The following is a 55,633-nucleotide window of genomic DNA, read 5'->3' as shown; positions in this document are numbered from 1 at the left end:
GGCTATATCTGTATTTAAAATCGAATTGTAAACTTTATTCAACATATAAAATAATGATTAGTCATGCGGAGATAGCTGAGTCAGGCAGTATTTGTATTGTACTTCTGCATATACATGTATAAAATTTACACATAAGACACGTGCTCGCGCCCACGCCTTGTGTCGCACATGAAGACTTGAAATAAGCAATCTTTCAATTTTTTTATGACCCAATGGCAAAATGTCAGTGGTAGTAAACATAAAAAACAACAACATTTGATATGTATATTATATATACCATATCGAACCAAGTTAGCAAATTTTGCGTAAGTTATAGCTACACTGTGAAATGCATATTAAAAATCACTGCCATACTAAATTCAAAATGCACATTTTATAAAAGCAAAATTAATCAAAATAACATGAAATACTTATCTGAAAGACGAATTGGTGAACAGTTGAAACCAGCTGTGTTGAACTGTTGAAGCATTTCAAATACCGAGAGCAGTTTTAATAAGCGATGTTTCCACGTCAAATTTTAAACTTTAAATGCGCAGCCTTTACAATGTACGCACGAAAAACTCGTGCTTGGTAAACTTACGAAAACCAGTTTTATCAGAATGTTTTACCGTTTCACACGGATGAGTTTTGAGGCAATTACACATATGCACCCGTCAAAAATTAAACGGGATTTATTTCTCAAAAGAAGATAAATCTACTTGTGTTGATAGAGTCTCGTGACGACAGATTTAATAACCGATACTCACAAAATAACCATTTTGATTTGGTTTTACGTCGCACCAACACAGTAGTCATATCGCAATTTTCCAGTTTTATTGGTGAAGGAAGACCTCAGTTACCCTTCCATTATTTCAGACACGAGCGGCCACTTGATAAGAACCACCACGTTCACTAAGCTTGCTGGATAGCTTTCTTACATATAATAATCCAAATTCCCTTGCGTGATTCAAACCTACGACAGCGAGATACAAGTGGTTTGAAGTCAACGACCTTAACCACTAGGCCTCGGTCGCTATTCAAAATAAACCTTATCCAAGTACCTTTTTATCCTGGAGTTTTAAAGAAGATCCTTATATAAAATAATCATTATGCAAAAAAACAAGATAACGCCCTGTGTTAGAAAATCTACGGCCTCTTTTTTTACATTATCTGTTATGAACAGACTCAATAACACCTAGTTTGCAATTTTCATATGATATTCTTTTTGCACTACTTTCGACGAAGAACTCTTGCCGGATTATATTCTTCATAACTTCAGGTGTAAAGTGTTGCAGTAAAAAGTTACCAGTGTTATTTTAAGGTCACCTGATATTGCTATCCGTTTGAATCGTGCGTTTACATTTGAACATTTTGAGCTTCATTTCTGGAACCACTGAACAAATTTCAACCTATTTTGGCATAAAGCAACTAGGGGTTTAGAGAAAAAATATGAAAATAATTAAATTGCTCACCTGCGGGGCTGGGTTAAAACCATTAAAAATTAATGCAATCTTTAAAAATCTTCTTTTTTACTCATGGGCATCAAGCAGCCAAATTGTTGGCATGATTGTAATAAGCATTGAGCCCTCTACAAAAATGGTCAGAGATTCTGGGCCTAGGGCGGAGCTCTGTTGTATATATAGTGAAAGTATTTTATTACTTAAAAATCTTTAAAATCTTATCCTGGGTATTTAGGAAATAAAGTAAATACATAGTTATGATGAGAGAGGATGTGTTTACCAAAATTGTGATTTTCATGGTCCTAGGGTCGTAAATTCTGTTGTCTTTTAGGGGGAAGGGGGGCTCTAATGATTATGTAGTGAAAATGCATTTATTCTTCAAAAATCCTCTCCTCTGCTCCTGGCCCCATGTTCACTAACATTTCAGATCCTTATTTTTGGATCAAGATCAAGTTTTTGGATCAGAGTTGGTGTTCACAAAGAATTACGATCAAATCTGATCCGAAAATCTGGATCAAATTGATCCAAATGTTGATGTTCGTATTTAGTTGGATCAAATTAAGGATCAATCCCACAAAACACTGAAAAACGGCTGAGTATGTGTCACAGCAGCGTCGTTTGCGATATTTTGAGTAGCCTACCATTTCATCGGCGGGTGTTTCGGGATCATTCGAACCCACTAGATAACTACAACATTGAAAAAATCCGGGAACGTTATCTTTTCTTTCCTCAAACCAGCTTGAGGATAGTTGGTTTGGTTGATATGTGGAGGGAGACGAAATTTTCCCATGCACTGCCACCGCTTCTGGCAGTTCTTGTTTCTTTGCAATTTTCGGCATCCAATGCGTATCATATTGTAATTGCACAAGTGTACGGGGTATCAAGAGCGACAGTGTCTCGGGCCGTAAAAACATTTTGCCAGGCACTGTGTCATTTAATTAACCAGTTCGTGGTGTTCTCACGGGAAGACATAATACGCCAGACACAAAAACGATTTTACGCTGTGCCAGAGTAAAAGTTAGTAACCAATATAAACAAATTTATCGCATCCGGAAAGGGAGGTAATGTGTAAATCTATTTATAGTTTAAGGCTGAACACTGCTAAATAATTTCCGTCCAGAACATAATACAGGCTTGCTCGTATCGATTCATTCAGGGAATCATGGAGCTAAATAAAGATGCATATGTTGGAAAATAAACATAAACATATACATGCCAAAGGATGTCCTTCTCTTTATTTGTCATTGCTGCCCCTCTAAATTTCCCAAAGAGGCGACTGTAACAATCGTTTATTAGCTTTATTACGTTTAACCTATCTTTCTTGGTTCAATAATGGGAACCGCTTCATTTTGCAGAGGTGCAGACGGTTAACAAAAACAAGCGCCTCCAATTGAAGAGTCTTCCGGACGTCGCTTATGTACTTAATTATCGCGATCAATTGATCCTGACTTTCGGTTCACATGATCGCTATCATTTTTTGTTTAGTGAACACCAAATTTCGGCTCAGTTGCATGTGAGTCAAAATATCAAATCAGCTGATAAATGATTCAGTTAAGCCGTTTACATAGTTATACCCCCACAAACAAAGTTAAGGGGAGAAGGGTATATAGGAGACGGTTTTTCGGTTGGTCGGTTCGAACGTCCGTCAGTCGGTTAGTCGGTCTCCTTCATGTTTTCAGGACAATAACTAGGGTTTGGAATGAGATATTGTGATAAAACTTATATATATCAATCTTATATAAAAAGACCTAGGTTAGTTTTCCATTTGGATCCCTTTGGATCAAGGTCAAGGTCACCTTAACAAAAAAAAAAGAATTCGATTTCCGTACAATATCTAAAATTAGAAATGAGTTAGTGTAATCAAACTTGGTTTTTAGCAAGCTTATATAAAGGTCTTGGTTGGTATTGCATTTGTACCCCCAAAGGGTCAAGGTCAATGTCAGCGTAACTATAAATAGAAAACTGGTGTCTGATCAAAAATCAGAGTTAGGAATGAGATATTGTGATCAAACTTGCTATAAAGCAAGCTTATATGAAGACCCAAGTTAAACTTGAATTTTGACCCAAAGGTTACTTAAATAGAAAAATGTAATCAAACTTGGTATTTAGCAAGCACTTTTGAAGACCCCTAGCTCGATTTGTTTTTGAACCTCATTGGATCAAGAATCACTGTTTCTCAAAATAAAAAATGGTTTCTGAAGGATAACATTAGTTATTAGAAATATTTGTACACAGTTGTGATACTTCATGAATTATAGGTTGAGTTCAAATTTTGCTTCAGACCTCTTAAATTTCCAAAAAGTCGCATGACGATATTAATCACCTTAAGTGATAGCTCTAGTTATAATAAGAAGTCCTTAATACTGCGGAATGCATGGCCCCTTCTTATTTTAGGGTTATGGCCCCAAGTAGATGATTTAATTTGCACAATATAATATCATACATAATTTCATATAAGGACAATATATTGAAATTAAAATATTTATGTGATGTTTTAAGTTTTTAATCAATGTATTTCAGCTATCTACGCAAAAAGAAACATATATTATCTGCTGTAGAATACTCAGGTAACATTAATGTTGAAGATTGAATACCGTTCATGCCGTTGCTAGGAGGCATGAAAAATGTGCACTTTTACATTATCACTAATAAACAGACTGTGATACGCAGGCTTCATAACCTCTGATCCCCTTTCAATATTCCATTTTATTTAGTTTCGCTCATTGTTTTCTCGTTTAGGGCACACGCTTTTTATTACTTGGGGACCATACGCTGCTTTTCATGGAATGGCACGGAAGTGTCACATTGAAGGTTCCATGATAACCGCCGTATAAACACATCTGCGGATGTTTCTAAATTCAAAATTTTACTATTTCATGTTTCAATGTTGAATTCTGCTTAAGCCGGTGCTAGGGGGCGTGGACGGTAACTTGCACTTTCCAGTACCGTCCATGAACAGGCTCAATCAAACCGAGCCTGCAACATTTTCAATTTTGCCGTGTTGGGCTTTCTTTAGGGATTCTGTATTTATCTATTTCAATCAAATCGAGCCTGCAATACTTATGTACAGAGCACGTTAAATAGAATAGAGAAAGTCAGAATCCCTAAAGAACGTCCAAAACGACAAAAATGTACATAATGCAGCTCGGTTTGATTGAGCCTGTACAATGACGCTAGAGGAAAGTGCAAGTTAATTTGTACAACCTCGGACAGCGGCTCAACAAGAATTCAACAGTTAAACTCGAACATATTGCAATTTTGAATCCATATACATCCGCAGATATGTTTATACGACGGTTATCTCTAAGTGTCCTTCGATGAAAGCAGCGTATGGGCCCAAATTTTAAAAATGAGTGTGTTTTTAAGAGAAACGAATGGGCGGAACTGAATAATATGGATTATTTTAATGGAATCTGAGGTTATAAAGCATCCATATCATAGACAACACGTCAAAAGGCAGGTAACATATTAAGGTCAAATCGAAGGAACTAAAGCGACTTTTTACAGCCTCCACACGGCCACTGATGTGGCAATGAAATAGATATAAATATGAAATCTGACTTTTAAAACTTTTTGTAGCAGATAATTATTCAGTTTTATTTTGTTAATCAAACTGCAGCTACTTGTATATATACATGTTAACTATACATTATCCATTGACGTCCACTATCAATGCTCGTTAAGAAAATATAATAGAGCTTGTTCTTTTCTTTTTAAATTGATTATCTTACTTTTAGAAATTGTAAAATGTAGACTAAAGAACTTCCAAACGAATGTAAATTTCCTTTACCTGTTCAATGTGTCATCTAGTCATATTCATTTTCCTCATAAATTCTTGAGATTTACAGGAAAGGACATTTTCCTTATTCTTGTTGTATAGAGCTTAAGTGTCACCTTATAACTATGGTTATGAATGAAAGTTCCGAACAATACAACTAAAATGTAAAATATAGCGGTGAAATGAAAAGTATTTTCTTGGAGAGCCTGATTTGCGGCAAGATTGAATAAAAAATTACTCCAAAAAAATTACACAGTGAGAAGTTTTATTTATTAAACTTCGCCCCGCGGCCCGCTAATATGAGCCCCCTTAAAAGGGGTGGGTAAAATAGATAAATATAGAATCCCTAAAGAAAGCCCAACACGGCAAAATTGAAAATGTTGCAGGCTCGGTTTGATTGAGCCTGTTCATGGACGGTACTGGAAAGTGCAAGTTACCGTCCACGCCCCCTAGCACCGGCTTAAGCAGAATTCAACATTTAAACATGAAATAGTAAAATTTTGAATTTAGAAACATCCGCAGATGTGTTCATACGGCGGTTATCATGGAACCTTCAATGTGACACTTCCGTGCCATTCCATGAAAAGCGGCGTATGGTCCCCAAGTAAAAAAAAGCGTGTGCCATAAACGAGAAAACAATGGGCGGAACTAAATAAAATGGAATTTTGAAAGGGGATCAGAGGTTATGAAGCCTGCGTATCACAGATAAGACGTCAAAAGACAAATTTAAAATACAGGCAACATATCCTAAGGGTGATTCAACATTATTCAAGTAGGAATATTGGAACCAGCCAACTAGAAAATGACGAAAAGTTGAAACTAAAAATACCACAAGCACAACAATAATGTCGTGCTGAACGATCTTCAAGGATCGAAACTATAACATCATTGATTAAATGTACGGGGAGACTTTTTACAGCCGCCACACGGCACAAATAACACGGATGTGATCATAAAATAGATAAATATAGAATCCCTAAAGAAAGCCCAACACGGCAAAATTGAAAATGTTGCAGGCTCGGTTTGATTGAGCCTGTTCATGGACGGTACTGGAAAGTGCAAGTTAAAAGACTTGGGGTCGGTCTTAATTTGGAAGCTTAATACAAACGTGAAATTGTGAGATTTTTTTTATTTAATTATCTGGACAATTGTTTTCACAACGTCCCGGGAAATAAACCACTTGTTCGTCAACTCGAATCTGGATTTTCCGGCCTTCTCTTAACTTATAGTATATTTTTAAGGGGCTCATATTTCACTTTTCTTTACACATTTAAGATGAACACAGAGGTTTTTTATCAATGTGGTCATATTTTCTTCATAGGGTCCGATACACAGGCCTGTTGTTTATAATGTAATTATAGGGATCAAGGCACGCAACTGCAGAAAACCGATAATTAACTCGGCGTCATCGTCAACCTTAGACTCTTTTGTTGCTACGGAAGGCACAAGTTTAATTGTGCAAGTGACGCTTATCCTGGCTGTTTACTATATTATATGCCTGTAACACGATCTATATTAATACAGTATAAAATATACAAACGGCTGTTTCCGCACTGAGTAACTTCTTCTAAAACAAAAAAAAAGATCAAATAAATAGCATTAGAAATGTAAATAAATATCTAATTTATAAAACAAAAACGGGATAGGTCATGTGCATGTATAGGATCCAATCCAAGCACTGACTGTGTTAAATACGTCATTTCTCGATACTTTCACTCAGTCTCATTGAGTAAAGCCCATATAATTGCCTAACGTTCAACACAGTCCTCAACTATTCTGTAAAGTGGTATTCAGATTCGAATAAACTAAGTTTAACTGAGAATTTGTAAGATTAGGAAGGGGTTACCTTGAGGTGTTCTCAATCAAATAATACTGAATGTGAATACCATTTAAGTTTGAGTATGGAGTTTTATTCAATTGGTCACCTATACATTCAAATGCATCTAATACAGGAACTGACATGATATGAGGAAATAAATATTGTAAAACAGGGATGCTTAAGGATAGAGATAGCGCCTTTAGATATATGACAGAAGTTAAAGTTTATCAGATATTTTATCTTACAAAAGGAGGTGCATATTTTATATAGTTATGGAATGTTGCATGTAGATAAACTTTTAAGAGAGTGTTAAGCTCATAGGACATCCGTACTTATCCAAACTTAAGGCTGTCAAAAAAAGGTAAATTTATACGATTCCCAATTGAAAATTTCTTGAATATGCAAAGAACTTTCCTTTCCCTTTTTTCCATGGAAAAAAGCTGTAAGTTGCTATTTTTCAATGTGACCTTCGATTTTTCTGTCGATAATTAATGACTCTTCTCCAGGATGATTTGTCGTATGCATAAAGGTTATGCTATAATTACATCTTATTTATTTATTTATTTATTTATTGTTACGTTTTTGGAGGCTTTTTTTTGAAAAATTAAAAACAATCAATTAGATACAAGTTGTATCACACTGTTTGAACTTCGGGAATGACATCGAACTCCAAGCGATATACATATTTAAAGATATTTTAAAGAACACATGAAAGATATTTTCATGACGTCATGGCATAAACTTTGATGACGATTTAGTATTTCAAATAAAAAAAAACTTTTAAAAATCTTCATAAAAAAACTTTTTTCTTTAAATTTTGTCCATTTAAGCTAAGTATGAGTTGGCAAGTATTTCTATAATTTACTGAACGAGTATGATATTTCATTTCTAAGATACAGTTTGTATCATAAATAATAACTGTATTGTGCTTTACCGCTTTACCGTCAAATATTGCAGTATCCAAGTCAAACGACGTCTTCTTTAGATGAGCCAGCATATTTCAAGAAAATACAACTTGAGAAAAGTGTACTATGATTTTAATAGCAAGGGCCTTTAGTGAAGACATGCGTCGCCTCATTTGCATGCTCGGATACAGCGTAGCAGGTGACACAAAAATTATTAACAGTACAAAACACAGTGTGATTCAACGGTCATTACTCGGCTAGAAATCCTCCAGAAAGTACGAGGTAACCTTTTAAGCCTATGGGAAAATCAATACGGAAGCCACATCGGAGAGTAAAATCACTAAATAATAGAAAAAGTAAAATGACCCGAAAAAAAATTTAAAATCAAAATACAAAAATGACAACAACAGATGAACACTTATCTTAATTAACTTAACGAGAAAACAGGTGAAATAAAGCAAATCAAACTTCAGTGAAAATATGATCAATTAAAACGATATCATAAAACAAACATTTGTATCATCATAATATCATTGCGCTTAAAACTATACTAAGTCTTGCTGTTTTTTATGTTGTTTTTTTATTATTACTTGCGATAAAATAGAAGGATTAATGTCGCTATGTTAGCTTAAATTTGATTGGATAATTGAATTTTAGTCCATCTCAAACAGGTGAATCAAGCCAATATTCTGTTATAATTTGGATTGATTTTGAGTTTTATGTTATTTTCTATTGTTTCCTCAGTAAAATCCTAACGTAATACCGGCTCGCCATGGCGGGCTGGCATTATGAGAAAGATAAAACATAATTTTAAAGAACAAAATCATAAGAGCAAGATTTTAACAGCAGCATCTATCTGTATTCATTTACAAAAATAAACACGTACAAGCATCATTCTATAAATCGATAATTGCAATACACGTTACATCACGGATTTATATTACATGAACTACGGTTGTAATTAAAAGCGTACACGGACATTTATTGACGTTTGCTCATTTTACATACTTCGAAATTTTCTTCTTATCGTTACTAAAGACGGCAAATAAACAATATTATTATAATCAAACAAATCGGTTGCAGACCTCTAATTTAGTATCAGTTAGGCTAAGCCTTAATTGCCTTTATCACGAGATGTTAAAACATGTGACGCCGACTGTCACTTATTCAGAACATTTCGATCCCCAACTTTGTTGTCTGTGTTCGACCGAAAAAGGTTAATTTCCACTATAATTTTGTCAAAAGTAACCAGAGATCAGAGTTCCAGCGATCTGTATAATAATCTTATAATAATAGAAATTAATATTGACTGAGTAAAAGTAGCTATAAATGGTAATAAAAGTGATCACGTCACAATAAAGTTTAAAGTAACTAAAGTATATAAAGCCAATTAGCACCATGAAAACGCAACGGCCGCTGTGCTGTAGTGGTTAGCATACTGGACCGGCAATCCAGAGACCCGTGGTTCGAGTTCCGGCTCCTGCGTACCGATATTCGTGCGACTTTTCTATGTACAATTTCCCGCTCATGACTTTCTATATATACTGTAGAACTTCTATGAGTCGAACTTCAATTAGTCGATTTTCTCGATGTGTCGAAGTAAAAGGAAAGTTCCGATTTTAACCCCTATATATTCCTTATAAAAACCTATTTATGAGTTCTGTCGAAGTTTTTTCATGGTCCGTATAGAATAAATTAAGTACAATTCACCACAAATAAGCCGAAGTCCTTTGATATTTTTGACATCTTTCGATCTTGAGATATTTGACAGAAGTAAACAGTAAGACAGTGTAACAACTACATGTACTTTCATTTGAGGACTTCCGTGACCCGGTGTCGCGTGATAATCACACGCGAAATATTTACTAAAAACTGGTCAAGTTATCGCCCTTTCCTATTGTTACGCCTTTTTTTACTTCCTTATTTACGTCAACGGGTCGAAATTTTGTTATGAGACTGAGACCGATTTATGAGTCGTGTCCCGATGTGTCGAAGTTTTTACGCAAGTCCCTTCAACTTCGACTTACCGAAGTTTTACTGTATATAATTTTTGCCGGAACTGGGCGATACGTTCGAGAAGAGGGATATATAAGAGCAATCTGGGTGCGAGTGCTTGAAGTGTAACTGTATGTAATTTATCTTTATACAATCACAGGGAAACAAAACGCACTACAAATCAATTGATTTAAATGTTATCCAATTTTATAAAGAGGAAATAAATGTGTAAGATAAATTGTACGATTTCCAAATTTGTTTAAGTAGATAACATTTATTATAACTATAAGTGTGTTTTTGGCGCGGATCGAATATCGTTTATATCCAACTGCTATATCAGTATTTACTACGATACAAAGGGTATTCCTATTGGTTTCAAATTGATATAAGGAAGATGGTGTTGTTTTAGTTTTGATTGTGTTTGCTTTCGTATCTAGTATGTTATTGTTTTCAGTCGCTTAGTTTGCAGAATTAAACAAGTGCATACAATATTAAGAGACTAATAAACGTTTAGAATATTGCATTCGTATATATTGTATTTCGATACAGGCAAAGGAAGTCATTTGGGCATTGGCAGACGCAACAATGAAGATGCAAGTCCACTATGTGTTCTTCTTTTTGGCGTTATGCATTTGCGGTGAGTTAAAATATTATTATATAGATACTTTATTATATAGGGAATGTAGCAATATTGTTTGTTTCCAAATAATTATTTTACAAGGCTTTTAGCATGAGTATAGTTAATGAAAAATAATCGTGCCGTCTATCACTAATGGAGATGTACATACTAGCATCGTTGTGGTTAAATTCATGTACTTGTAGATGTTCAACAAGTTGATAAGATTGAAATGATAAATTATCTTTTGTTTTTGATTGTATGTCCCCCGAGACTACAAAGGCCATGTTGTGTGTCCCGCTTCATTAGTTGAGAAAGAAGAAATCAAATGCAGCTTCGTGCATTATTCAAGGGACGAGTGTGCATCTGAGTAGACCAACCAATACAATTTCACCATAGAAAACTAATCATTTTTCTCATATAAAATAAATCATAGCCCTGGTGGGATTCTTAACATCATGGGGAATGGGAGCGATTTGTCATGATTTAAGGTACCCTCTAATTATGATACTTAAAATAAAATTGAAATTATAATATAATTAAATCTTGTGTCCCTTTTTTCTACCCACCCCTTTTTTCACGACTGTTCTGTATCTTTATTACAATTTGGCAATTTATATGCAATTTTCTTGTGATGAATGCTTCAGAGGGATCACTTCTCCTCCGTGTTTTGCACTTCACACAGTAGATGTCCGGTGCCATGAGAAAGCTGTAAAAGTTGCCTCGTACACTTCTGTGTTATTTTAATTCTGTGGTCAATCGGGATCATTTATTTCAGTACTTCCGTGTTCCCTACAAGCCGGTGTTGAAGAAGTGAGGGATGTTAGACTGTTTCATTATCCTTCATGTACAGACTCAATCAAAAACATGTTTTATGTAGTTTTTTGTGATTGATGCGTCCGAGAAAACGCTCTTCTTCCAGTTTCATAGAAACTTTTGCTCGATGTGTGTATCGAAACCAAATCATTTGCCCTTTGCTGCTGGCAAATACACTGAAATAGGACCCGGTCAATTCATATATGTTAAAATTTAAAAACTTCAGGAGTATATGCACTCAATGACGTAAATTCATTTAGATATTTACGTCAATCATATTTGTGAGACTGTTTTTCTCTTCTTCTTTTTTTCGGAATACGGTCCTTTCTTTAGTTTGTCTCCTTTTTAAGAAACTAAAATGTAGATATTATCTTTCAAATTTTCATAAATTAAATGTGTTCACATTAAATTTAGCAGCAATTTTTATTGCGCATAACACGTATTAAGGTTAATATATGTTGCAATGTCCATAACATTATTATTCTGTTAACTAATTAGTGATTGAAATTTATTATATGAATATAAATAGTATTGATCTGGTAATCTAATTTGATGACAACTAAATATTTATTTCGTTTAGTTAAAAAAGCCGACAGCGCATGTCCAAATAGTTACTGGGGAACTGACTGTAAGCAAGAGTGTGAGGTTAACTGTTACAGTTCATATTCTTGTGATCAAGAAACTGGAGTATGTGGTTATTGTAGATACGGCTTTTGGGATGACTTCTGTAATAGAAAATGTCCAGAAAACTGTAGCTCTTCTTCATGCAATCAAGATGGAAGTTGTCAGTCTTGTCTGGATGGTTTGTTCGGTACAACGTGCAAAAATATGTGTGATACAAATTGCAGGAAATGTCATCAAACGACCGGCGCATGTACAACATGTAATGTTGGTTGGTGGGGAGAATTCTGTAACTACACATGCACTCCAAACTGCAAAATATGCGACAAATTAGCAGGTGGGTGTGAGAAATGTAAAAACGGATACTGGAATAGTTCATGTGACGAAAGATGTCCTGCGTCGAATTGTGATATTTGTACTATCACATCAGGGGAATGTCAGACGTGTAAAGCAGGATTTTGGGGGACAAACTGTCAGAAAACTTGTGGAAACTGTGAGTCGGATAAATGCGGTAAAACTGATGGACTATGTACATCATGTCAATCTGGATATGCTGGTCAAAACTGCACAATACCTTGTAGTGTTGAAAATTGCAACTCGGTCTCATATTGCATAAATAATGGGTGTAATGCATGTATTTCTGGATACTGGGGTGACTTTTGTGAGAATAAATGCAGTCAGAATTGTTCATCAAGCTGTGATAAAAGCAATGGAAATTGTAGCAGCTGTACATCCGGCCTCTGGGGAGCAAATTGTGACAACAAATGCATGTACAACTGTTCCTCGTCAAGCTGTATTAGATCAAACGGACAATGTAGCACTTGCAAGTCTGGACTTTGGGGTTTATCGTGTGATGAAATCTGTGGCCATGGTTGTGAATCCTTAACCTGTGATAGGGACGATGGAGAGTGCAGCAGTTGCAAGAATGGTTTTTGGGGCGAAATTTGCCAGAATGCTTGCGGTCAAGGCTGTGATTACACAACTTGTAGAAAAAGTGACGGATATTGTAATCTTTGCAAAAGCAGATTTTGGGGAGACGTTTGTAACAAGACATGCAGTAAAAATTGTTTGAGCTGTAGTAAAGACATTGGTGTGTGCAAAACATGCAATGCTGGATTGTGGGGGCCATCATGCAGACAAGAATGCAATCAGTCGTGTTCCACTTTTGAATGTTTTATCGAGTCCGGCGAATGTAAGAAATGTCATTTAAATAAATGGGGAATGTTTTGTGAAAAAATATGTAGCACATCTTGTTCATGGGGTTGTCACAGGCAAACTGGACATTGTTTAACTTGTAAAAACAGATACTGGGGTCAGGATTGTTCCAACATGTGCAACAGCACAAGATGTGAACAGTGCTCTATAACAAATGGAATATGCACATTATGTCAACCTGGATTTTGGGGTGAGGACTGTCAGTCTTCATGCAAATCTGATAAATGCCTTCAATGCTATAGAGACACTGGTTATTGCAGTGCATGTCCACCAGGTCGATGGGGATTGTTTTGTCAAAACACATGCCGGGATGAGTGTCGATGTTGCAGCATTAGTACTGGATCTTGCTCATTGTCATGTCCTGATGTTTTAGGTTCGACCAATTTAAATTCATTTTGTTCCATTTTCATTTATTCCTACTGCATATCTTGATAAGTTTAAAAACTGAAGTGCTACACCATCTAATCTATCATTATATTTTATAGTGGTTCCCGTATTTTCTTAAATCAATGCCTATTCAATTTAGTATAGCTACTACTATTTAAATAGGGAAAATAAATTCACTAACAATTATGAAATCGTTGAAACTATTACAGATGCTGGTAGTTTAGCACAAGAGAAAACACAAAACTGTCACAATCATATTGTCGTTACGGTCATCTGCATTGCTGTTAATGCTGTTGCCTTTGGATTAAATGGTGTTATTAGACACATGTATTATAGTTATTTTCTTCTTCATTAAACTTAATAGATTGCATGAAGAATTTGGCGCATCGCGCTCTCAGATATCATTATATTATGAAGTCTAAAATATTTTTGTTTCCGTTTGCATAAAACGCTCTTCCTATATAGATACTACATTATACTAACGCTTAAAACTTTAAAAGTATTAAAACGACTTCTGAAGATTAGACGTTTGTAATTTCATTTGTATAATGATGTCACGTAAAATGTCCGATAAATATTTAAACATGAGGTCAGTTGTCGTTATGTTGCGTCAATAAAATAACGGTAAGCCAAACTAATCAAGAATGTTAAAACATTGTATAGTTATTTAAAAGCAGAAAATTGTTGTATCATTTTGTTAGATTTCATAATTACGAATTTGTTCCTTCGTACTGATAATGAATTCATTATTTTATAACTATAGATTAAGACGACGGAAATATAGAAAGGAAGAGAACAGGGCAAAAGGTAAAAAATAGTTATGCTGCTAAAAATGTGCTCAATGCTGTTGTCAAATTATTCTCCTCTTCGGTACCATTGATTCAAGCACGTTAGCATTGAAAATAAGATATTGCTGTAAGCCGGTATTAGGGCCGTAAGAGATTTTCCCGTTTTTAAAATATTCCTCCCGAAAGACTTCTTCAAACCAAGTCTGCAATTTTCATATAATATAGTTGATTAACTGCTTCCTTATATTTATCAAGATATCGTCATATGCCATACAAATAGCAGAATCCAGATAAAACAATATGTTGAGGTAAAAGATTGTTATTTTTTTAAAATAAAATTGACATAAAGACATGTTGTTTTCTTGATACAAGTTATTATTATATAACGAAGTTACATAAACAGCTCTCGGTGTCAATGACTTTATATGTACCTACTTAAATAATATCAGAGGAAAATATAATTCACAAAATATTCTGTTTGTTCTCTATATACTGTTGAATAGTGTTTATTTATATTTTAATTTTAATGTTTGTTTGTATGTTTGTTTGTTTGATAGTTTCCCCCTTTATTTTGTTGTTAAAGGTTCAAGGGCGTCCACTGAAATGGTCAACAATCCATCCATATCGAGAAGAATACGAGATCCAATGTACATCAATGCCACTGAATCTAATCTTAGTGAAAAACTACCATCGACTGAATCAAACCTAGGTGAACGTTCATCAGGTCATGTCTATGAATGCCTAAGACATTGAATGGTTCGAGTGACTTCTTTGTAACTGTCTGTCACATTATTTTTACAATTTTTCAAAGGGCTTCTCAAAATCTTGTACACGCAATTTTAAAAAAACAGTCTAAGAAGGGACACACCTTTTATGTTACATTAATAATAATTTCCCTTTAATTTTTTGTTAATTCCTATTACTAGTATATTACCTTGTATAATTAGAAGTTCATAATTTTATATAAAGCGTGTTTTGCATATTGTTTCTTAAAATGCAAACTTTGATTGTTGATAACCGGCACAGCTAAAACGGTTGTAAGAAATTGAGGCAAAGCCGGTACTCCTGGGCATTACATCCTGACAAAACCTTCCAAAGAATTTGTTGTACTGCACAATTTCTTTTCTAAGATGGACAACAATTGCAATTTAAATAATCTCAATAAGCGTGTAAGTGAGAATGTTGGCACTATTACTAAATCACAGTGCCTTTACCACGTGATATATTGTGTTGTATTGTCTGCGTTGATCAGTAAACAATGCAAAAATGTGTACAGTTGATATTTTCTTTTGTTTACAACGTTAATTATTCATTTATTTCATTAAGATTAATGAGGTAACTGTCAAGACTGCTAATTCTAGTAAGTTACATATTGATGTACTTTAGTCCAAAACAAATCGTCACATTTGTAGTATGCCATTAGTAGGAGTGTGTACATCTGGATTTTAGTGACAAAAAAACTGCTGTAAACTAGTATATACAAAAGGGACATAACTGTTTTCGTTATAATATGAATTAAACTCTAAATATTTTTTAATGTTTTCCCTTACTTTCTTGTAAATGTCTGCCATAGCGCATAGAACAAATGATACAATTATATATAAGATTTATGAAGCATTATTGCTGGAACCTTTCATTGATGAGTACTGACATGTTTGGTTCTTATGTCACTTTATTTTATACCTGTTACTGCATATCAAATTGGCAGTTATTAATTTTAATTCAGTTTTATTATTGTATGCTTTATTTACGTAACAGTATGTGCTTTTTGAGCACTCTCTCCTGTTTTAACAATTTTCAGTACTTTATTTTGTTTAATGAATTACATTTCATTTTACAGGACTTGTATATATTATATTATAACGTATAATCATTTATTAATCTTGTTGTAATCAGATTACAATTTTTTATTTCGACATCTTTAAGGATAACGTAAAGTTTAGTGTACTTTATGCAACTTATTCTGCAATTTGAATTTAAAGATAAGATAAAAAAAGATATGTAATGAACTGTTAACATGTTTGGCATTCTTGTGTTTTTTAGTTAACATGTTTGACATAGATGTTATTTAGACTTTTTACTAATGAAAATATGAATGTATGCAAATATAACATAACAATAGATTGAAGCATAATGACAGAATGGTATATTGTTTGTGTTTATTCGTTTGTCAAAAAAGATGTACGATAATATTATAGTGTTTATATTCAAAGGATTTTGCTGTATTTATAATGTCCTTTTTAAATGGTAAATTCATGTTATGAATTCTGCTGATTATCGCAAAGTTGTTTTCTCTTTGTAAAATGCAGGTTTTCTGAATAACAAACGCAGTTTGTTTGTCCGATATTTCCGGCAGTGGAGAACCATTATGAATGCAGTCTACATAACAAGCCAATAATATTGATCAATTAGGAAATCTGAACCTTTTGAAGTTCTGATATATGAACGACCTGCAGATTTCTAAACTTAGATTGGTACTATTAGTCTACTATTCGGGAGTTTGGAAATTGATTTTTCGGACAACAGTATTTCATTTCACAAGAACATTGATATGTTTAGAATGTTCCTCATATATAACAATATTACCTCACGTGACAAGCTATACAATGTTGTTAGATACGGACATATTCTTATAGTATGTTTGTGTTGATACAGATTATTAATTTATCGCATGACAACAATTTTTTTAACAGATACTCACAAAATAACCATTTTTATATGCCCGAAAAAATTTCGGGCATATTATGTGATACTCCCTGGCGTCTGTCCATCCATCTGTCTGTCTGTTTGTCTGTCTGTGCGTCCGTTAGCAATTTGGTTTCCGGAGCATAACTTAAGTTACATTTGGCCCACAATATTCAAACATCATAAGATGACTGTCCATATTGGATAGAAGACCCCTATTGATTTTGAGGTCACAAGGTCAAAGGTCAAGGTCACCTTAACCTTAAAACTGAAAACAGTTTCTAGAGCATAACTTAAGTTCCTTTTGGCCCACAGTGATCAAACTTCACAGGATGATTGTCCATATTGGGTAGAAGACCCCTGTTGATTTTGGGGTCACAAAGTCAAAGGTCAAGGTCATTATTATTTGAAAACTGAAAACAGTTTCTGCAGCATAACTTAGAAATTCTGGTAACAAAGTGATCCCTCGGAAGCATTAATCACAACAAAATTACAAGAGAATTGCAGAATCGGTTTAATTGAGTCTGTACATGAGGGATAATGAATACGTGCAACACCCCTCACGTCCCCTAGCACCGGCTTGAACGGTACTTAAGTTCCATTTGGCCCACAATATTCTGATTGTCCATATTGGGTAGAAGACCCCTTTTGATTTTGGAGTCAAAGGTCAAAGTCACTATTACCTGAAACTGAAAACAGTTTCCGGAAGATAACTTAAGCTCTATTTGGCCCAGTGTTCAAACTTCATAGTATAATTGTCCATATTGGGTAGAAGCACCCTTTAAATATTGGGGTCACAATGTCAAAGGTCAAGGTCACTTTTACCTTAAAACTGAAAAAAGTTTCCAAAGCTTACCTTAAGTTCCATTTGGCCCACAATATTGCTACTTCATAGGATGATTGTTCATATTGGGTAGAAGACCTCTATTTATTTTGGGGTCACAAGGTCAAGGTCAAGGTCACTATTACCGTAAAACTGAAAACAGTTTTCCGGAGCATATCTTAAGTTCCATTTCGCCCACAGTTTTCAAACTTCATAGTATGATTGTCCATATTGGGTAAAAGACCCCTTTTGATTTTGCTGTCACAAGGTCAAAGGTCAAGGTCACTATTACTTTAAAACTGAAAACAGTTTCCTGAGGATAACTTAAGTTCCATTTCGCCCACAATTTTCAACTTTCATAGAATGATTGTCCACATTGGGTAAAAGACCCTTATTGATTTTGTGGTCACAAGGTCAAAGTCACTATTTTCTGAAACTGAAAACAGTTTCCGGATGATAACTTAAGATCCATTTGGCCCACAGTGTTCAAACTTCATAGTATGATTGTTCATATTGGGTAGAAGCCCCCTTTTGATTTTGGGGTCACAAGCTAAAAGGTCAAGGTCACTGTTACCTGAAACTGAAAACAGTTTCCGGAGCATACCTTAAGTTTCATTTGGCCCACAGTGCTCAAACTTCATAGAATGATTTTCCTTATTAGGTAGAAGATCCCTATTGATTTTGGGGTCATAAGGTCAAAGGTCAAACAGTTTCCGGAGCATAACTTAAGTTCCATTTGGCCCACAATTTTCAAACTTCATAGTATGATTGTCCATATTGGGTAGAAGACCTCTATTGATTTTGGGGTCAAAAGGTCAAAGTCAAGGTCATTATTACTTTAAGACTGAAAACAGTTTCTGAAGCTTAACTTAAGTTCCATTTGGCCCACAATATTCAAACTTCATAGAATGATTGTCCATATTGGGTAGAAGACCCCTATTGATTTTGGGGTCACAAGGTCAAAGGTCAAGGTCACTGTTACGTGAAACTGAAAACAGTTTCCTGAGGATACCTTAAGCTCCATTTGGCCCACAATGTTCAAACTTCATTGCATGATTGTCCATATTGGGTAGAAGCCCCCTTTTGATTTTGGAGTCACAAAGTCAAAGGTTAAGGTTACCTTAAAACTGGAAACAGTTTCTGGAACATACCTTAAGTTCCATTTGGCACACAGCGTTCAAACTCAAAAGGATGATTGTCCATAGGAGGATTGCTTTTTGAAGGAGGTAGTACTTTATTTAATTCTTATGTCTAAGAAATGATTCATCCTTACTAAAAAAACACTTTCGGGTATATAATGCTCCGCCTAGCGGTGCTCTTGTTGATTTGGTTTTACGTCGCACCAACACAGAAGTCATATCGCAACTTTCCAGCTTGATTGGTAAAGGAAATCCTCGGGTGCCCTTCCGTGCATTATTTCAGGCACGAGCGGCCCACCTGATTAGAACTATCGATGTTCAAGCTATATGGATAGTTTCCTCACAAGAAATAATTCCCTTCGAATCCACAATAGAGAGGGACAAGTGGTTTAAAGACAACGTCCTTAACAACTAGGCCACGGTTGCCCCCACAAAATAACCCACGTACCTTAAAATTATACACTTCAAGTGATACGTATACCAAATGATGGTTTTTCACGCTCTATGTTATGAAATTATTTTACATTGTTTCAATTTATTGGTCATTGACGAATGACATAAAACATCTTGAATTTTACGAAATTTGTCCAAGGCTTGCTTCTATATATATTTATTGATTGTTTCATATCATTTTCAGTTTCACTCTAATGACATTGTGAATCCGGTAGAGGTAAAAATCAGTTCAATAAATTAATCATAAGTATGTTATGTAGATTTTTGATTGTTTAATTTTTCTTGCTTTGGAGTTTATGACACCCGAGTTTAATCAAAATCATCTGTCTTGTTTCGGAGTAATATGACCTGTAATGAAAAATTACTAAATTGACGAACTATCGTTAATGTAAAATATGTACTCTTGTTTGTCAAACAATACAGAAACGGTAGTTTCCATTTTTAATTAAAAGCATTCAAATAGACCAACTTAACAGACTGAATTTGATGATACATGTAATAGCCTTATGTACAAAGGACGTTGCATAAGTCTGAAATGTGAATAATCGTCCTTCTCATATATCTTTTGCTTCTACATGTATAAGGCCTTTTATAGCGAATAATAATACAACTTCAGTCCTTTGTTGATGACACTGCAGCAAACATGAAAATATTCATATAGACTTTACTTAATCATTTAAGATAGAATAAATTTAGTGTAGTCACTAGCAGTTCCTAAAAGCAATACAGTTCATTAAGGAAAGACTTTTGACAGAAATCATGGATTTTTCATGATGTTGATTCACAATTATATGAGTCATTAATGTAAGTCAAAATATGATAAAAAAGGAAAGGCGGCGTTCAATGAACGCTACCTCCACATACACAGCAACAAGAAACGGTGGTAAGGAGCCCAGGAGGACCCCAAAAAAAAGCAGGCCAGGGCACAAGGTAGAACCTATATAAATAAAATTACTTCGAGAGAATTATCAATGTTTAAAAGAATTAAATATCAGTATATAATAAGCTCACTCACTAAGAAAACATGTTTTGTGGAAAGTCTAATTTTTAACATATAATGACATCTAGATGCTTGATGTTACATCTAAATACAATCCAGTGATTTCTTTTATGTTTGATTTAAACTTCATATAAAGTTAAAAGTAAAGTGTTACCTTGCTATAAAGCAAAACATTTATAGATTGAATTAATCATTAAACCATGTATGTAATTTATTTTAAAAACAATAACACTGAAATAAACTGCACTACAAATCAGTGAAAGTTACCAAATGTTATAAGAAGGAAAACAAGTCTTAGGAAGTGTGTACAATATTCCAAGTTTATTTAGATAGCATTCATAATTAGCATTTATGAGCCGTGTCATGACAAATCCAACATAGTGCGTTTGCGACCAGCATGGATCCAGACCAGCCTGCGCATCCGCGCAGTCTGATCAGGATCCATGCTGTTCGCTATCACTTTCTCTACTTGTTATAGGGTTGGTAAGCGAACAGCATGTATCCTGATCAGACTGCGCGGACGCGCAGGCTGGTCTGGATCCATGATGGTCGCAAACGCACTATGTTGGTTTTGTCGTGACGCGGCTCATATGTGTTTGGGCGTGGGTCGAATGTCGTTTATATTTTCGGCTGTTATCTCAGTATTTACTACGATACAAACTATATTTTAATTGTTTTCATAATATAGGGAAGATTGTGTCACTTTTTGTTTTTATTGGTTTTGCTTTTTTATCAAGTATGTGTATCCATGGTCAAGTCGCACAATTGGTATTACGCCAGAGAAGAGATTGCTCCGCCCACTGGTTCACGTTACCCGGTCATTCACAACCTTAGACAAAACACGGTACCGACGTTTACGGGAAACTATTATGCCACTAAAGTGCCTAATTAATTTACCTTATATAAGTTGGTATATATAGAATTTTAAATTAAATGCTTTTCTTGATTAATTCAATGTATCATGGTATTTAAATAAAAGTAACAAATAAATGCATTCATGCATTAATGATGAATGAAACGTTTGGCTAAGATCTTGTTATATTTCTCGTTGACTTCAAGGAAGATGTTACTAACAGAATATCATTTTAGTTTACAAATTCAAAGATAGTTAAAATTTAAGTAGCGGAACATATAAATAGTAAAATTATATCAATAACACAGTAACATTTACAAATGTTTTTAGGGTTTTATGTGCGAAATCACTTATATATAATGCATTTGTGCATAAATTGTTAAAATTCAATGAGAAAATTACCCTTGCGTAACTTTAATATATGATTATATGTATATTTGCACATTAGATATGTTTCGTGATAAAACGCAATATTATTCATTTCAAAATAAGTTTCGCATACACTAAACCTCGGTTTTAAATTAAAACCATGATCAGATATGATCTTATAGAAGCAAATATATATTCATAATTCATTGAGCTTTAATAGGAATATTTAGGTAGGATAATTTCACCTAAAATATTCATTGCATATTCTCTCATTTTATTTGTAAGTACTTTTTTCTACTGCAACATTTTATTATAAACTTTGTTATAAACGAACAAAATATGTCATACCATCTGGATATTCTGGGACCTTATAATATATTATGTGATTATGAATGGACATAATTGTAATAAAGGAAGGAATAGAGTAATTGTTTAAACTTTTTCCTTGTTAAATGTAGTGTGGTATAGACAATTTTAACTTTCGTACCTGCTGAATAATTTATTTTCTTCATATACTTAGCATACAAAGTAACTGATATTTTTTATTTATTTATTTTTTATTTTATTTTATTTATTTTTTTTTTGGTAATGAACTAACTGACTACATTTGCCAATATGTCAGGATATTTGGTAACTTAGATATACCGATTTAATAGCTTTAAATTGACAAAGAAAATCAAAATAATTTCAATATAGATACTGCTGCAACATTGTTTTATACATAAAGCTTGTAATTGCGGACTTTGCAAACATCTTAGCATGAAACCGAAGTCGATCGCCGATTGGCTTATCTGTAAGACCCCTGCCAAAGCTTGATTGACAGGCGGCGTTATGTCAATTATTGGCAAATAAATATATAAACAGATATATCGGCGATTATTTAGAGATCAATGAACGTTTTGGAATATTGAATTTGTAATTGTATTCCTGTATGTCATGTTATTTTCGATGATAAGAAAACAATCCAATCATATCAAAATGTATTTTTGAAAAATCTTCTTGACCTTTGTACAATGTTTCATCTAATATTCAGTTTTTTCGTTTTTTCTTATATCAATTCATATCATTTTTGATGATTTCAACAAAAAAAAGGATATTTGACAACCCGAAAGTTATAAACCTGAGGCGTGAAATTTCATACAGAAGTAGAAAGTAATTTGGGCAGCGACAGACGCAACGACGAATATGCAAGTCCACTATGTGTTCTTATTTTTGGCTTTATACATTTGCGGTGAGTAAAAGTGTAATTATGTTGATACTTTATTATGATGGTAATGTAGCAATACTTTTGTTTACAAAATATTATTTTATAAGGCTTGTTGCATGAGTATAGAAAATGAAAAATAATATAACGTGTTGTGTATTCCTAAAAAGGAGTTGTACGTAGCAGCATCGTTGTGGTTAAATACATGTACTCGTAGATGTTCAACAAGTCGATTCAAGGACACTTTAAAGGCCACGTGGCGTTTCCCGCTTTATTGGTTTAGAAAAAAGATATCAAATGCAGCTTCATGCATAATTTAGGGCAGAAGTGTGCATCTGAATAGACCAATACTTTTAAGAAAAGACAGCTGATAAGTTTTCTCACATGAATAAAAAAACATCATAGGCAGGGCAATGGATGCAATTTGAAATGATTTAAGGTACCCGTTTTTGTTATAATTTAATTACATCTAGTGTCACTTTCTTTTACCCTATCCCTTTCTGTTTCACACGATTGCTTATTATGTCTCCATCTTTATTAATGTGTTCTGTATCTTGATTGAAGTTTGGCAATTTTCATTCCATTTTGTTGTGATGAATTCTTCCGAAGGATCAGTCTTTTTCCAGATTGTATACAGAAGATGTCAATTGCCGTAAGGAAGCCTTTCTTCAATTCAGTGTTATGATTTTCTGGTCCCTCGGGATAATTGATTTCAGCACTTTTTTGTGTTGAAAATTTTATACTGCCAAAGCCAACGCTGGGGTCGTGAGGGACGTTGCACTTTTTCATTATGCCTCATATACAGACTCAGTCAAACCGAGTAATTATGTTGTTATTTAATTTAATGCTTCCGAGCATGACTTCTTCCAGTGTTTATCTTAAGTATTTATCAAATCTATTGCCCGATTTGTGTATGGAAACCATATCTTTTACCTATTGCAAGCTTAGAAATAAGGTTGGAGTCACTGAAATAGCGCCCATCGAATATATGTAAATGAAATAAGGGGTTGTTTGGATACTCATTAAAAATTATTTTATGTTTTGTAATTTTTTGCCAAAAGGTAACTTTACTGATATCCCTAAAAAAGATAAATTTCATTCAATAATTCAAATAATTTCTGTTAACTGTTGTACATGTAATATTCAGGTAACTGAAACTGGTATCCCGCTACAACTTTTAGAACATACTATATATAACCTAGCTTTACATTGCAATTGTTTATTAACAAACTGTAATAATATATATCAAAGTTATGATTGTCTTTAACGAAAAGACAAGATTCGTCTATTTCACTAATGCTGCATTTTTATTAAAAAAAATAATTTATGAACTTATAAAAATTTGCTTTGCTATCCTCAGTGCCATCGTGACGTATGTAACTAAATTTCAGATAAAGTATCGAGAACTTTCCTATTATTAAAAATATATTAGTAAATCGTTGCGAAAACTAACGAAAAGGCTTCCGAAGATGAATAGGTCTCAGTTAAATATTACCAAACAATACAAATTGAAGTTATTTCTCAACTTACGAAACTTGCGAACACAAGGTTACTCTCAAAATATTATATACTACGTTGTACTAAATACTACCGGAATTTATTCAACCATGACAAATGAGATTGTTTATTGATAATAATGTACTTTCCTTTATAACCTTGTTAAGGAACAAAAATGTACATATTATATTGAAAATTTTCGTAAACAAAATGTTTTCGCGTTAAATACAACTTTGAATTATCGGTCTAGCTCCTTAGCCTAAAAATCAAAATGGAGGCCAAAATTCAAAATGGCCACCAAGATGGCCACCAAAATCCGGTATTTTTATATATCCTAAAGTCATATTTACAATATTTTGCAAAATAATGCAGTATCTAGAGTAATATGTTTCTTGCATGCTATAAACAAAAAATCTGTGAAGACTTACACGTTATATTTGGCATACGAAAATGTGGTGAATATTTCCGAAAGTATAGGGCTTTTACTGTTTTGCATTTAATGACTCATAATTCACGATTTTTAGATATTTTGGACTTCACGTATAACTCTGAATAAAAATTAAGTTTAAAGTTTAATGTTGATACCCTGTTATCAATATAAGAACGATATTTTATACGGTGACCGCTGATACTTCTTAAAAAGTGACAATTAAATAATAAATTTCTACTGTAAACGTCAAATTTATGATATATTTTACTATTAACCTCAGGTTCTCAGTTTTTATACGTATATCCAACAGACAAACGTTACATTTTAACATGTTATAGTCACTGAATAATATTTAACAACACAAAGTTAGAATTATCGTAGCCTGTAATAGTAGCGTTTACTTCTGCATAGGTCATCATTTTGAAGCCCTTTCTCAAGTACAGCTAAATTTGAACAGTTTCATACATTATTTACTGTTGGCAACACATTTTTCAAAAGTGGCTGCCATGGAATATTTTGTCTTGACCCTATTTTGCAACCTGTGTATGTATTAGGCATATATCGAAGGGTTCGGTTCTGCGCACAACTGATCAACTTCACAGCGTTATAAATAGAAATTAAAGTTGCATGCCTCTAGATGGGCTTAAATATTTCAATAAAATCAACATTGAAAAATATATTCTAAGATTTTAGAAAGGTTAAACATTTCACAAATCCTAGAAATAAATTAAATGTTATTTGTAATTTATACCTGATTTTACAGTATTCATCATCGTATTTGTAAATGATATACATGCACTTTTTGGTAAAATTGTAGATTTTAAGTGTCGTTTGCAGTGTATGAATTACTTTATTTATTAACATATATATAATATTTTACTTATTTAAATAGATTTTATAACAAATTCCTGAAAATATATCAGCATGAATTTTAAGGCATGCTGCTTAAAAGCTTAATTATGTTTAGCTTAGTTTATGAGTGTTTGGGTAAAACAGCACACTGACACATAACTGGCCATACCGCGCCAACCATTTTAATTGTTAGCATAAGATTATTGACCCTAAAAAGGGTTACAAACATTCACAATGAACCTGTGCAAAATTATGTTATTCAAGAAAAAAATATGTGACAGTAAATATTCATTGCAACCTATTCACCAATGAGCATAATCGCGTGTAAAACATGATGAATATGTGTAATTTTATTTTATCCTGTTTTATATCTTAGAAGGAACACCTGATTATTACGGTTTACAGCAGATAGAGATTTCAAAATTTTTCTTAGAAAATTTCAGGAGAATTGGATGACTTTTTTAATTAATTTATAACTAATTTTTATTTTTTGAGAATTTAAGATGGAAAATGTTCATCAACATTAATGTTCTCTTCTATTTAATTAATTTGAATTTATAACATGCATTTTAAATTGATCTGATGTCAAATCAAATTAAATATTTTATTTCGTTTAGTTAAATATGCCGACAGCGCATGTGTAAATGGTAACTGGGGAACTGACTGTAAGGAAGTGTGTGAGGTAAATTGCTTTTCGTGTGATGAGGTAACTGGAGTATGTGGTTCTTGTAGGAACGGCTTTTGGGGTGACTACTGTAATAAAAATTGTCCAGAAAACTGTAAGTCTTCCTATTGCCGCAAATATGACGGAAGTTGTTACTCTTGTTCTGATGGTTGGTATGGAACAACGTGCAATAATTCGTGTAATATAAATTGCAAGAACTGTCATAAAACGACTGGCGCATGCACAATATGTCATGTTGGAAGGTGGGGGGAATTCTGTGACTTCACATGCGCTCAAAACTGCAAAATATGTGACAAATTACTAGGTGGGTGTGAAGCATGTAAAAACGGATACTGGAATATTTCATGTGACGAAAGATGTTCTGCGTCGAATTGTGATATTTGTAGTATCACATCAGGAGAATGTCAGACGTGTAAATCCGAATTTTGGGGAGAAAACTGTCAGAAAACTTGCGGAAAGTGTAATTCAGATAAGTGCAGTAAAATTGATGGACGATGCACATCATGTCAAAATGGATTTTGGGGCGAATTTTGTCAGAATACTTGCGGTCAAGGTTGTTCAATTTCAACGTGCAGAGAAAATGATGGGTTTTGCAGTACTTGCAAAAGCGGTTATTGGGGAGATAATTGTAACAAAACCTGCATGTACAACTGTTCCTCGTTAAGCTGTAGTAGATCAAACGGACAATGTAGTACTTGCAGCTCCGGACTCTGGGGTTTATCATGTAATGAAACATGTAGCCATGGTTGTCGGAACTTAATGTGTAATAGGAACGATGGGGAGTGCAGCAGTTGCAAAAATGGATTTTGGGGCGAATTTTGTCAGAAAACTTGCGGTCAAGGTTGTTTAATTCTAACGTGTAGAAAAAATGATGGATATTGCAGTACTTGCAAAAGCGGTTATTGGGGAGATAATTGTAACAAAACCTGCATGTACAACTGTTCCGCGTCAAGCTGTAGTAGATCAAACGGACAATGTAGTACTTGCAGCTCTGGACTTTGGGGTGTATTATGTAATGAAACATGTAGCCATGGTTGTTTGAACTTAAGGTGTAATAGAAACGATGGAGTGTGCAGCATTTGCAACTCTGGATTTTGGGGTTTATCATGTAATGAAACCTGTAGTCATGGCTGTTCGTCCTTAGGGTGTAATAAGAACAATGGAGTATGTATCAGATGCGAGAATGGATTTTGGGGCGAATTTTGTCAGAATACTTGCGGTCAAGGTTGTTCATATTTAATGTGTAGAAAAAGTGATGGATATTGCAGTACTTGCAAAAGCAGATATTGGGGAGACATTTGTAACAAAACCTGCATGTACAACTGTTCCGCGTCAAGCTGTAGTAGATCAAACGGACAATGTAGTACTTGCAGCTCTGGACTTTGGGGTGTATTATGTAATGAAACATGTAGCCATGGTTGTTTGAACTTAAGGTGTAATAGAAACGATGGAGTGTGCAGCATTTGCAACTCTGGATTTTGGGGTTTATCATGTAATGAAACCTGTAGTCATGGCTGTTCGTCCTTAGGGTGTAATAAGAACAATGGAGTATGTATCAGATGCGAGAATGGATTTTGGGGCGAATTTTGTCAGAATACTTGCGGTCAAGGTTGTTCAATTTTAACGTGTGGAAAAAATGATGGGTATTGCAGTCTTTGCAAAAGCGGTTATTGGGGAGACAATTGTAACAAAACCTGCATGTACAACTGTTCCGCGTCAAGCTGTAGTAGATCAAACGGACAATGTAGTACTTGCAGCTCTGGACTTTGGGGTGTATTATGTAATGAAACATGTAGCCATGGTTGTTTGAACTTAAGGTGTAATAGAAACGATGGAGTGTGCAGCAGTTGCAAAAATGGATTTTGGGGCGAATTTTGTCAGAAAACTTGCGGTCAAGGTTGTTCAATTCTAACGTGTAGAAAAAATGATGGATATTGCAGTACTTGCAAAAGCGGTTATTGGGGAGATAATTGTAACAAAACCTGCATATACAACTGTTCCTCTTCAGGCTGTATTAGATCAAACGGACAATGTAGTTCTTGCAACTCTGGACTTTGGGGTTTATCATGTAATGAAACCTGTAGTCATGGCTGTTCGTCCTTAGGCTGTATTAAGAACAATGGAGTATGTGTCGGATGCGAGAATGGATTTTGGGGCGAATTTTGTAACAAAACATGCAGTCAAAATTGTTCAAGCTGTAATAAAGAAACTGGTTTATGCATTGCATGCAATCTTGGATTGTGGGGATCATCATGCGGAAAAGAATGTAATCAGTCGTGCACCTCTTCTGAATGTAATATTGACTCCGGCGAATGTAAGAAATGTAAGTTAAATAGATGGGGAAAGTTTTGTGAAAGTCTATGCAGCTCATCTTGTTCCTGGGGTTGTCACAGACAAACTGGTCATTGCTTAATTTGTGGAAACAGATATTGGGGTCAGGACTGTTCATACATGTGCAACAACTCAAGATGCGAACAATGCTCTATAACAAATGGGTTATGTACATTGTGTCAATCTGGATTTTGGGGTGAAGACTGTCAGTCTACATGTAAGTCTGATCAATGTCTTCAATGCTACAGAGACACTGGTTATTGTAGTGCATGTCCGCAAGGTCGATGGGGATTACTTTGTCAAAACATATGCAGGGATGAGTGTCTTTGTTGCAGTATCAGTACTGGATCTTGCACATTGCCATGTCCTGAAGTTTCAGGTACGAACAATTTTAATTTCTAAAATTAAGTTTTTTTTACAAATTGGTAATCAGCAATTGTTTCCATTTTCATTTATCCTGGTGCAAATCCTACTATTTTGTCATAGTAGCAAAAAAAAAGAAATAAAACTTAGACAAAAAAATAGTGCTAGACTATCTTAACTATCGTTATCGTTATCTCAAGTGGTACATTTAAGTTATAAAATAAAAATTCTTTGTAGTTTTTTTTTTATTATCATTGATATTTGTTTGGTGTAGTTCTCATAGTATTATCTATCCATTTAGTTTTACTTCCTCTTTTAAAGTCAGAGAAACATTGTAACTTAAATTTATGAAACCTTTGAAATATTTCAGACGCTGGCAAATTAGCACAAGATGAAATTCAATCTGTCGGTATAATTGTCGTTATGATCATCTGCATTGCTATCACTGTCGTTGCGTTTGGATTAAATGGTGTTATAAGATACATGTAATGATATTATTTCCTTCTTCGTTACACATGATAGATTGTTTTAGGGCATCACGCTCTACAATATCCTTTTATTATGTAGAATATTTGGTTTTCATTTGGATAAAATATTAACATACTCTTTAAAATACAATTGATAATAATGTAGATATGACATTAAAGACAATATGAAGCTGCCTTTTTTAGATTCGAAGATGGTGTTAACATGAATATAATGATGAAACGTAAAACTGATTAAACGAATGTTTAATAATGAGGCAAATGTTATCTTTATTATGCATCAATTAAATGATGATAAGCATATATTAATTAAACCAAAATTTTTCAAGAATGATGTGCATTGTCTTGTTAATTCAAAGCAGAAACCTGTTGCATTGGGGTTTTTTTTTAATTTCATTATCACACTTATATTTTTATTCATGTTTACAATCAAGTCAGGATTTTATATTTTAGATTAAAACGAAGGAAATCTAGAAAGAATCATGACAGAGCAAAAGGTAAAATAGTCTGCTAAAACAGTGCCCTGTGTTATTATTCTGGTACCTCGGAATCATTGATTTAAGCACATTTGAAAACAGCTTTAAGTCGGTGCTTTGTGCGTGAGAGATGTTCCCTTTGTACATGATCCTTCACATACAAATTTCTTCGAACCGAGTCTACAATTTTCATTATAATGTAGTTGTTTCACTGCATTTTCCATATTGTTATCAGGAAGTCGTCATATGCATTCAAAGAACAAAATCCTGATCATTTTATTTATTATGCTGATGTAAATGAATGTTATTTAAACAATAAAATTGACATATAAACATTTTTGTTTTCTGATTGAAATTAGAAGTTACCTAAATACAAAAGTTATAATTGATGGCAATTACTTTATTTGTAATGTACGTAATTGAATGATAATTACAGAAAATAGTATTTACAAAATCTTTTGTTTGTATTTACATAAGTAGTTTTTTATCTACATTTCATTTATTCATGTTTGTTTGTTTGTTATTTTCCTCCATTTCAATCTGTTTCTAAAGGTTCAAAGGCTTCAACAGAAATGGCCAACTATCCATCCACATCGACAATAACCCGAGATCCAATGTATAGCAATATTACTGAATCTAATATAAGTGAGCTACCATCCACTGAATCAAGCCTTAGTGAACTACCATCAGATCATGTCTATGAAAGATTAAGGCATTGAAGGGTTTGTTGTTGTTTTTGTTGGGGTTCTTTTCTGTTGTTGTCGTTGTGTTCTGCTCCCACACAGAGCAAAAATATTAACTCGGTAACGGCACCATGTATGGGTGTCTAATGGTTTTGTTAGTAAAGTGTATGAACTGTAACCTCCTTTCATTTTTCAAAGGAAATTCATTTGGGTCAAAAGGCCTAAAATATAAACTTTGAAATTTTCACATGTATCAATTGAAGCTTTGAAATTTTCGCATGTACGAGTATCAGTTGAAACACTAAAATAGAAGGTTCTGAAAGGGATAATTAAACATATACTGATTATATAATTTGCACTTTTCAATTTGAACAACATGTGCTTCTTTTAGACAAAAAAGTTTTAAAAAGGATTTATTTAATCTCAGCGTTTTTATCATTTCTTTTCTTTTGCATTGTATGTACATGTACTACCCTTCTAACAATATGGCACCATTCAAGTTAACTTTTTCATCTAACAAATAGGACTGTTCAGATTTACTCCTTTATTTAATACTTGTACTTGATATACTTTAAGCTAACAGGATTGGTGCAAACAATCGGTTTAACATATTTATTTGATTTGCATGTATTCTGGTTTTTTAAAGTTCAAACTTACACATTCTGGATTAAACTCTAATTCAACTGTGCTAGATAATGACCAGCTGTATTGCGGCGGGGTATATAGCTGTCCTTTGGACTGCCTTGTTTGAATTGTATTTAGTTGGATGTGTGTGGCTTATTTATTTAATCTTATTATCTTATGTAATTTTTTTTTCATTGCTGATTTTTCTGATTTTTTTTTTTAAAAAAGCCATAAACAGAAGTCGCATAAATAGATTTTGAACTGTATAAAATTAATAAGAAACGCGAGATTCTATATAAGTTTTGAGCTTTCACTTTTTTAATGTTTAATTTTCCATATACCTACAGGTAATTTCAAACATATTAATAAAAACATATTAAAGACTGAATTTTATAGCGTCTGTGTTCGTTTGTTTCCTAAGTTCAGTAAAAATGTATGATCGAATAATAGTTTTAAATTATTATTCCGTTGAACTTTCAATGTAAATGTACAAGTTCTTTTTATTGTTGCATCATTGAACCAAAGAATGACTTTTCTTAAAGTGGTTCAATATAGGTAAATAGTAATTGTAATTCCATTTGTTGAATATGACTTGAATATGATTTTGTACAAAACAAATTATTGTTTAAATACTGTCAACAATCCCGTTCGTCGGAGATAAAACAAAATGACTATTTCGATATGTAAAAGAAATATGAAAACTATTTGTCAGTTTTATTTTTGCAAAGTTTACTTCATTATGTAGAATATCATTTGGTCCTTCCTAAACTATGTTTTTTACCTTATAAAAAATACCGTAAACAATTTTTAAGCTTAAAATTTAATTTATATGGTAGGCCTATGGCTTGCAACAATGCTAGCAATAAAAACGGTTAAGAAATGTCAATAAACAACTTAATAACTGCGAATGCCTGGTATATCAGTAGCGAAAAATTTTAAACAACATTTACTGGTTAAAACGGACACTGGACTTTTTTGTTTTTGTTTTTTTGTTGTTTTTTTTTTTTTGCTTTTCTTTTTCGGATTTTTTTAGCCTTTTTATAGAGGGCTGTTGTTAACTTGTTTTTGTTGTTCTTTTTTGTTGTTTTTGTTGTTGTCTTACTTGAATTGTTATATCTGTAGTATTTCATCAGGAGTAGGGTGTAAAAACTGCTGTAAACTGGTACTCAAAAAGGGACATAACTGTTTACGTTATTATATGAATTAAACTCTTAAGATTTTTTAGTGCTTTCCCTTACTTTCTTGTAAATGTCTTCCTTGGCGCATAGACCAAATGATATAATTATATATATTAGAAATGGGGTATGATTGCTTTAATCTAACATTGATAAGTACTCACATGCTATTGTTATTGTTGTAATATAGTTTGATAGCCAGTATCTGCATATCATATAGTCAGTTATTCAGTGCTTTGATAACTCAACAATATGTGCTTTATTAGCACTCTGTCCTCTTTTAACAGTCTTCAGTACTTTGTTTTGTTTAATGAATTATATTTCATTTTACATGACTTGTATATATTGTATTATAATGTATAAGAGGGACTCATTTATTAATCTTATTGTAATCAGATTACAGCTTTTCTTTTCGACATCTTTAAGAATTTATGAAATGAACTGTTAACATGTTTGGCATTCTTGTGTTTTTAGTTCACGCGTTTGACATACTTGTGATTTAGCTTTTTACTAATAAAAATAAGAATGTATGCAATTATAACAATATAATAAATTGAAGTATAATGGTAAAATGGTGTATTGTTTGTGTTTATTCGTTTGTCAATAAAGATTTCGAGTGCTAAATTCAAAGGATGTTGCCGTACTTTTTATGTCTTTTTAAATGGTAAATTAATGTTATGAATTCTGTTTATTGGCGCAAAGTTATTTTCTCTGTTTAAAATGCAGGTTTTCCGAATAACAAACGCTGTTTGTTTGTCCGATATTTCCGGCAGTGGAGAACCGTTATGAATGCAGTCTACATAACAAGCCATTAATATTGACCAATTAACATTTAAGGATAGGAAGTTTGAACCTTCTGAAGTTCTGATATATGAACGACCTGCAGATTTCTAAACTTAGTTTGGTACTATACGTTTACTATTTGGGAGTTTCGATATTGATTCTTTTTTTAAAAAAACAAATGAATTGAATGTTTCAAATGTTCCTCACATATTTAATTCCATTTAATTACATTTCACGTGTTTAGTTATACAATATAGAGTACGGAAATATTCATATAGTATTTTATTGTGTTGATAGAGTTTTATGACGACAAATTTAATAACCGATACTCACAAAATAACCATTTTTGATTTTGTTTACGTCGCACCAACACAGTAGTCTTATCGCAACTTTTCAGATTTATTGGTGGAGAAACACCTCAAGTGCCCCTCTGAGCATTATATCAGGCACGAGCAGGGACCTGATTTGAACTATCGACGTTTCATTATCTAGCTGAACAACTTCCTTACATATATGAATGCAAAGTCCCTGGCGAGATTTGAACCTACAATAGGGAGGGCAAGTTGTTTCAAGCCAATGACCTTAACCACTAGGCAATGGTCGCCCACACAAAATAACCAACGTATCTTTTAAAATTACACACTTCAAATGACACGACAACCAAATGATGGTTACAGTTTTTCATCTTTTTCTTGCTCTATGATATCATGTTATGAAAATATTTTTTACATAATTTCAATTCATTTGAAATTTTACGAAATTTTTCAGACTTGCTTTAACACGCTTTCATAGTTTTATATCATAGTCAATCTGGAATATCAATTATTCTAAGAAACTTTTTACGAAATTTATATTTAGAATTAAGAATAATTAAAGGAAATTTCAAAAAAAATAAACAAATGCATGTCTTTAAATGAAATTCTTATATTTTGACTTTGTCTTTCAAAGAAATTGTTATTATTTTACTTTATTGTCTTTAAGACATGAAATTAAAAAGATTTTAGAAGATTGTGCTAAGATATGATGTTAAAACATCAGTATGCAATGTTAAATATCATCTTTTTTGTGATCGTTGAAATATTCACAGTGAATCATTGAAGATAATGAAGAACTACAAATATTGTATTTTATCACAGAGAACATAAAACTTTAACACTCGTTGTGTGATATTAAAAGTGGATAATTGTTTTACAATTTTTCTTTGTTTCTTCCCGTAACAATATAATGTAGAATTATATTTATTACATTAGTATTTTCATTATCTCTCTAATGATATTGTGAAGCCGGTAGAGGTAAAAATCAGTTCAATAAATTAATCAGAAGTATGTTATGTAGATTTTTGATTGTTTATTTTTTGTTGCTTTGGACTTTGTGACACCCGAGTTTAGTCAAAATCATGAGTCCTGTTTCGGCGCCATATGAAATGTAATGAAAAATTACGAAACTGACGAACTATCGTTAATGTAAAATATGTACTCTTGTTTGTCAAACAATACTGAAATGGTTGTTTGTCAAACAAAACTGAAATGGTAGTTTCCATTTTTTAATTAAAAACATTCAAATAAAATTATTACCCCCTCACTTTTTTCGTAATGCTAATTTCCCATAGGCCTCTGGGAGTTATTTTTACTGTTAATGCAAGTGTACCACGTGACTAAGAATTTTGTACTGTTACATAGGTAACAGTATTTTTAACAGTATAAAATCTGGTCACGTGGTCTATATTCTAAATAAAATGAAATGAAATGGTCGCCATTTTTTTCTCGATTCATTCTTATTTTCAACGTTAAATGCCGATAGGACATCAATTTCTTCTCTGGAGTAACTATGACACTCATAAAATTTAGTTGTTTGCAACCTGGTGTGCTTTTCGCGTATAAAATATCTTTTTGTTGAATAGTCAAAAAGTGAACTTCCGTTTTCAACGGAAGTAATTGCAATGTAAATAATTATGTGTCAAACTGGAACATGCAGACGATTTAAGCATGCAACAAAGGATTATTTAACAATTTAAATCAGTGAAACGTTACAGATATGATGGACAGACATAGGATATCATCGTTATTTTGTCAAAAACCATGCTAAGAATATTCTGGAAACAGAAGGATCAGATTTCACAGATCATAACCGTGTAAATGGGTTAATGTTTTGTTTTCTAAATAAAACCTAGCTTATTGTTTATATATGATTTGTAGATATCATCACTTGCTTAAAGAATAAATGAAAAAGAAAACTTCTTAAGTAGGCCTAAAGTACACTTAAAACTTAAAAGGGAAGGACAGTTTAGTTATTGTTACTCTTGGTTTATTTTTGTTACAGTTAGATTTAGTTGACAATTTCAGATCATCACAGTATTTTTGTTCGGGGTAATAAAAAAAATAACACATGGGTTTGTGAGTAACAGTAAAAATACCATCCCTAGTAAAATACGAGGCTACGCCTCGGGTAACAGTATTTTCCTCGGGATGATATTTTTACTGTTACCCACAAACCCATGTGTTATTTATATAATATGAATAACTTAACAGACTGAATTTGATGATACATGTAATAGCCTTATGTACAAAGCACGTTGCATAAGTCTGAAATGTGATTTATCGTCCTTCTCATATATCTTTGGCTTCTTTAAGGCCTTTTATAGCGAATAATAATACAACCTTAGTCCTTTGTTGATGACACTGCAGCAAACTTGAATATATTCATGTAGACTTTACTTTATCATTTAAGATAGAATAAATTTAGTGTAGTCACCAGCAGTTCCTTAAAGCAATATAGTTCATGAGGAAAGACTTTTGACAGAAATTATTATGGCATTTTCATGTTGTTGATACACACTTATATGTGTCATTAATGTAAGTCAAAATAAGATCAACAAGGAAAGGCGGCGTTCAATGAACGCTACCCCTACATTACCAAGCAACAAAAACGGTGATGAGGAGCCCAGGAGGATCCCAAACATAAAAGCAGACCAGGGCACAAGGCAGCACGTATATAATTAAAATTACTCCGAGATTATTATTATTGTTTTAAAAGAATTAAATATCGGTATATAATAAGCTCAATCACTGGGAAAAAAATGTATTAAGGAACGTCTAATTTTTAACATATAATGACATCTAGATGCTTGATGTTACATCCTAATACAATCCAGTGATTTCTTTTATGTTTGCTTTAAACTTCATGTAAAGTTTAAAGTAAAGTGTAACCTTTGCTATGAAAGCAAAACATTTAAAGATTTAATCATTAAACCATGTATGTTATTTATTTTAAAAAACAATAACACTGAATTAAACTGCACTTCAAATCAGTTAAAGTAACCAAATGTTATAAGAAGGAAAAAATTTGTACAATATTCGAAGTTTGTTCATGAAGATAGCATTCATAATTAGCATATATGTGTTTGGGCGTGGGTGGAATGTCGTTTATATCCCGCTGCTATCGCATTATTTACTACGATACAAAATATATTTTAATTGTTTTCCTAATATAGGGAGATGAGTCACTTTTTGTTTTTATTGTTTTGGATTTTTTATCAAGTATGTGTATCCATGGAAAATCATCTATAGTTCAAGTCGCACAATTGACATTACGCCAGAGAAGAGATTGCTCCGCCTACTGATTCACGTTACCCGGTCATTCAGAACCTTAGACAAAACACGGTACCGACGTTAACGGGAAATTATTATGCCACTGAAGTGACTAATAAATTTACATTCTACAATTTGGTTAATATATAAATGTTAATTAAATGCTTTTCTTGAATAGTTCAATGTATCATGGTTTTTTAAAAAAAGTAAAATAATAACTGCATTCATGCATTAATGATGAATAAAACGTTTGGCTAAGATCCTGTTATATTTCTCGTTGACTTCAAGGAAGATGTTACTAACAAAATATCATTTTAAGTTTACAAATTCAAAGATAGTTAAATTGAAGTAGCGGAACATATAAATAGTAAAATTATATCAATAACACAGTAACATTTACAAATGTTTTTAGGGTTTTATGTTGGAAATAACTTATTTTTTATATAATGCATTCGTGCATAAATTGTTAAAAATTGAATGAGAAAATTGCCCGTGCGTAACTTTGAAGTATAATATATCACTATATGTAAATGTGTACATTAGATATGTTTCGTGATAAAAACGCAATATTATTTATTTCAAAATAAGTTTCGCATACACCAGACGGTGAAACCTTGGCTTTAAATTACAAACCATGATCAGATATGATGTTATTGAAGCAAATGTATTTAAATATGTATTCTTAATTCATTGAGCTTTTATAGAAATATTTAGGTATAATAATTTCACCTAAAACGAACAAAAATGTCATATCACCTGGATATTCTGGGACCTTATAATATATTATGAAATTATGAATGGACATAATTGTAATAAAGGAAGGAATAGTGTATTTGTTGAACCCTTTTCCTTGTTTAATGCATTGTGGTTTAGCCAGTTTTAACTTTCGTACCTGCTAAATAACTTATTTTCTTCATATACTTAGTAAACAAAGTTACTGATATTTTTTTTATATATATTTTTATTTTTGTAAAATAAACTTACTGATTCCATTTGCCAATACGTCAGGATATTTGGTAACTTAGATATACCGATTTAATAGCTTTAAATTGACAAAAAAATCAAAATAATTTCAATATAGATACTGCTGCACCATTGTTTTATACAAATAGCTTGTTTAGGAAAATGGCGGACTTTGCAGACATCTTAGCATGAAACTGAAATCAATCGCCAAGTGGCCTTTCTGTAAGACCCCTGCCAGCTCGACAGGCGGCGTTACGTCAATTGTTGGAAAATAAATATATAAACACATATATCGGCGATTATTTAGAGATTTATGAACGTTTAAGAATATTGAATTTGTAATTGTATTCCTGTATGTCATGTTATTTTCGATAATAAGAAGACAATCCAATCATATCAAAATATATTTTTTGAAAATCTACTTGACCTTTGTACAATGTTTCATCTAATATCCATTTGTTTCGTTTTTTTCTTATATCAATTCATATCATTTTTGATGATTTCAAAAAAAAACAAGAATATTAAACAACGCGGAAGTCATAAACCTGAGGCGTGAAATTTCATACAGAAGTAGGAAGTAATTTGGGCAGTGACAGACGCAACGACGAATATGCAAGTCCAGTATGATTGTGTTAATATTTTTGCTTTTAACATTTGCGGTGAGTTTAAGTGTAATTATGTTGATACTTTATCATAAAGTGAATGTAGCAATAATTTTGTTTTTATTGAATTATTTATAAGGTTTGTTGCATGAGTATAGTAAATGAAAAATAATCGTGTCGCCTATCACTAATGGAGATGTACGTAGTAGCATCGCTGTGGTTTAATTCATGTACTTGTAGATGTTCAACAAGTTGATGAAATTGAAAATGATAAATTATTTTTGTTTGATTGTATGGGCCAGGTTCAAGTTTTTCTTTTCGACATCTTTAAGAATTACGTAAAGTGTACTTTATGCAACTTATTCTGCAATTTGAATTTAAAGATATGATTAAAAATTTATGTCATGAACTGTTAACATGTTTGGCATTCGTGTGTTTAAGTTCACGTTTTTGACATACTTGTGATTTAGCTTTTTACTAATAAAAATATGAATGTATGCAATTATAACAATATAATAAATTGAAGTATAATGGTAAAATGGTGTATTTTTGTGTTTATTCGTTTATCAATAAAGATGTACGATAATATTATAGTGCTTATATTCAAAGGATGTTGCCGAACTTTTTATGTCTTTTTAAATGGTAAATTGATGTAATGAATAATATATATTGTCGCAAAGTTATTTTCTCTGTGTAAAATGCAGGTTTTCCGAATAACAAACGATGTTTGTTTGTCCGATATTTCCGGCAGTGGAGAACCGTTATGAATGCAATCTATATAACAAGCCATTAATATTTACCAATTAACATCGGTGGATAGGAAGTTTGAACCTTTTGAAGTTCTGATATATGAACGACCTGCAGATTTCTAAACTTAGTTTGGTACTATAAGTTTACTATTTGGGAGTTTCGATATTGATTCTTTTTAAAAACAAATGTATTGAATGTTTCGATTGTTCCTCACATATTTAATTACATTTAGTTACATTCCATGTGTTTAGTAATACAATATTGAGTACGGAAATATTCAAATAGTATTTTATTGTGTTGATAGAGTTTCATGACGACAAATTTTATAACCGATACTCGCAAAATAACCATTTTTGATTTGGTTTCACGTCGCACCAACGCAGTAGTCATATCGCAACTTTCCAGCTTTATTGGTGGAGAAAGACCTCATGTACCCCTCTGAGCATTATATCAGGCACAAGCAGGCACCTGATTTGAACTATCGACGTTTCATTATCTAGCTCAATAGCTTCCTTACATATAATAATCCAATGTCCCTGTCGGGATTTGAACTTACAATAGGGGGGCAAGTGGTTTCAAGTCACCGACCTTAACCACCAGGCCATGGTCGCCTACACAAAATAACCAACGTATCTTTTAAAATTACACACTTCAAATGACACGACAACCAAATGATGGTTACAGTTTTTCATCTTTTTCTTGCTCTACGATATTTTGTTATGAAAATATTTTTTACATAATTTCAATTCATTTGAAACTTTACGAAATTTGTCACTGACTTGCTTTTTACACAATTTCATAGTTTTATATCATAGTCAGTCTGGAATATTGACTATTCTAAGACACCTTTTACGAAATTTATTATTAAAAATTAAGATAAATTTTAAGAAATTAAAAAAAACATAAATAAACAAATGCATGTCTGAAATGAAATTGTCATATTTTAACTATTTTTTCAAAGAAATGGTTTTATTTTACTTTAATGTCTTTAAGACATGAAATTCATTTTAGAAGATTGTGCTTAGATATGATGTTTAAACATCGGTATGCAATATTTATATCTTCTAACAATCTGTTTTGTGATCGTCGAAATATCCACAGTGAATCATTGAAGATAATGAAGAACTACAAATATTATATTTTATTACAGAGAACATAACATTGAGTGGTATTGAATGCGAACTATTGCTTTACAATAAGTCATTTTTCACAGTCTTCTCAATACATTATAATTTTAATTTAGTACTGAAGAGATATATCATCTGTATATTTTAATTTCAATTCAGTGCTGAAAAGAGAAGTCCTCTATATATTATAATTTCAAATCAGTACTGAAAAGAGAAATCCTCTATATATTATTATTTCAATTTAGTACTGAAAAGAGAAATCCTCTGTATATTATAATTTCAATTTAGTACTGTAAAGATATATCCAATATATATCTTATTTTCAATTTAGTGCTGGAAAAGAAATCCTCTATATATAATAATTTCAATTTAGTACTGAAAAGATATATCTAGGTATATGTAATCGTTTATGACCGGAGAAAAATTGTAAAAGTTTATACTTCATGCACTTCGACGCATTCAATACCAAATATCAACACAGTGTTTAATGTTTAAGACCACATCCGAATAAAGATCACCCTGTTAATTTTGACCATTCATCGACAAACTTTCATTTATTAATAAAACAAAGTTACCACCAAATAAAAGACAACTTGTCTCTAAACGTCTCCATGTTCAGTCTCTCTCTTAGTTGGTCATTGTACACAGGTTAAACTGTATATCTAACAAAATATATGTTCTGTTCTGATTATATAATCACCTGTTAACCTATTAAGACATTTTCAAACATTGTTCAGGCTAGCTATACATACGCCAAAGATGATTCATCATTCACGCATTACTTTTCAATTGTTGTAATATTTTCTTAAACAATGGTTGAAAATAAAATTACTGTTCAAGATACATTTGGGCTGCATGTAACAACTTCATTATCAATAAATAATATGAGCCGCGTCACGACAAAACCAACATAATGGGTTTGCGACCAACATGGATCCAGACCAGCCTGCGAATCCGCGCAGTCTGATCAGGATCCATGCTGTTCGCTTACAAACGGTATAACAAGTAGAGAGAGAGTGATAGCGAACAGCATGGATTCTGTACCCGTACAGGCTCAAAATGCAGCTTTCTCTAAGTCAATGATACCAATGAAAGGTAACCTTATATACTAAAGTTATAATTATTTCAAAACAACCAATATATCAACATGTTATTATTAATTCTAACACTCACGTATTTTTGTCACTATCGACAAAGAAGGAAAAAAACTGGTGTTAAACTGCCAATAAACACCGGTTAGGGACTACTTGTATATGCGCTGTTATGTTTTCACCCTCGATTGTATAGTCTACAAAGCATTTTAAAGCAACAATAAAAAGCATTTTTATTTATATTTTCAGTTCGTATAATTTTTTCTTTTCATACAACACCGAAATAATATGTCACATATACTAATATACATATTAGATCCATATCAGTTAATAAATATTTTGACAAAACGGCGCCAGTCCGTAAGCAGCGTAATGACGTCATCCTAAGTAAATAACTCATTCATAAACAAGCTGACGTTATTTCATACATACAAGAATGATAGATGGGGCACTGATGTAAACACAATACGAGGTAAGTTTTTATTGTAATAACGCTTTTTTTCTTATTATTTCTTTTGTTTGATAATTTCTATATCTTCGCAACAGTAGGGTGCGAAAATCGAACAGCGTTATACGAAAATCGGCACTGGAAGTTATTTCCGCTTGCAAAATAACATTAGTGATTTTCCTTATCTTATCGTGTTAGAATCGAAATAACATCGGCTGGAGAGGTGTATATTGGCTATTTAACACCGGTTTTGTCGTTTTGATGCGACAAAATTAACCACTCAGGCCTACGGCCTTCGTGGTCAATTCCTACGCATCAAAACTCCAAACCGGTGTTAAATAGCCGATATATACCTCTCAGGCCGATGTTATTTCTTAAACATTTAGTTTCATAAATATGAATTAAGAATAATTATCAAAAGCAAAATTTTTAAAGTCTTGTGCCTGAATCTTCTTTATATTGACAAATTCAATCACTGATAGTATACTTGATATGTGTGTGTAAATGTAATTTAAAATATAACAAATTATAATACTAAAAAAGGGAAATAACAAATTTATAACCTAAGTGTCAAAAATCAGAACATGTATAGCTATTTATAGCTTTCGAATTCACGTAGAGCAGAACTGCTTTCCGTTTCACATTCATTAATGACATGCTGCGAATCACCGAAGGGGGAACCAATATAATAATCGAAAGGAGTTATTGAAACAGAATTTATTTTTAGCTGTAAATCGAAGGGATTAATTGATAAAATCCGGGCCCAGGGACAAAAAAAAGTAAACACAAATAGCTCCGCGCCTATGGGCGCGGAGCAATTATGGCGATTGAAAAGTAATAGATAATGGTAAATATGTAGTATGATGATGATGATAATATTGATGAAGTATGCTGATTGTTATGATAATGATGATTAAAGTGATGATGGTAATGATAAGCAGAAGTATTTGACAGTAATGCTGACGATTATATTGATGATGGTGATGGTCAAAAGTATTTTGATTGTGATGACAAAGTTGATGGCAAATGTAATTCTTGAAGACCCGGACTGTGGGAAGTGTAATGATTGTCAGTCGGAATTATTGAGTGAATTTTGCAATATGACTATTACTCAAACTGTTTATATCACACATATTTGGAATTTCAATAATGATATGGAATAATTTTGCAAGATATTTAATGAATCCTATATGTATATTTCACAATTACAATTGCTGAATAAATCGAAGTTGATATACACATTTTATCTATCCCTGGTCTAATTGGATTCGATGATTTCGAGCTCAGATTTTATACTTCACTTCTTCTGTTCTTTTAAATCCAATATCCTATAATCGTAATAAACAAATGTTTTAATCGCAAACTTCAATGCCATAGCATTATTTTAATACCATCATTATTATGTTCCAAATGGGTTTGATTCATTTTTAGACCTTTTTTGCTTGACACTGCGCATATGTTGTTATCCGTAGCTCGGAGAGTGTGGGGTTTTCCAAGTTAATCCCTCGGTACAAACAAACTTTTACCATGATAGTGTCATTGTACACTACCGTTCACAATAAATATGTCAACCTGTTGCGCTGTAATTGTATGTTTTTTTTATTATATCCTCGGATAAGCCGGGAAAACGCAAAAAAAAGTCTAATATCAAACAATATAAAATACCAAATTTATTTACTTCAGAATAATAAAGAGCTTTAAATAATTGATTTGTGTCATACGGCGAGGGAAATAATTTCAATTAAAATGATAGTTTTTTACCATTATAGATGAGTTTGAGTTACACTGAAGTTGAAAGTCAACTGATGTTAAGATCAGTCACGCTTTTTAAGGCGTGAAACACGTTAACGTAAGTATAAGGATGGTGATAAGTGCGATGTTTTATTAAAAGTTGTTTACAAGCCGAATGATTATGGAGACGTGCCTTCATTGTATAACCTTGTTGTTGGTGATATACTTATGCTGTGAGTAATTATCAAATTGATTGTGATTTTAATTACAGTGGTAGTAAATAATGTTTATATAAATATTCATTAGCAATTTGATAAATGAAAAGTAAGTAAATGTTTATTCTTTTTACTTTATTACACGATTTATAATAAATGAAAATTACTGAAATGCTATACTGAATGCTATACTTATTTCTATCGCAATTAAGTTTTTAGAATTAGTTTTTGTCCAATATAATTGCAGTATTCCAAATGAATAAGCCATTTTCTTTGGTAAATCGACAGTTTTTTTTAAAAAAGTAATTTAAAACATTAAATTGGTTAGTATTTGCGCCGTTCTTGACCAATTTAATTCTGAAATTGCTTACTAATGAACACTAACCTATACATAACGGTCAAATATAATTTTATGGTTTTCGAACGGAATGTGCGGATGAAAAAAAAACATATGTCATTACACAGAAATTCAGCGTTCGTTTAATCAGATTTATGCACATGTTCAAATATTGTCATATATTTATATTTGTAGGTGTTTTAAACTTGCACTATATATTTGGGGAAATTTATAAATCTTATGAATTAGAGGGAAAAAAAACATTTCCTAAAGAACGTCTAAAACTGTAACTGAACATGTTGCAGGCTTGCTTAAATTTAGCCTTTTTATGTGTGGTACTTTATAAATACAAGCTTCCATCCACGCCCTCTAACACCGGCTTAAGCAGAATTCAAAAAAAGCGTCCAATGGTAAAGAAATCATACGTAATTGGCTATGTCAAGAAGTGATCGGATATTCTTTTGTTACGTACATACCGGAATAATGTGTACTTAATATAATGCTGACATGTATTTTGTGCGTTTTGGTGCACGTACAAGTTATTGTTAGTCATCAAATTTTATGATATACTGTTGTAAACCATTATATTTTAGGCATATACTCAGTTAGGTCATGTGAGACTGGCTATTGGGGAGATAACTGCGAGAAGAAATGCGAGGTGAACTGTCAGGGATCATGTGATTATTTCAATGGTGTCTGCATCAGATGTCGAAGAGGATTTTGGGGTAGTTATTGTAACAACACTTGCAGTGTTTATTGTGATAACTACTGTGATAAAGTTGATGGAAAATGTTCTTCTTGTAAATACGGATTGTGGGGGGCCCTTTGCGATAAGCCTTGTGATGCACGTTGTACTTATTGTGATAGGAAGAACGGTCAATGCAATGGTTGTCAATCTGGATTATGGGGCGACTTTTGCACAAAGTCTTGTGGTTCAACTTGTAACAGTTGTTCTCAAGATGATGGATACTGTTATAATTGTAAATCCAATCTTTGGGGTTCTTCTTGCAATAACAGCTGCAATGCACAGTGTCCGATATGCAACCGTCACACTGGACATTGTGATATATGTATATCTGGTTACTGGGGTCCATTTTGCAATAAAACATGCCATGTTGCTTGCACTTATTCATGCTCTAGGTTTACCGGTCGTTGTACCTCATGTAGACCCGGTAATTGGGGAATTTTTTGCGAAAAACAATGCCGTGAGAATTGCAGTAAGTGTGATACAACTAGTGGCTCATGTAGCATTTGTAAAAATGGATACTGGGGTATTTCATGTGAAAATAAATGTAACGAGAGTTGTTTTTCAAATTTGTGCTACAAAAATTCAGGGAAGTGCATAAGTTGTTCGGATGGAAGATGGGGGACATACTGTGTAGATTGGTGCAAGAAGTCGTGTTCCTGGGGCTGTGACATAAATACAGGGGAATGCACATGTGAAGCTGGGTATTGGGGTATAAACTGTTCTAATAGGTGCAATGAATCAAATTGTGAGGTATGCTCACTGGCAGATGGAACGTGTACAAAGTGCCTGCCAGGCTTTTGGGGCACTAGTTGCAATTATAAATGTAAGTCAGAAAAATGCCTTAATTGCTATATTGGCAGTGGAATGTGCAGTGCTTGTCTACCGGGACGATGGGGAAGACTTTGTCAGAAAATGTGCAGACATGAATGTCCATGTTGCAGTATTAGTACTGGAGCATGCAGATTTAATTGTTCATTTACAGTTGGTGAGTAAATAAATATTATATATTATTACAAAATACGTAAATTGCAGAATGTCCGTACATATAATTAATTATAGTTTAATTTAGTAGTTTGATGGCCTCACATAGTTATGTTGCTGTTGTTTCATTTTTTATCATTATATAGTGATAACTGTTGACTTCATCGCATTTGCTATGCGTTTTTAAAATATTTGTCTTATTAGTTTAGAGTTGTTTAACGGTAAATGTGTCTGTTTCATCATTCAACAGACGTAATTGGCAATAAATTCGCAGTCGGTCAGGAGCATGCTCAGGGAATAAACTTTGCAACAGTAATCATTTCTGTAGTTACTAGTGTGGTTGTTGTATCAGCAGCAGTTGGAATATGTATCTTTATAAGATCAAGATTCAGGTAAAGTAAATTACAAAGTAAATTAAAGACAGGTAAACTATGCTTATCCCTGAGTAAAATATTTTAAACACATAATATTTTTGAAATCTAAGTTATTCTTACTTAATATTTCTAATTTGAATATAAAAAATGAATATAAACTATGAATGGGAAGCTTCGTGTCCTATTACAGGTCAACTAAAGGTGGTCCTTTCTTAAAAATACCGCCAGTTTTTTAATGGCACTGTGTAGAGTTTTAAACGTAACATTATCTACTTTTTGTGAAGTCAAAACATGTATATTTTATATTTACAATGAAACTGTGTATCAATTATCAAAATAATCTCATATCAAAGGTGAGCATAGATTATATTTAAGATGGGAAACATTCTTCAAGTTAATTTTACCATTGTACTTTTAGGATTGTTTAAGGTATATATATCTAAACAATATTTTATAAAGTAGTTTGACATCAAATATTTAATCAAGTTTCGTTATTAAGTGTATATAATTTACTTTGATCTGTTGGTGACATTCCGCAACTTTTATATTTTTACCTGACATTTGGTATATTTCGGCTCCATATCAAGAAAATTATAAAATTTGATTCAAAATTTAATGAAACAACCATCATGGTGTTTGCTTATTTTTCAGGCGGACGAAATTGTTGAAAAGTACGAACGTGCAAAGTAATGGTTTGTTATAGCTATTAAAACTATATGTTGATATTCCATATTTATATTATGTTTTTTTTTCACATTGGCATTTAAAGTAAAAGTTCTTAGTACTTATTAAGTTTTCTTACAAAGCGTAAAGGTATACTTTTCCTCCGTTGACAATGATTTTACAAGGGATGCCTTTAATCACAGTCAAGCAGCCCTTTGCATGATTTCATCTGTTACTTCTTGACGCAACGGTTATTTTACCATAAACAAAACTATTTGTTTAAATTCAAATTTTGATAAGACATCATTTTGGATGATCTATTTAAACTTCTGTCGGTAGGTCCAACTTGAGATTCAACATTTTTGTACTCAATCATATACAACAAATGTTTCAGAACCATCGGACTATTTAATAAATAATTTGATTTACTTAATAACTGAAGTTATAATTTTGCAGGTTCTCAATCAGAAATGTCGAGCTGCTCCACAACACCAACATCGTAAAGAGCAGGACTTGAGATAAACATCAAAGTTGCGAAGCCTGTCAACTCCTCACTTTATTAAACTTATGATAAACGCGTAGTTAAGTGGCAAAAGAACTTTTATATATGACCACAGAATATGTATTGTAAAATTTAATAAGTTAAAAAGAGACACAACTAAGTATGTTCGAAAGATGATATTTTGAAATTCAAAACACTAAACAAAAAGGAAGCTTTGTTGAAGTGAATAAATATAATTTGTTTAAATGATGTAATAAAATTGATATTGTACAACAGTTATAGGTATTTCTCAAAGGACATAATAAAAACAAATATTTATATTAAATTGTTCTTATCATCATCAAAATATGCAATAAAATGATATTCGAGCCAAAAAAAAGTAATAACTAAAATATCCTGATCAAATGCTTTATGAAAACATAAATAGAATTAGTTTTTGTCCTGGTTTCTTCTCAAAAAAGAAATGGTTACTTCACAAGTAGAAAATGGCCATATATTTATACATGTATATATCTAGCAGAACAAAAAGTATTGCTAGTCAGTCACTAGCATGTTTCAAGACACAACATATCAATTTGAAGCGTTGAAAATTACAGCAAAGGCAAAGGAAAAAAGTAAAGATCGACCAAATGCAATCAAATTTACTAGCATCGAGCATCAAAGTCAACGTACAAGTATATACCCCAAACAACTTTCAAAACTACGAGTATTACCTTACCTGAATTTACAGTATATTATTTGAATACATGTCCATGATTAAATAGTCATTCTAAGCTGCCATATAATTATGTTATTCCGCCTGCTTACTTAAAATCACTTTTATCCCCGAAAGCGGTATAGATGCGACTTCTTTTATTATATGATGATAATTGTTTTACTGTATCGAAGAGTATGAACCCGATACATTTTCATCTGTTTAATTATTTTGTTTTGATAAACAAGCCATGGTTTTCTACTGTATGTGATATATGAGCCGCGTCACGACAAAACCAACATAATGGGTTTGCCACCAGCATGGACCCAGACCAGCCTGCGCATCCGCGCAGTCTGATAAGGATCCATGCTGTTCGCTTACCAACCCTGTTACAAGTAGAGAAACTGACAGCGAACAGCATGGATCCTGATCAGACAGCGCGGATGCGCAGGCTGGTCTGGATCCAAGCTGGTGGCAAACTCATTATGTTGGTTTTGTCGTGACGCGGCTCATATATTAACTTTCTTAGTAGCCTTGCATTTAGGTTTGTGAATCACAAAGTAAATAGGCAGATGTTTGTTGATTTGTTTTCTTTTACACGTTTTCTTCAAACAAAAAAAAACACAAAAAAACACAAGTGCATAGACCCTTGCTACTGAATGTGTATGAAATTTCTCAAGCTTTCTCCCAAATGTTTCTGTCATTGACAATGGCCTGAACAAAGTGCATGGGAATTTTAAAACGAGTGGTCTTCATTCAAACTTTTCTTATAATTAAGATAAATTCATAATCATAAACAACGTACGAAACTGCTGACCTGTACAAAGTTAAAAAATCTGCGTTGTCTTATCGAACCATAAATCAATAATATGGTTATGTTCATTGAAATGTATCTGTAGAAATTACATTTATAATATTACCGCCAAAATAAACAAACATTGAGTTAGTGTTTTTGTGGCCTTATTCTAATTAATGAACAGGATTTGATTTTTTTAATACTGAATGATTTAATATTTTTTTTAACCACAAAAAGAAGTGAAATAAACGATGACAGCTTACAAAGAAACAACAACACATTTACGTCACGATTAATGCGTTTTAATTATCGTCGTAAAGATTTATTGATATACATGTATTTTAACTAATGTATTATGTTGTACTTATATTAACAAAACCACAATATATTTCAACCTATGACAACATTGCACACTGATTACTTTTCACCTCTTGATACACGTGTGTTTTACAACCTTTTATGACACCGAATCTCATGCAAATCCTTGCAGTTTTTAAATTTGAATTTTATGTTAAGGTAACATTTAATATTCAGGCCTAGCGTAAGCTAGTATACCTTCGGTGAACATTGTTGTATGTAAAACTGAAATGTTCCATAACGAATAGATTGTGATAATTTAAAGACAAGTTAATACTTATCAATTTTTTTGTCTAGTTGTAGTATAGATGAAAATACACGACGTACTTGTGCCATTCTAGTATAGAAAGAAGCATATATGCTCATATATTTCCATGGTATATATTACCGGAATTATATTATGACAATCTCAGCCTGAATAACTAGCCAGATTAAGAAAATATATCATTGTGTTAGATAAAGTATAGGGAAATCCCAACCCGAGGGTGATCGGTTCCACTGGGAAAGAGTTAACAATCGGTAAGGATAAAGTCGGACCCTAGGTAGAGTTGGATTCATCAAAGTGTAAAAGTTATTTTGAATTAATTTCGACTCCTTGGACACCCTATAAGACATGCTCTCATATTTTAATACTTTAGCCCTAATAAATTTCATTGCTGTTAACAAAGGAGTGGTTATCGCGTTTGTGTAGGAAAGTGTAAAGAAATGTTGCAGGTAGAGTGTGAGACTAGCCCGTGTGAGATAAGATATTTTGAGCACCGATATCTTTAGTGACATTTACGAATTTTTCTATCCGGTAAGTGAGATAGATAAATGTTAATCTCATAGAAAAACTCCCTTCATTTGTAGCAGCAGATACATTAACAGTTTTGAGCGACTATAATAGCCTTTACAAATAGTTAGGTACCAGACCAGAGGCCGAGCACCTAAGCATCTATATTTAACAGTTACACTTAAAGTTTTGTTGATTTCGTGTAAAATGGGAAGACAGGTCTACATCTTTTTAGCAGGCTTTAATTTTTGCAGCATGTAAAGTGTAAAGCAAAATTTTATGTTAAACTTCAAAATTAAATATGAACAATGGTTAACATTTGATAACCTCTTTGATCATGTCGGTGCCCTTAAACAGACAAACTAGGTCTACATGGTCTAGATTCAAATTACTACAAGAAAACCACTTATCATATCAATTTATAGTAAAGACTGATAAAAATGTGATCATAACGGCATGATTAATATAAGCGGTCATCACGTTATCTATGTATAATCCTGTCCAGCTGAGCAATTCACAAGGTCTACGTACTGGTCAAGATTACTCTGTTAGTAAACATGGCCTTCTCAACACCTATTCGTGCGACTGGACAAATAATTCGGCGACATATTACCAGGAATAATCGAACACCATTTGTCGGGTATTACATTTCAGGTTTTTATTAATCTAAAGCATAAAATTCAATTTATACTATTTTACGTTTTAATCGATGATCACACCTTTAATGAAAGTTGTTTCATGTTAGAATATTGTCTATAATATTTATGGAACAAACTACACAAAATTAATCATATTTTATTTTGTTAGTAGAACATCAAAACATTAATTTTAGCTAGACTGCGCATTAAGTATATTATAACAAATATAATTATGACTTTATATATATGAATTTATATATACAGTAACAGTAAAATGAACGAGGGTTGAATTTTGTATAGTGTGTGGGGTGGGTAGGGGTGGGGTGGTATTTACGTCGCACCAACACAGTGTAGGTCATAAGACGACTTTTTAGCTTTGCTAATAGAAGAAGACCTTGGGTGCCCATCCATGCATTAAGCTAGCTGGGTAGCTTCCTCACATGTATGAATTCAAAGTCCCTGTCGGGGTTCGAACCCATAACATTGAGGGGCAAGGGGTTTGAAGTCAAATACCTTCCCCACTCGGCCACATCAATAAATATAAATACATCATATGAAACAATGACGACGTTAATACCCGTAGGGATCGTGTTACAGTATCGCGCTTTCCGGTTTCAGTATAGAATTATCAAGATGGAGGATTAAGCGTGGGGAAAATAGGTAAGTGATTTTTATTCAGGTCCTTACTACAAGTAGTTTAGTTTCTAAAAGATGTTTTGTGCTTTGCTTGTACGGCACTGGATCCGGTGTCTAGTCATATATTTATTCAGACCCTGCACCGCAGTATTATCTCTATATTGTCTCATAAAAATGCAGATTTGACAGTTTAAAAAATTGAATCTAGAGACCAACGTATTTTTCTCTCATTCCGTCATTATTTAAGTATGCCTACAAAAAGTAGTCCTACAAAACTTAGAAACGTTTGTAAAAGTAAACGACCAGTTGAACCTATTTTCCTGTTCGTCAAATGCGTTTGAAAAAAATAAACATATTACAGTATAGAGCGCGGTGAATTTACAGCATAGACCTAGCGATTTTTATTCGATTTTGTTACAGTTTATACCCAGATTTTGGTTACAGCTTTGACCTCGATATTTTCTATATATATATACTAGGTAAAATGTATAAATGATACATAGACTTTCAACTTTTAACTAGACTGGTCGGCTTATTGGCCCGATGGCTATTCGTCCGTTTGTCGTACACATGTAACTACTTGACCAAATTTACATGAATCTCTACCAAAGTTGTTCAAACGGTTCGGGTTGCAATCTGGGATACTAAAACCAAAAATATAGATTTTTTAAAAAGGCAATGTTTAAAATTCCTTCTTCTATCGAACAAATTAAATCATGACCCTGGCGTCATTTTGAATGCTTCTTTGTTGAAATGAAGATTATTTTGTCATTCTTAAATTAAAAGTCGTTCTTTTTATTTTTTTTATTTAAGACAGGATGCATACAAGTTTTCGTGTTTCTGAAAAAAATATTGAAAAATATAGAGTATAAACTAAGGTCAGACAATTACAATATCTTTCCCATAGAGCCTAGTGGAGGTACATACAAGTGGCAGAGAAATGCGTTCGTGTCTCGATTCGAATTTTCAACCTGTCGAATCAGCACATTTATGGGATAATATAGAAATAATACTGCGGTGCAGGGTCTGAAGACATATATGACTTAGAAACTATACTACTTGTAGTATGGATCGGAATAAAAATCACTTACCTCTCTTCCCCACAGATAATCCTCCATCTTGAAAATTCTATACTGTAACCGGAAAACGCGATACTGTAACACTTCCCTACGGTGGTAAATCAGTCATAAAAGGGATGAGGTAATCTTCCAAAGTTTAATTAGTTACATGATATATATACATCCGAGTATATATGATACTATTCATTATTGTTCATGTGTCTCGCCTTTATTCTTCCATTTGAATAAGGTTATGCAGTACAACTATTGAAGCTCCGAAATACGAGGTGCGTCCAATGCGACGTTGTGACATACAAGGGTTGTACGAGTTGACTTCGGAAAATCAATGGAACATGGAAAAGGCTTACCTAGAGTGTGTGTTCAACACAGATCCGAGTGGTCTAGTCGTGGTGGTAACAGAAGATAACAAAGTCATCGGTTAGATACATTTATTGAGAACTTAAAAGTCATAAATGTGCACTTTTCAATATTATACATCAAACATATTCTTATCAAAAATAGACAAACGAATGTTACCAATTTATTACAATTAAATTCAACTTTGAAGTATTGTTATTCTAAAAATAAAATCCATTTCAAATAGGATAGGTGGTATACTTATTATTAATAAATTTCATGTTGATGATTTCATTCAAATTTTCCCTTTAAAGGCTTTAAAATAGTTGCCAATGACTTGAAATAACGTATATAGGTGAGGCAGGTATTTTCTTTTATAGGTCATAACGGAATACTTGCCCACAGTGATACAATTGCATCGTCTGGAATGAATATTGTGAAGGAGGAATTCAGAAGATTTGGGATAGGCAAGAAATTGTTTCGCAATGTTATGGATGTAATGCAAGACCGGAACGTTGGTGGAACTTCATTAAGCAACAGGGTGACCTTTTATGCTCAATTTGGCTGGACAATTAAATCGTACACTATACATTATAATGCTGGGCCGGTGAATCCAGACTTTGTCAAAGATCCGCCTACTGGCGATTTTGAGATAGTACCTCTTTCTGACGTAGAAATATCAGATTTTGTGTCATATGACGCCGAACTTCATACAGTACCGAGGGCAGTTTATATCTGCAACTGGGCAACATGGTCAAAAGCTAATACATACGTCGCATTGAGAAACGGTCGTATTTGTGGGTACGGCGTTCTTAGACCAGCTGATATTGGGCATAGAATGTATCCACTATATGCAGACGACAGTTGTATTGCACGTGCGTTATTTTGTAAACTTGCAAGCTGCGTTCCTAACAACGAGCCAGTTATTTTCTCGCAGCCAATTGAAAATGAAGCAGCAAACGAATTTGTAGCAGCCAATAATTTTGTAACTTATCTATCTATGACAAGATTATATAATAAGTGGAATATTCCAGTTGATTTAAAGAGAGTTTATTCTGTATCTTCAACCGAATATGGAATCGTTTGAATAGAGAATAGATATTACAATGACTGTAAAGTTTATTTTATGATTTGTGATCATAACGAGAGAACATTATAAAGAAGAAGTAAATGTATTTTCTAAAGAAAGGTTCTACTGTTAATAAAATATCAGTTAGAAAACTGTCATGAAATGTTTCATGTTGTTATTGTGAAAAATAAAATGTTTGTTTCTTATATATTGAGTGGTATATATCTAAAATAATTTCACATATAAGTGACATTATATGAAATAAAAGATGCATATGCAAGCATTTAATTGCATATGTTAAACATATTAGATAACAAAAAGGTAGAATATATAACTATTGAGACAATCTGGTTATTCTATCTTGAAATATTGAATCGGGAAGTTTTTCCACCAAGTCCACAGATATACTGTTTTTATCAAGTAGTTACCCGAGTAACAGAAAAAGAAATGCATAGCTAGATAAAAAACAATACAATTTAACACCTACCATACTTTATTATAGATTTTGCACTTAAGTTTCATTAATTCATCAGCAATACTATATCATATGACAAGAGCCAACTTTACAATTGTTAATATAATTCCTTGGGTCCACAAAAGAAGTCAAGCTACCGTAATTTTTATTCAGGAAAAAGTACTTTTATTTTTAGGGGAAAACATGAAAACGTCGAATAACCAACTGCCTTTTTGTAGGTAGCTGGGGATTCGCACGAATAACCAACCAGGTACCTTCCTTTATTCTGTGTTTAAAAAAAGTAAGATGTGTTCGAACATTTCATTGATTGAATTACCAACTACCAGCTGTTAAAAAAGGGGAATTACTAATGACCAACTACCACCTAGTAGGGACTTGGTTATTCGAATATTCAACTACCAATTTCTACAAAACTGAAGCCCTTAAAATAGTAACTACTTCTTAGATCTTTGCACTCCGGATATTTTTTTTAACAAAAATTAAATTCATGGCATACATCAAGTCAAAAAAATCATTTTTAAGAGAACAAAAAATTAAAAAAATTTTAAAAAAATTTTCAAAATTTTTATATAGGGAGGAAAATAGACCGGGTATAATGATCGAATTTTAAGATATATTTTTTTTCGGACTTTTAAAAATCAAAACCCAAATTTAAATACAAACCCCCTAAAAGAAAAGTCCATAAACACAGTTTTTTTTCCCCTTTTTTTTTAAAATAAGTTATTTAAAACCAGAACCCGGGAAAAAAAACACTTTTTAAAAAATTTGGCCAAGCGAAAAATTTACGGAAAGCCAGACACATGCTAAAAAAAATTTTACGTTACATTTTGTACTAAAAAGCTTTTTTTTTAAAAAAAAAACAAAAAAAGAGAAAATTTCCCAGGGGGAAAAATGAATTCAAAACAGAGATATAAAAAACCCTTTCCCTATTTTTTTTCCCTTTTTTTTCCCCTTTTATAAATGATTCCCAAATTTTGATTATTAAAAAATTGTGATTAAATTAAAAATTAATTGTTTTGATGGTTACAAAATTTGATTTTAAAAATGTTGATGATTCTAAATCTTAAAAAATTAATTATTGTTTTAATTTATTTAAAATTTTATGTTTTACAAATTACGTTTACGTTTTATAAAAACTGATCCGGTTTTTTTAAATTTTACAGTTCACTTATACTGAAAAGATGATTTTCCGGGCAAAGAAACCCTTCCCGCGTTTTCCTTCCCCTTTATCTTTTGAACAAAAAAAAATTTTTTTAAATTGGGAACAAAAAGTCCTTCAAATTTTTCTGTTTTCGAAAGGATGTTTAATTTTTCATCTCATCCGCCCAAAACAAGGAAAGGAAAGGGGCATACGACATTTTTCACCTTTGGGT

At 32.7% G+C, this 55,633-nt stretch overlaps 4 protein-coding genes across 6 annotated transcripts; all 4 read left to right on the top strand.

Annotated features, from left to right (window-relative positions):
• Positions 1-10,226: 10,226 nt before the first annotated feature.
• LOC132721097 (platelet endothelial aggregation receptor 1-like) lies at positions 10,227-14,502 on the top strand. Its single transcript, XM_060705349.1, has 3 exons — positions 10,227-10,573; positions 11,949-13,577; positions 14,355-14,502. Exons 1-3 carry the CDS (start codon positions 10,522-10,524, stop codon positions 14,357-14,359), a joined length of 1,686 nt encoding a protein of 561 aa, XP_060561332.1. The 5' UTR covers positions 10,227-10,521; the 3' UTR covers positions 14,360-14,502.
• Positions 14,503-21,852: 7,350 nt separating this feature from the next.
• Positions 21,853-31,549, top strand: LOC132721098 (multiple epidermal growth factor-like domains protein 6). Its single transcript, XM_060705350.1, has 6 exons — positions 21,853-22,125; positions 22,794-22,932; positions 26,302-29,079; positions 29,434-29,548; positions 30,002-30,045; positions 30,577-31,549. The coding sequence occupies exons 2-6, from the start codon at positions 22,887-22,889 to the stop codon at positions 30,741-30,743; spliced, it is 3,150 nt and encodes a 1,049-aa protein (XP_060561333.1). The 5' UTR covers positions 21,853-22,125; positions 22,794-22,886; the 3' UTR covers positions 30,744-31,549.
• A 12,139-nt stretch (positions 31,550-43,688) lies between these two features.
• Positions 43,689-47,874, top strand: LOC132721093 (multiple epidermal growth factor-like domains protein 10). 3 transcript variants are annotated; one of them, XM_060705342.1, is made up of 5 exons: positions 43,689-43,821; positions 44,734-45,873; positions 46,120-46,261; positions 46,895-46,929; positions 47,363-47,873. In XM_060705342.1, exons 1-5 carry the CDS (start codon positions 43,764-43,766, stop codon positions 47,407-47,409), a joined length of 1,422 nt encoding a protein of 473 aa, XP_060561325.1. In that variant the 5' UTR covers positions 43,689-43,763; the 3' UTR covers positions 47,410-47,873. The 3 variants fall into 3 exon arrangements, with proteins under 3 accessions (XP_060561325.1, XP_060561324.1, XP_060561327.1); XM_060705341.1 differs by having other exon boundaries at positions 46,895-46,935; XM_060705344.1 differs by having other exon boundaries at positions 43,776-43,912; positions 46,895-46,935; positions 47,363-47,874.
• Positions 47,875-49,414: 1,540 nt separating this feature from the next.
• LOC132721096 (uncharacterized) lies at positions 49,415-54,161 on the top strand. Its single transcript, XM_060705347.1, has 3 exons — positions 49,415-50,667; positions 52,610-52,797; positions 53,097-54,161. Exons 1-3 carry the CDS (start codon positions 50,585-50,587, stop codon positions 53,801-53,803), a joined length of 978 nt encoding a protein of 325 aa, XP_060561330.1. The 5' UTR covers positions 49,415-50,584; the 3' UTR covers positions 53,804-54,161.
• Positions 54,162-55,633: the final 1,472 nt, after the last annotated feature.

The sequence above is a fragment of the Ruditapes philippinarum genome, unplaced genomic scaffold (genome assembly GCF_026571515.1).
Source record: "Ruditapes philippinarum isolate M1 unplaced genomic scaffold, ASM2657151v2 ctg5001_1_1_1_1, whole genome shotgun sequence".
Lineage (NCBI taxonomy): Eukaryota > Metazoa > Mollusca > Bivalvia > Venerida > Veneridae > Ruditapes > Ruditapes philippinarum.
The sequence above is the reverse complement of the archived record's forward strand: the minus strand, read 5'-3'. Positions and strand labels throughout refer to the sequence as shown.

Coding starts and splice junctions, on each gene's coding strand:
- LOC132721096 (XM_060705347.1), top strand. CDS start 50,585: ATGGCCTTCTCAACACCTATTCGTGCGACTGGACAAATAATTCGGCGA. Junction 50,668..52,609: donor AATCGAACACCATTTGTCGG/GTATTACATTTC, acceptor CATTTGAATAAG/GTTATGCAGTACAACTATTG. Junction 52,798..53,096: donor AGAAGATAACAAAGTCATCG/GTTAGATACATT, acceptor TTTCTTTTATAG/GTCATAACGGAATACTTGCC.
- LOC132721093 (XM_060705341.1), top strand. CDS start 43,764: ATGATTATGGAGACGTGCCTTCATTGTATAACCTTGTTGTTGGTGATA. Junction 43,822..44,733: donor GTTGGTGATATACTTATGCT/GTGAGTAATTAT, acceptor ATTATATTTTAG/GCATATACTCAGTTAGGTCA. Junction 46,262..46,894: donor TTTATAAGATCAAGATTCAG/GTAAAGTAAATT, acceptor CTTATTTTTCAG/GCGGACGAAATTGTTGAAAA.
- LOC132721097 (XM_060705349.1), top strand. CDS start 10,522: ATGAAGATGCAAGTCCACTATGTGTTCTTCTTTTTGGCGTTATGCATT. Junction 10,574..11,948: donor TTTGGCGTTATGCATTTGCG/GTGAGTTAAAAT, acceptor TATTTCGTTTAG/TTAAAAAAGCCGACAGCGCA.
- LOC132721098 (XM_060705350.1), top strand. CDS start 22,887: ATGCAAGTCCACTATGTGTTCTTATTTTTGGCTTTATACATTTGCG. Junction 22,933..26,301: donor TTTGGCTTTATACATTTGCG/GTGAGTAAAAGT, acceptor TATTTCGTTTAG/TTAAATATGCCGACAGCGCA. Junction 30,046..30,576: donor GAATCATGACAGAGCAAAAG/GTAAAATAGTCT, acceptor CTGTTTCTAAAG/GTTCAAAGGCTTCAACAGAA.